At 44.6% G+C, this 60,948-nt stretch overlaps 2 protein-coding genes across 20 annotated transcripts; one reads left to right on the forward strand and one right to left on the reverse strand.

Annotated features, from left to right (window-relative positions):
* Nucleotides 1-14,088: 14,088 nt before the first annotated feature.
* On the reverse strand, nucleotides 14,089-57,171 carry SETD4 (SET domain containing 4). Of its 18 annotated transcripts, none has more exons than XM_033125931.1 (12): nucleotides 41,889-42,703; nucleotides 40,629-40,804; nucleotides 36,245-36,340; nucleotides 31,678-31,715; nucleotides 29,403-29,491; nucleotides 27,397-27,826; nucleotides 25,178-25,352; nucleotides 23,321-23,402; nucleotides 22,353-22,433; nucleotides 19,952-20,075; nucleotides 19,148-19,314; nucleotides 14,089-14,223 (listed from the first exon to the last, which is right to left on the reverse strand). In XM_033125931.1, the coding sequence occupies exons 2-11, from the start codon at nucleotides 40,705-40,707 to the stop codon at nucleotides 19,180-19,182; spliced, it is 1,329 nt and encodes a 442-aa protein (XP_032981822.1). In that variant the 5' UTR covers nucleotides 40,708-40,804; nucleotides 41,889-42,703; the 3' UTR covers nucleotides 14,089-14,223; nucleotides 19,148-19,179. The 18 variants fall into 18 exon arrangements, with proteins under 18 accessions (XP_032981822.1, XP_032981876.1, XP_032981844.1 ...); XM_033125985.1 differs by lacking the exon at nucleotides 14,089-14,223 and adding an exon at nucleotides 18,610-18,982 and having other exon boundaries at nucleotides 19,128-19,314; nucleotides 40,629-40,740; nucleotides 42,352-42,703; XM_033125953.1 differs by lacking the exon at nucleotides 14,089-14,223 and adding an exon at nucleotides 18,610-18,982 and having other exon boundaries at nucleotides 19,128-19,314; nucleotides 40,629-40,740; nucleotides 41,953-42,703.
* On the forward strand, nucleotides 47,501-60,071 carry LOC117033746 (carbonyl reductase [NADPH] 1). Of its 2 annotated transcripts, XM_033126015.1 has the most exons (4): nucleotides 47,501-47,961; nucleotides 56,019-56,126; nucleotides 58,649-58,708; nucleotides 59,598-60,071. In XM_033126015.1, the coding sequence occupies exons 1-4, from the start codon at nucleotides 47,673-47,675 to the stop codon at nucleotides 59,960-59,962; spliced, it is 822 nt and encodes a 273-aa protein (XP_032981906.1). In that variant the 5' UTR covers nucleotides 47,501-47,672; the 3' UTR covers nucleotides 59,963-60,071. The 2 variants fall into 2 exon arrangements, with proteins under 2 accessions (XP_032981906.1, XP_032981898.1); XM_033126007.1 differs by lacking the exons at nucleotides 56,019-56,126; nucleotides 58,649-58,708; nucleotides 59,598-60,071 and adding exons at nucleotides 48,510-48,617; nucleotides 53,102-53,783 and having other exon boundaries at nucleotides 47,509-47,961.
* The last annotated feature ends 877 nt before the right edge of the window (nucleotides 60,072-60,948 follow it).

The following is a 60,948-nucleotide window of genomic DNA, read 5'->3' on the forward strand; positions in this document are numbered from 1 at the left end:
AAAGCCAGATTTTACCCAATAACATGTGGGGTGGGCTCAGATCATGCATCCAAAATGAAGGCATTCCGTTTTCTCTGCAGTGTGACTGAAACTGATGGCCCTGGACGATAGCCAGCCTTGGCTGCACACAGATGCACTGTTCATCCTTACAACAGCCCTAGGACATCAGGTGCTCTGCTTGTCACCACTTACAGATGAGGAGGGAGAGGCATGGGGACAGATATAAAGGTAAACTTTCCATGGTCACAGAACAAGTGAGTGGTGTATCAGGACCCAAATCCAGGTAGGGCCCAGTCTAAAATCGATGCTTGTAATCCATGTGGCACATGGCCCCTGTTTAGAAAAGAGTTAAGCAAAAGGCCCAGGTAATCAGGATGCCCATTAAAGCAAAAGGAAGACACACTATGAAGCTTTCATATGAAAACATCAAGCAGAAGTTGCTCTACCAGCAAGCGAAGCTACGTGACTTGTGCCTGGTGACACAACCATCAGCCCTCAAAACAAAACAAAAGGACTGAACATAACAGCAGCAGCAATAATTAAAGATGAGATGAGAACAATTAAAAGAAAAGGAAAGTTAGAAGAGGTTTTCCTGTGAGAGTTGTATTTTTAGAGAAAAAAAGAAAGGAAGAAGAATTATTTTTCTTCTCATGACTCTGGATCAAACTCTGAGGTTTGATTAAAGAAATGACCTTCAACCATAGCAGAGAATAATAAAAGGCAATTTCCAGTAAGTATGCGAGCTCAAATTAATGATTTACTTTTTATTTTTAAACTGAATTCAGTAGAGATTTACATGCATTAGGTTACAGTGATTAACATTTGAAATTTGACCTTGAAATAATCTTTACATTGTAAATTCTTAATGATCAAAACATTGTGCTCAGTGATTAAAACATATTAGTAATTAATTATTAAAGGAGAATAATTGCAAATACACATTCCTAAAATCTCAAGGCTTTTAAACCATTTGTACAAATGACTGGACATTTTTTGAATTTGCAAAAACAAAATCCCTCCATCTTCTCATTTTCATCGTGAACCCAACAATTAAGGTACTTCTCTGCCTACTTCTCTGTTGTCCTGCAAGCTAGAAATGCATGCAACTACCTTGGACCCCATCAAAGCCAAAGAAAGAAAATTATTTTGTAGAAATCTGTAACATTTTAAAAAAAAAAAAAAAAACTTCAGTGAGGGTGATAAAAGGTCACAGCTTTGATCATCACTTTTCTTTAAAAAAAAATCATTTTATAAACAGTTTAATAACCTATAGTCAGGATATGATCATAGTACTACATCTAACAATTATGTTTGATGCCCAAAATAGTTATGACAAGTGGAGCTACCTGGCAAACTGGATTTTCCTGAGCAATTTTTACTGAGTAATAAGGTTTAAAGAAATAATTATATCTCATGCCATAAAGAAAAACAATTCAACCAGATATTGGTCCCATCTATTTTAAATAATCTTTCCCAGTGCCATGGCTCTCCTTAATTTGGATGCTCTCGCCTGGAGTCGATTTCCTCTGGACACAAGGAACCCCAGAACATGTACAAGTCAGGACTGACTATGGCTTCCACTGCCAAGGTTGTCCCATGGCCACGACAAGGGCTTCCAGGTGCACTGCCCTCCCGAGGGCTGACCACTCCTGCGCAACTCTCTGGAGAAAGATCCAAAAGCATTGCCTCCACTCTCCCCAGTCCAGCCCATTATCCATGGGGTCCCATCAGAAGTGACAACGTCTAAAGGATAAAAACTAAAAGGCAATTTTCTGGGACATTTGATGTATGTAATTTCCTGAACTGTCAAACATTACTTTTCACAATTTACTCCATGTTGATCATTAACATATTTTTTTCAGTATAAAGGAGTGATATTTGAAATGCTCCCTATAGTAATGTTGTATTGCTGCATAGCAAATTACCACAAACTTAGTGGCTGAAAGCCACACAAATGTATTATTTCACAATTTCTATAGAGCAGGAGTCCTGCACATTTTAACTGAGTGCTCTGCTCAGGGTTTCTGTTGTGAACTAAAATGTTTGTGTCACCCCCAAATTCACATGTTAAAGCCCTAATCATCAATGCGATGGGACATGTGGGAGGTGGGACCTTTGGAAAGTGGGACCTTTAGGAGGTAATTAGGTTTAGATGAGGTCATGAGGGTGGCGCCCCCAGGAAGGGATTAGTGCCTGCAAAGAAAAAGAAGAAACCAGGGCTTTCTCTCTCTCCCTGACCAGGTGAGGATACAGCCTGAAGGCAGCCATCTGAAAGCCAGGAGGAGTCCCAGCGCCACACACAGAATTTGCCAGCACACAGATCCTGGACTTTCAAGAGGTTGCACATTGAGAAATAAGTGTTTATTAAGCAACAAGTCTACGGTAACAAAAAAAAAAACCAGTTACAGCAGCCTGAGCTAAGACAGTCTCACAGGCTGAAATCAACTTGTTAGCCAGGTGCATCCTTATTTGTGGGTGTGTCCTTCATTTTACCCAGTTTCATGCAAGGGTCAAAAAAGGTAACCCCTTGAGGATTTTTAAATGTTCAGGAGAGCCTAAAAGGCTGTGAACTTTCACATGAAAACGCCTCTCTGCTTTGTCCTGCTCTCCGATCTCTTTCCAGAAACTGTAGCTGTGACTCCCATTTCCACTGCCACACTCTGGCTGGGGAAGCTCCTAATTGTTCAGCAAGGAAATAATCTTGCTGTGAGAATCAACCTTATTATCCCAGCCAGACATGAGATGGGCATAAATAATTTGTTATTAATAAAAATGTAACAGCTCTGATGTAAACTTTATTATTCGTACAATAACTTAGAATGGATTAAATATTATCTCTGAAATAATGCCACTTCTGATGCACTTCCTTGATTTAAAAAAAAAAAAATGGGTTAGAATGAAGGAGAGATAGTCCACCACCTGCCCTATCGCTCGCAACACAAAAGCCCTAACACCGTTAAGAATGGTGAGAACTACAAGCTGTCGTGCAGTTTGTGAGCAGTGGTTTTGCAGTTTCTTTTGTTTTCCTTTGAATTTCAATTTGGGATATATTTGCAATAAGACAGGCATCAGGAATAAGCAAAGAATGTGTGGGCAGCGCCTGCACTGCAAGTGAATGGGAATGCTATAATATCCTGCCTCATCTCTGAGCAGAGTTAAGATGCTGGAGAGATCTGCAATCAAGCTGTATTACTTCTTCGTTATTTTTTTCTGCAATATTGTTATTTCAAGTTAAGTTTCAGGCGTGTATCACAAGAAAAATCAGACAGCCTGTGTCCCATTTTGGCTGTGGAGCCACTTGCAGCACCTGTGTGAGTGAGGAGGCACCACTCCGTCTCGTCACGTTGACAACATTCAAACATCTGTGAATTCCATGTGGTGTGATTTTTTTAACAAAAGTGATGTTTATTTAAACCTATTTATTATAGTACATGCTTGCTTAATTATCTGTGGGATACAGAAGGAGAAAAGAATCGATACTCCTTTAAAAAATAATCTATTCCTTAAAATTCTAGACGTACGTTTCAGGGATCACTTCGTAAGTTATTAAATGTCTAACCACTATGCTGTATACCTGAAACTAATATAATATTGCATGTCAACTGTAATTGAAAAATTAAGAAACTAATTTTTGAGATCTTTCACAGCTGCTTTACTCAGCATGTGGGTAAATGTATTTATGAAAGTCACCAAAAACAAAAAGCACAGTGTAATTTGCCTTATTTCCCTTAGGATTTTTTATATTTTCTGAAACTCTGAATCCAATCATGGGGTGTGTCATTATATCAGATGTATATACTTCTACACAGCTTGGATGTGGATGTCATCCATCATATGTTGTAGTGGGTTGAATGGTGCTCAAAGAGATCAGAATATGCTACCCCAAAATATGCCCCTTTGACATAAGGACTCTTGAGGTAAAGGCAACTAAGAAACAGCAGATGCAGAAGGAACTCTCTGCCCTTGTCCTTTCTGCCAAAAATCAGGGCATAAATTTCCATGTGTAAACGTGCCCCCCATCCCCATAACAGGAAGAGAAGAACAATTCTTAGTCACCAGAGACTCCTATCACTGGAGATTGCCAACTTGAGTCTACATAACAAATATTTCCAAGTAGCCCTTACTTTCATTAGTTTCCCCTTTATGTTTACCTTCCCAAAATTTACCCTCCCCTAATAAGCCCTGATTTGTTTTCCTTTGTCTAGTCACTTCTATACAATTTATCACCTTTTAAAAAATCATATCTAAGCTCTTAAACCTAACTACTTTTTGGGATTTTTCGTTTTTCTGTGTAGCCCCTATGTGCATTCAAAATAAATGTTTTCTCCTGTTGGTCTGTCTTTTGTCAGTTTAATTCACAGGTCCCAGCCACTGAACCTAAGAGAGTAGAGGAAAAGTTTCTCCCCGCCCCCGCAAAAAAAGGAAATGTCAAAGTTCTATAATGTCCCCCCAAAAAAGACATGTCCAAGCCCTAAGCCCTATTTTCTGTGACCATGACCTTATGTGAAAATAGGGTTGTTACAGATGTAATTAAGTGAAAGATCTCAAGATGAGATTATCCTAGATTAACTAGGTGTACCCTAAATCAATAACAAGTCCTGATAAGAGAAAAGGAGAGACATACACAGAGAGACGCAGGGAGAAGGTGATGCGACCACAGAGGCAGAGATTGGAGTGACGTAGCTACAAGCCAAGAAACCCCAAGGACGGCTGGCAATCACCAGGAGCTAGGTCAGGGGCGTAGAACAGATTCTCCCTTTAAGCCTTCAGAAGGAACCAACTCTGCTGACAACTTGATTTCAGACTTCTAGGCTCCAGGACTATGAGAGAATAAAATTCTATTGTTATAAGCCATTAAGTTGGTGGTAATTTGTTATGACAGCCCTCGGAAACTCATATACGTATTGAGGAGGGGGGAAAAAAATGTTGCCAAAGGCCAGGTAAATAACTAGGCCTTGTTAAAAACCAGTAACTATGAGATGGAACTCACCAACAGAGCCGTCAAAGAAGTACATATTTTACTAGATCTAGAGCAGGAGTCAGCCAACTTTTTCTGTAAAGGGCCAGATAGTAAATATTTTTGGCTTTGTGAGCCATAAGAGGTCTGACAATTAAACTTGCAAACTTGTTGCAATGATGTTGCTAACCTTTTTTGATATCAGAGGAATTATTCTTTATGAATTTGTACCAACTGGACAGTTAGGCAAGTTTACCTCTTGGAAGTGCTGAAAAGGCTGCGTGAAAAAATTAGACGACCTGAACTTTTCATCAACAATTCATGGCTCTTGCATCACGACAATGCACCAGCTCCCACGGCACTGTCTGTGAGGGGGTTTTTAGCCAGTAAACAAATAATTGTATGGCAACACCTTCCCTGCTCACCTGATCTGGACCCCAATGACTTCTCTCTTTACCTGAAGATAAAGGAAATATTGAAAGGAAGACATTTTGATGACATTCAGGACATCAAGGTTTAATACGACGACTGCTCTGGTGGCCATTCCAGAGAAAGAGTTACAAAATTGCCTTGAAGGGGCCGGCCCGGTAGCTCAGGCTGTTGGAGCTCCCTGCTCCTAACTCCGAAGGCTGCCGGTTCAATTCCCACATGGGCCAGAGGGCTGTCAACCACAGGGTTGCCAGTTCGATTCCTTGACTCCCACAAGGGATGGTGGGCTGCGCCCCCTGCAACTAGAAACAGCAACTGGAGCTGAGCTGCGCCCTCCACAACTAAGATTGAAAGGACAACAACTTGACTTGGAAAAAAGGTCTGGACGTACACACTGTTCCCCAATAAAGTCCTGTTCCCCTTCCCCAATAAAATCTTTAAAAAAAAAAAATTACCTTGAAGGGTGGACTAGGCACTGGCATCAGTGCATAGCTTCCCAAGGGGAGTACTTCGAAGGTGACCGTAGTGATATTCAGCAATAAGGTAAGGAGCACTTGTTCTAGGATGAGTTCGCGAACTTAATTATCTGACCACATATGGTCTCTGTCATAACTACTCAACTCTCCTGTTGTAAGGTGAAAGCAGGCATAGACTACTGGTAAACAAACAAACATGGCTGTGTGTTACAATAAAACGTTATTTGCACACTCCTGGGTATATATGCAAAGGAAGTGAAAGCAAAGACTCAAATAGATATTTGTATATTCATGTTCACAGCAGCATTATTCACAATAGACAAGAGGTGGATACATCCCATGTACCCATCAAATGATGAACAGATACACAAAACATGGTACACACATACAATGGAATATTATTCAGTCATAAAAAAGATGGAAATCCTGTCACATGCTACAACATGGATGAACCTTAAAGACATTATGTTAAGTGAAATACGCCAGTCACTAAAGGACAACCACTACATGTTTCCACTCAGAGGAGGGACCTAAATGAGTCGAACTCTTAGAAACAAAAAGCAAGAGGGTGGTTGCCAGGGGCAGGAGGAAGAAGGAAACGGGGAGTGGTTATTCAATGGGGGTAGAGTTTCAGTTTTGCAAGATGAAAAGTCCTAGAGATTTGTTGCACGGCGCTGTGAATATAATTAACACTACTGAACTGGACATTTAAAAATGGTTAAGGTGGTAAATTTTAAGTTATGTGTTTTTACCACAAGAAAAAAATAAGCAATGACGCAAGACGAACAAGTTCTGGAGATCTAATGCTCAGTACTGGGACTACTGTTGACAATACTCTATTGGGTACTTGAAATGTGCACAGAGGGGAAATAGTAAGTGTTCTCAACACTGAAAAAAACATGGTAACTATGTGAGGTGATGGATATGGTAATCGGTCTCATTGTGGTGATTATCTCATAATGTGGGTAAACCAAGTCACCAAGTTAGACACCTTAAATATACACAATGTTTAATTGTCAATTACACCTCAATGCAGTGGGACCGGTGGGGAGCAATGAAGTGCTGCCACACGCTGCCACACGGATGAACCTCAGCAACATTCCACTACGTGAAATAAACCAGATACAAAAGGACAGATGGGATACGATTCCACTTGTATGAAATATCCAGGATAGACAAATTACAGAGACATAAAGTAGATTACAGGGTACCAGGTGCTGGAGGAAGGGGAAATGGGGAGTCACTGTGTAATGAGGACAGGATTTCTGTTTGGGGTGATGGAAAAGTTTTGGCAATAGTGGTGATGGTTACACAACACTGTACTCAATGCCACTGAATTGTACACTTAAAATGGTTAAAATGGCAAATTTTATGATACCGTGTTTCCCCGAAAATAAGACCTAGCCAGACCATCAGCTCTCATGCATCTTTTGGAGCAAAAATTAATATAAGACCTGGTATTATATTATACCCAGTATTATATTATATTATATCATATTATATTATATTATACCCAGTCTTATAGTAAAATAAGACCGGGCCTTATATTAATTTTTGCTCCAAAGACACATTAGAGCTGATGGTCCAGCTAGGTCTTATTTTCAGGGAAACACGGTATGCATCTTTTACCACAATAAAAAAAAAGTCTGCATTTAAAAAAATACTTTCAAAAGTAAGGGCTGGCTATAGTTTGCTGAACCCTGATCTCGAGTTTCCTACGACAGTGAAGTGACACTTGGTGTGTGTTCACACTCCTGAATCATCTCAGTGCAGCAGATGCAAGGTGGTGGCTACTTCCCACAAGCTCTGCGACCCTCAGTCACTGGCCTGCGCCATTTCCTCATAGGTTTACACAGATACACACGTGGGACATGGAGGAAGGTATATTTATATTGGGTTTGTGACCTTAAAATGCCTCCAAACGATGTCGTTCACATGGTGCTGTGTACCTCAGAAGAGAAAACACACACAGGTCCATCTGAGAGAGTGTGAAGACTAATGGTTTGGGAGACCCAGTCACCATTCACTGCCTCACTCCCAGGCGCGTCCTGGCCACATGGACCTCAGTCAGCTCACAGGCGTCTATTTCGCTGACTACATGATGGCCTGCATTGGGACGCATAGCGTACAAACAAGAATGGTTGCAAGGACATCATAGCATTGGTGGATGGCTGCCACCATCCTTAGGCACAGTTTCATCCAGAAGAATAAACTTCCTAGTAGAAAGAGACATGAAACGTGAAGCTTGAAGTCGTGATTCAATGTGTAACAACCTGCAAACCAGGGCAGGTTTATTAGACAGCTAATAAAAATAAATCACGGTGCTGTTTTTAAAGTGACTTCTCGTGTTGTGGTTACTTCTTGGGAGCACAATAAATTAACTGTGAAGTGCTACTTCCTGCGGGGTGTTTTTCCCCCTCAAATATAAAGGGGTTATAAGGCTAAAAAATGCGGGCATGCATCATGTCTGCAGAAATCATAAAAAAAAGATCAAATGTAATATTTTCTTTCAACATGGACAACTGCTTTGAGATTTTTCCATTCAAGCAGCCTTGAACACAGCCTCCAGCGTTTGCCAATTACTCCTGACAAATACCATTTGGGCCTGAGTGATGTTGTAAGTGAAATAAAACAGTGGGAGGAAAAAACCAGAACATGATAAAAGGCATTTTTCTTGGTCTGCTGAGAACTTACTGTAAGTTATAGATTTAGGAGGTAAGGCCTCACTTCCTGCCAAGGGCGAACCCCATGTGATCTTGACTTCTAAGGTGACTTTTGTTTGACAGGAATAGGATGGGAAGACAAAACTCAGTTTTCATGCCCCTTAAAAGGGAGTCAGCTCTTTTTTCCCCTCACAAAGAAAAAAAAGTATGTAAACAAAGGATGGGACACCCATCAGTCTGCACAAATCTGAGCTAATGGGCGAGAACAATGCCGTGAAGTCGGCCTGGCCAGAATGCCCGCGGCTGTCAGCAGCTTCGCCTGGCTCCATCCTGCAAGTTTGGAGCATGTCAGAACCCGCTGCGGGGAACCAAAGCCACAAGAAAGGAAAGGCACAGCCAGCATTCACAGTGCCCTGGCCTGGTCCCCACACCCCGCCTCCCTGAAGTTGCCTCCTCTTCTGAGTTCCAGAACCCACGGATGGCCTAAGCCAAGCAAAGAAAAGTATTTCCCCTCCGCTGCCACCTCAGGCTTTAAGACTCCGAAGAAACCCATCCCTACACTTGACCTCAGTGCTGCAGGAAATCAGAGAGTGGCCCACGGAAGTACCCAGAAAGAAGTACTCAGTTCAGATCAAACGCACACCTCAACCACAGATAGGTCAGCCCTCCTACTTGTCTGAAGAAATGGCCCCTTGCCAGCTCTCCACAAAATGCATCTCTAAGTCTAGAAACATCTGGCAGAAGAGAAGTCACAGAAGTAGCCCCCTTTTCTTTGTGTGGGTGGTTAAACTCCTTAAAAGTGACCTTCCTGTTTGCCTGGGTGTTGGGACCTGAGTCTACCTGCTATCAATGATGGTAGAAATTAAAACCTGTTACCTGGCCTGAGAAATTCTCTTCTCCTCAAAAGAAAGTGCTCGATATGCATCTATTTACGGCCTATCTGTAGGCAGAGACAGGGCATTTCCTGCGTCTCAACACCAGCCTCCTCCACTGAACCCACCACACCTGGCCAGGCCCCTTCTCAGGCACCCATCACCTTGAACTAAAGTTTATGTGCCTGTGTTTCTCACCCAAAGAGGTCCAACGGCCCACAGAATATGACTGTCTGCATTTTATCCCAGTAGCAACACTCAGAGTTGTTTTTCCCTTGTCTGGATCCTACTAACATCTGAAAAAAAAAAAAAAAAAAAAGGATACTGTTTCCTGATTTTGACAGAGCTGCAATGATGAGTCAGCATCCTCAGCTCAGTGGTCCTCTCATGCCATCTAGTGTATGAAGATGGAAGTGTCTCAAGATCATCGCAAAGTCCAACAGATTCAGACATCCACTTCGTGTCTTTCAGGCACCAACTTAAACACCTGGGACTCTTACAGGTGTGGCTTGTTTCTAAAGGAGACGCGCAAAAAGATCTGAAATGTACTGAGCACCCATTGTGGTCTCGGCACTCATCTTTAACTGTACTGGCGGAACCAAACGTTAAAACATTTGGGCTTTGGATTAATCTGTACTCAACATGGATTGGCACTATTTAAAAGATTATTTAGGCAGGATAAACTTGTGCAGTAGTACAGCAATAGGCACTCTCTATCCTGCCTCCCAAAACCAGTGTAATTGTAGTACTTGGTTAACCGAATGTTCCAGCTGGGAGAAGTTAAAGCAGCTGGTTCGTATAGCTCAGTGGCTTGTAAAGGGAGCTTGGGAGTATGTCAGAGTCACCTGGGAGCTTTAGGACTCCCAATAACTTGGCACACCCCAGAAAAATTCAATCAGACCCTCCGGAGTGGGACCCTGGCCTCCGTCATTTTTCAAGCTCTGAATGTGAAAGGGAGGAGACTCAGCAAGATGGAAAGCTGGGAGGTCCCAATGTTAATCTCCTCCACGAAAACAGTAAACAAGTCACCACAAACCAATGAAAATAGCTCAGGGAATGTTCTGGACTACAAAGAAGCAGCAGCAAAAATCCTGCACACTTCCTGATTTCAAGCTCTTTTACAAATCTATAGTAATGAAAACAGTATGGCACTGGCATAAAAACAGCCAAATACACCAGTGGAACAGAATAGAGAGCATATAATAGACATAAACCCATGCATATACGGTCACCTAATTTTTGAAAAGGGCACCAAGAACACACAATGGGGAAAGGACAGTCTCCTCAGTAAATCATGCTGGGAAAACTGATAATCCAAGTGTAAAAGAATAAAAATGGACCCCTATTTTACACCACTCACAAAAATTAATTCAAAATGAATCAAAGACTTAAATGTAAGACCTGAAACCATAAAACTAGAGAAAAACAGGGGGAAAGATCTTTGGCAATGATCTTGGCAATGATTTCTTGGATAAGTGTCACGCAAGGCGTCCGGCAGGGTCTCTGCTCCCGCTCCCCACATAAGAACGCAGGACATGGTGAGGCCAAAAAGGAACACCCACAGAGCCATAGATAGGGGAGTCATACCACTATAGTCTTTCTGGCAGCTGGGTTGGAGACACAGAAAGCAGGAGCCACACTATCTGCAACCACTTCTCTCTGCCAACCAACCTCAGTTGCTGGCTGCAATCCGCCGTGCTAACTGCAATCCGCTCTTGCTAGCTCAGCCACCATCTTCTTGCTAGCCCCCATTTTCTGCTAGCGTAGCCACAGCAGTTATATTAGTGGCCAATGGCTCACTGGTTACAGCTTACAGCCAACTAGCCACAGCTGATGGCCACCCAATCACAGTTGATGGCCATTTACTACCTGAGCCAGCACCTTTCCACATGAGGCCGAGAGCCTGGAAACTGCACTCCTGGCTCTGTCCCCACAATAAGCCATTAAAAGTACAGGCAACAAAAGCTAAAATAAACAAGTGGGACTGCATGAAACTAAAGAGCATCTTCACAGCAGTGGAAACAATCAATAAATTGAAAAAGCAACCTACAGGATAGGAAAAAATATTCACAAACATATATGTGATAAGAGGTTAATATCCAAAATATACAAAGAGCTCATACAACTCAAGAGCACAAAAGCAAATAATCCAATTTTTAAAAGGGCAAAGTACCTGTGGGGACAGAGCCAGGAGTGCAGTTTCCAGGCTCTCGGTCTCATGTGGAAAGGTGCTTGCTCAGGTAGTAAATGGCCATCAACTGTGATCAGATGGCCATCAGCTGTGGCTAGTTGGCCATCAGCTGTAACCAGTGAGCCATTGGCCACTAATATAACTGCTGTGGCTACGCTAGCAGCAAATGGGGGGCTAGCAAGAAGATGGTGGCTGAGCTAGCAAGCGTGGAGGGCAGAGTGTAGATTGCGGATTGCAGAGAGGCAGATTGCAGTTAGCAAGTGAGGTTGGTTGGCAGAGAAGCAGACGGTAGGTGTGGCTCCTGCTTCCTGTGTCTCCAACCCAGCTGCCAGCGAGACTATAGTGGTATGACTCCCCTATCTATGGCTCCGTGTGTGTTCCTTTTTGGCCTCACCATGTCCTGCATTCTTATGTGGGGAGCGGGACCAGAGACCCTGCATGACACCCCACGTAACAGTACCAGAATAAACATTTTTCCAAAGAAGATACACAAAAGGTATATGAAAAGGTGGTCAACATCACTAGTTACCAGGGAAATGCAAATCCAAACCACAATGAGAAATGAATATCACCTGACACCTGTTAGGACTGCTAATATAGAAAAAGACAAGAGATAACAAATGTTTATAAAGATAGAGAGAAAAGGGAGCCCTTATAGACTATTGGGAATATAAATTAGAACAGCCATTGTGGAAAACAGTTAAAAAATTAAAACTAGAACTACCTTATGACCCAGCAGTTCCCCTGGGATTTGAAGGAACTGAAACCAGTATCTTTAAGAGGGACCGTACATGGACTTACTTGCTGATGGACCCACTCATTCTGAGCTCTGTGCTGGGGCAGCAGCTCAAAAGGTGCCAGGGACACATGTGGAGGAACTGAATTGTTGGCTTCAGGATGAAGGCTGGGGGGGCAGCTTTCTCCCGGACGAAGGTACTGGTGGAAGCCATAGTTTGTTTGTTGAACCCTCCCCCTCCCTGTGTGTCGAGGCAGGCAGATACCATATATGAGTCTCCATCAAACTGGCTGTCACCTGTTGTTTGCCCCGCCCTAGTGATCCTCTGAGACCATGCCCCACCCAACTTCTAGGCACACCGAGGTGGCTTCCAGTGGCTTTTTCGTATAAATGGCTTGCCTTGGTTCATGCCACAGACTTTCCTAAAATCTGTCCAAGTTTCACAAAACCCAAACAAGCAGCATTTGGCTTCTGTATGTTCCATACCTCTGGCTGAGAAGCCCTAAGCCCTGCACTAGTAACAACCAGCCTTTGTTCGGGGCTTGGCCTCTCAAGACACTGTCAAGCACGGGCGGGAAGCTGCCATCTCTGGACTGCTTTGTGGCTAATGCCAGGTAGCCCTGGGCTGGGCACAGACTGCAGCTGAACTTGGCCTGCAGTAGGTCCCTTCCCAGGAGGCCCCAGGGCTGTCAGGCCCAGTGGACAGCTTCGGACAGAGCCAAATACCCTCGACCACGTTACTTCCCTTCTCCGAGCCCCTTTCCTCTTCTATAATGTGTGGCTAATAACACAATTAATAACACCCCTCTCAGGGAATGGGTTCTCATTTTTGAGGACAAGTACCCTGGGCCATGAATGAGTCTGCTCTTCGATATAAAACTAAGGAGTCTCTTCGCTTATCAAAAGTAGGCAGTGTATTGTGCCAGCAAGGAAAGTCTTAAATAGGAAGAAGTCCGCCCTCCAAATTTCTTTCCAAGGCTGACCATCCAGCTACACTCTGATTTTACACAGTCCTCGCCGGGTGAGATCAGGTGCCTGCCTAAGGCTGCACGCACCTTTCCCACAGTCCTTGGTGTATGAACATGAGAGCATGGGCTCTGCTGGTTGACAGAGCTTTGACTCCTAGCCCTGCCACTTAACAGCTGTGTGATCTCAGAAATAACTTTACCTACCTGAATTTTTGTTTCCACACTTACGAAATCAGGAACGTATTACCTCAACAAATCACTGTAAGGATTACAGGAGGTGACATGTGTAACGCATGGGGCAAAGCACCTAGCGCTGCCAGGGCTTCCCACCTATGTCAGGCTGGCAAACTCTGGACCTACCTGTGAAAAAGTGTTAGCTGCAAGTGAGAAGACGGGTATAATTCTCACCGATGAGGTACGCATCTTTCTCCTTTTTAAATAGCTTTACTGAAATACGACTCACTTGCCATACAATTCACCCATTTAAAGTGTGAATGGGCTTCACTATATTCAGAGTTGTGCAACCATCACAATTTTAGAACATTTTCATCACCCCACAAAGAAACCCCAAAATCTTTAGCTCTCACCTTCCAAACCCCCCAGCACCCCACCGCACCCCACTGCAACCACTAATCTACTTCATTTCTGTAGATTTGCCTATCTGAGCATTCCCTATACATAAAATCGTATGTGGTCTTTTGTTTCTGGATTCTTCCATTCGGCATGTCTTTAAGGTTCATCCGTGTTGTAGCACGCCCGAGTACTTCAGTCCTTCCTCTGGCAGAATAATATTCCATTTTCTGGAGAGAACACGTTTCACCCCTTCATCCCCTGATGGACATTTGGGTTGGGGGCTGTGATGAATTGTGCTGCTATGAACATCCACGCTCAAGGTTGTGGGGACGTGTTTTCACTTCTCTTGGGTATGAACCTGGGAGGGGAGGTGCTGGGTCATTTGAGGAACTGCCAGGCTGTTTTCCACAGCAGTTACCCAACGTTACTCTCCCACCAGCAGTGTATGGGGTCCCCATTTTCTCCACACCCTCAACACTTGTTAGCATCTGTCTTTTTGATGACAGCTGTCCTCGTGGGTGTGAAGCGGCAATCTTCTATTTTTGTTAAATGCTACTGTATTTTTGTGAGTAGTTCTTTAAAATTTACTCACAGCCTAATGTTAAAAATCTCATGGAATATTCAACATGAATATATCCCCCAAGGAAAGGTTACAACAGAGTGATAAAGACAGAGAAAAGCCCTCTGCAAGGTGACAGGGTGCCGAGCAGGTGGCAGTGCTGTACGTGGTGACTGACACGGCTCTGTGGTACTACACTGTCACACATGCTGCACTGACACTGCTGTGTGTCATACATTGCATTGTCGTGTGTGGTACCATGCCACTGAAGTATGTAGTATGTTGGCACTGTATGTCATGCATTGCTGTATGAGACATAACACCTGCATGTGGCACACAGGCACTGTTGCGTGTGATACAATGACACTGTTGAGTGTGATGTAACACTGGCGTGTGGCACAGTGGCACTGTTGTGTGTGGCACACGGGCTGGCTGTAGAAAAGTGCATTAGGCCTCCTAATGTTTGCGTTCCCTTTCATTCACAGGTGGCTTTGTGGATCTATAAAAGAAAGCTATTTTCCAAGTGAACCAACATGGTGACAAAGCTCTATATTCAAATGTCAGTTGACCCACCAATAAAGGCTTTGTTACAAGTTCCTCTTCAGGACAAAACTTACTGCTCAACATCGACCTTCCACACAGAAGGCAGCTGCTGTTCACCAACTGAGGAGCTGAAACATTCCCAACTTCTGCACCCCCATGGCCCCTCTGAGGGCGGGTGACCAGGTGCTTCAGGGAAAGCCCCGGTCACAGAATTACAGCTCTGATGCCCTAAAGTCCTGACCAGTCTCCACCTTCAGGCAGAAGCATTTCAAGTGCCCCTGGCTGAGGGCACCTCTTCTATTTTTAGCTCGAGACTTGTAGAATGCCTCGAATCCTACTTAGCTTCTTAGTGTCTGTCCCCTCGGGCTAATGAGCAGAAGGAGGTTTACCAGCCACTGACTCCACACCCAGATACCAACAAGGGGTAGGTGTCCTAGGCACGCCCAACGTGCAAGGAAGCAAAAGGAGGAAGAAGCAAAATGGGGATGGGAAGGGGTGGCAAGTCAGAGACCAGGAAAAACAACTGGTGTCCCTGGTAAAGGGGATGCACAGGCGCCTCCCTGGGGGTAGAGATGGGTTTGCTGGGGCTCACAGAGACGGCAGGGACAAGCCAAGCGAGGCAGCAGTGGGCCTGGAAACAGGTTTCCCCTGTTGGCAGCGGACAGCCTCTCAAGGAACTTTCTGGCAAGGAGTCTGACTGCATACACATACCGTGTTTCCCCAAACATAAGACCTAACTGGAAAATAAGCCCTAGCATGATTTTTCAGGAGGCCATCCCCTGAACATAAGGCCTAATGCGTCTTTTGGAGCAAAAATGAATATAAGACCCGGTCTTATTTTCGGGAAAACACGGTACCAAGCGTTGTCTACAAACCGAGTCTTACACTATTCTTTCAAATAAACGAAGATTTGCTGCAAATGATGAAAGATTTCTCATTTGTAAGTGTCTCTGAGCAGTTGCTTTTTGTCATTGTGTATTTTTTTCTAATCACTAGACAACTAAAGCACAATTACCACATGGGTCTGCAAAGTTGTTCATATTAAGGGCTTTATTTTCTAAATGTGTAAAGCAACTTCCAATAGGAATGAATATATTTAGGTCCAAGGCGTCCACGACTAGGGGACAGAAAAAGTAAAGTATGGTACAGCAGGGCTTGGTGAATTCCGGCCTGTGGCCTGCCTTAGTAACGAAGGTTGTACTAGAACACAGCCTTGCAGCTCGTTTGCACGCTGTCTGTGGCTGCCACTCAGTAGAGTTGGGACAAACACTGTATGGCCCAGAATGCTTAAAATATTTACTTCTGGGACCTTTATAGAAAAAGTTTGCAGACCTATGGTACAGCATATTCCACTGTAGCTATTAAAAAATAAAGTCAACACCTACTATCTATATGAACAAGAATAAATATTCAAGATATAATACTGAAAATGTTTTATTTCTAACGCTACCTGCCTTCTGAGGTCAATGGGCCCCACTCACTGGGTTTCGTTGTGCTCTGTAATGAGATGAATTCGATTTCTGGGGAAGAAGGAAAACCCAAGAGAGAAAGCAGGACTCTGCGCAATGTGTCTGACTGGGGCAGCCCCTGCATAGTCTGGGGCAGGACGAGCAGGCCCCAGCCCGCCCCAGCCTGGACAGTCCCTCCACAGCTCCAGCCCCTGCATGACATGTCCAGGGGTCCCTGGAGGCCAAAGCCCACTGAGAGTTACAGCGGAAGTGCCCCCCTCTTCCCACCCTGATTCCCAAAAGGATACAACATAAAAGAGTAAGGCTAGAGGTCAAACTATGACGGTGGCTTTAGGCCAGTTTACCTACACCGAACCCCAGAATCAAGCAGACATCCCACTGAGGCCCAGCTGTGCTGGAGGCCTAGCCGGAAAGGCTCCAGGAGTGAGGCTGAAGGGCGTGCACTGTGGCCAGTCCTTCCTCCCCAGTCAGCAGTTAGATAAGCTCTGCCTCGGGGTGTGAGAGGCCAGGAGCGCACCTTCTCCTGGAAACCCCAAAAGTGCCCCCAGGAGGCTCCTCCGACACCTACCGCAATGCCACATGGGCAAGGGACGGGGCACTGAGCAGCTGTGTCCACAGAGCAGAGCGCCAAGCCCCTCACTTCCCGACAAGACCCCTCTCTCTCCAGGGACAAGCCGGCCTGGGCCCGCACTGCGCCCACCTCCTGCCTTTCCTGCTGCAGTGAGGACCCCGTGCGGACCCGGGCCTGCTAAGAAGGCTGCTCTCAGCAGGAAGAGCAATGCCCACCCCTCTGCCGTCTCCCGGCGAGGAGGAGTGCATCTGCAATGCACACTAATGCTTGTGTAAGAGGTCAAGCAGCTCCCCTTTCTGCGCGTACCACGCCCGCTGAAAATGGAGATGAAGGCGTGGAACCATGAACTCATCCGCCTGTCAGGACAGCACGGCAAACTCTGAACACAGACACAGCAACGCTGTGGGCAGTGGTCCGAGGGCACGCTGAGTGGGCATTTCCCTCTACCGCGTACTAGGTGTGCAATCTCAGACAATCTCTTCACCCCTTTATTGTTAAAGTAGGGTAGTCGCGAGGCTTAAATAAAATACTGCACATAGATGTAAGAGGGATAGTGGATGGGGGAGGGAGGCTGACACAGCGTGAGGGATGTAAATGATACACGTCTAACTAGTACTTTGTTTTGTGCACCTAAATCTAATAAAATAAAAGAGACAGGGAAAAAAACACTGCACATAAAGGCCTTGCAGTATTACTAATATTTAATAAATGTTATGGTCTCGTGTGTCAGTGTGGTCCAGTTTTTAAAATAAGCACATATTTGCTTCTGTGACAATGACATGATACCTACTCAGACCCCCCGAATCACACACAGTTGTCCTGAATGTTAATTGACAGGCATGGAAACGCTGTGAAAAGTATAAATCCAGAGCCAAGATCTAACAAGTACTCATCAGAGCACACTTTATATAAAAACTGTACTCAGAGGGAAGTCGATAGCCTAAAATGCTTTTATAATTTAAAAAAGAAAGCATTTTTTAAATATAATTCAAAATGTCCAACGGACCACAAAAATGTTTCTCCTAATCCTCCCAATACCCCCATTAAAATGAGAGAAATACAGCAGAATAAAAGAGTTAGACACCCACCACAAAGAGCACGGTGGACGGACGGTGGTGACGAGAGATTTAAACACATTCTGGAAAACTGAAATAGAGGGAGGACTGAGGAGGCAGGCTCCAGCTTTCTCCTTTATTTAGTAACGACTAATTAACTGTCCGTTCATAAAAATCAGTCAGCACTGGATGGTCCCTCTCATCATCTAATTTCCTGGTTCTGAGAGAGCAGTGCGGCTGGGAGGAGGAGGGACAGTACCACCTGGGGCCTCTGCCTACCACAGGTGCCACAGGTGGGTAGGGTTTGGGAGAGCAATGGGCTGCAGCACAGGGAACCCCATTCCAGCCCAACAATCTCATTCTCAGACTGGAAATCAAGCATGGAAAATTCCAAGTGATCTGACCTAGCTCAGAGCAGCAGAAGCCCGGCTGGCACCCAGGATGGCAGAGCGCTGCCCCCGACTCCCCCCTCCAAAGCCACCCACCGCCAGGGCACCCCTAAACCCAGTGGGATCAGAGGAGGAGAGAAGCATAGCTTCTTGCCCTTTTCCAGCTGCTGAGTCAGATAAGAAGCAGGACACCCAGTGAAAGACCACACACGGAGGCCGGCTGACCCTGGTCCCTCACCACCTCCCTCTCCCCTCATGTTCAGTCCTTTTCTCAGACTTCTTCCTTCAGGACGGCTGTTTATTTTGAGATACGAGAAGTGCCATTAGCACAGCAAATCCATCCTCACTTACAGCTCGGGGTCCCCAGCATCTGCTCTGTCCCCTGCAGATACCCTTCAAGGTCTTAGGGGCCACCACTCCATCCCACGGACCGGAAAAAGTTAAAGGAACAGGATTAAGTATGTAATTGTTTAATAGAAACCATCCATTGACTATACATGATTCTACATAAAGTAAACCTAGTTTTAAAATGTTTAAGTCAGCTGACTCTGGGTGGTGAACACACAGTGTGATTTATGGATGATGTGATTCAGAATTGCACAACTGAAATCTATGTAATTCTACTAACAATTGTCACCCCAATAAATTAAAAAAAAAAAAAAAAAAAAAAAAAAATGTTTAAGTCATCACACCCACCATAGGAGGTGATCAAAAGCACTTCAGTGAAGTTACATAAAAGCTGTTTGCAAATTATGTAGGAGCTCAGCAGATGTCTGGAGAATCTTTAGCTCTTCTATCCACAGTGTTTCCACCAAAGTTAGTTGGTTTACCAAAGCCACGTCTTCGTCTTTCATATGAGAAACCTGGAAGTTATTTTGAAACAAATGTTTATTGTAATGAAATATACATAAATTAAAATTTACCATTTTGACCACTTTTAAATGTACAATTCAGGGGTATTAAGTACACGTTATGTAACCATAATCACTGTCCAACTCCAGAACTGTTCTGTTATTCCAAACAGAAACTCTGTGCCCACTAGACAATCACTCCCACTTCGCCCTCCCCCCAGCTCCTGGTAACCTTCACTTTCTGTCTCCATGAGTTTGCGTCATCTAGACATCTCACGTAAGTGGAATCCTGGAGTATTTGTCTTCTTGTATTCCGGCTTATTTCACTTAGCACAATGTCATCAAGGTTCATTACATTTTGTAATCCCAGTAATGTTTTCATTCAAATGAGCTGATTTCTCATTTAATTAAAACATTTACTAAATAAAACTAAAAGGGAAAGAGTACTTAAATATCTATTACCAAGAATTCATGCAACAATTTTACCTGTTAAAAGATGCAGACACAAGGCTAACAGTCAGCAAAATAGATTGCATCCGTGTTCATTTAAGCCGTTAAACAACGCCCTAAGGAGGGGTAGCAGCCCCACCCAACATGTATAGGACAAACAACTCCTGTAAGAAAAAGATGCAAAATTCTAGAAACATACCTTTTGAAGCACAGCATTAGTCTCCTCTATGAAATAATGGCATATTTTCTGGGCTATGTCCAAACTTGTCTTCTCATTTGTATCTGAAATTATTTCCCCAAGAAGTACTTTTTTCCAGCATGTACTAGAACCAAAATGTTCAGTGAGGTCATTTCAGCAGGCTCACAAAAAGCAGAGAAGGCTTCTACACCCAACACCACACACACATTCCTCTCCTACCTTTCCAGAAGCGTAATAAAACTCGTTCATACGCAGCTTCCCTAACTCCCACCACATATATGCAGTGGCTGAGAGTAAGAAGAGAGGGGACTGACACTCTTTTATTATCACGCAATCCTGTGTCACGCACATAGTAGGTGGTCAGTCACCTCCACCAGCCACGGGAATACAGAAGGAGGCAGAACAGGATGGTGAGTCCACAGCCAAAAGGCCTAAGGAGCAAAAGGCGGCAGAGTGTCCTCTCTGAGTGACAGTCTTTCATAAAACATGGCAAACTGAATGGAACATATTTCACAAAGGAAGATGCTCTGAGGATCGAAGGAGGACTCTAAGTGAAGCCCTTCTCTGCACGCAGCTCATTCCTGTTTTGAACTACGGGGGCTCAGAGGCCATGCGGTTCGGAGGGCAGGTGGGGCCAGATCTGCAGGCAGAGTGCAGGGTTTCAGGGTAGGCGAGAGGGAGGGAGCCACAGCAGGATGCCGACCCGGAAGGTGGCAGAGCAGCTCTATGCCAAGAAGGGGGTGGAAGAACAGATTCCGGACATGGAGAATCTGAAGTGGAAGCAGCTCAGAAGGGGCAAGACTTGCAGTATCCGAGTGGAAGTATACAGAAGGTGCTTAGAAACTCAGTAGAAACTCAGAACAGCTGAGCAGCCACAAAGGCAATAAAGTCTCAGATGTCTTTAGCTTTATGGAGAACAGATGAAACCTCAGGAATAGATGAGTTCTCAGGAAAGAATGGAAGGAAACTACTATGCGCCAGGCACCGTGTTTCATACATAATCGTATCTAATTTAATCTTCACAATCATCTAGCAAAGGCAACATTATTATCCCCACATTAGACACAAAGAAACTGAGAATCGGGACCGGTAAAGAACTCACCCTAAGTGGCAAAGCTAATGAGAGGCAAAAATCTCACACACACACACACACACACACACACACACACCCATCCCCCACCACCCCCCATGAGAGGCAGAAATCTCTCTCTCTCTTTCTCTCTCTCTCTGCCACACCCCTCCAAACAGTTCGAAATAACTCAAAGGGAAAAAGAGAAGCCTCAGGATGACCTCAGGAAAACATCCTGTTGTATTTCATTTGAGGTTGACGTGCCTGAAAAGAACTCATAACTTTTTCCAAGAGGATATTAAGAAATTTACATGGGTACACACGAGATAAAATAAATGCAAGATGAGTAGACAGGGAAACAAGACAAAAGAGAGAGGAGGGAAGGTAAGACACAGCAGCCAGGATACATGGCTGCCTTAAAATCCTGCACATTCAGTGGACCGCAAATCTGCCTCTGGGTTTCCCAGTGAGCAATAAGGAGGGAAACACACCAGATACAAAGTCACGGTGTCTGTAAGACAAATACACCATCTGCTGAGAATAAACAGCAGTTTCTGGTGTTGAGACCAGGGAGTAATTTTCTCCAAGTTCCTACAGAAGAACAAGGAAGCAGTATCATAACAACGTAACAGGCTTCATTAAATGAGCAACAGCTACTTCTGGGCTCCATGCTCAGAGTGATTTCCAGGCATCTTCTCACTGAGTCCTCCTAGCTGCTCTAGGATGGGGCCCACCACCTCCAGGAAGTCCTCCCCACATACGGTTTCCTCACCTGAGCTTCTGCTCCATAGTGGGCATTACTCCCCGGCCCCCTGACAAGCCCAGGCTGAAGGAGCTGTGGGCTGGGCACACACAGCTGTATGAGCTGAGGACCCAAAGGCTCAGGAAACATTAGGATCTCCGCAGGCTGCGGTGTCCATCAGGGGCCCCTCCACCTGACCCCCCAGAGAAACACCCAGGCCTCCCCAGGGCCAGAGGTCTGAGCTGCCCCTGGGGCAGAACCAGGGGGGCCCTTCATCGGGAGCTCTGTTTGCTCCTGGGAAAAAACTACCTACTCAGAGCGCTTCCTCTGAACAGGGCCCATACACACCCTTTGGACGTGTTTCCCCTGAACACCACAACGGGAGGCATGTCACCAGGGGTCTTGGGACAAAGTTCCCAGGACCATGCACTCTGATTATGATGCTAAAACCAGAATTCCAGAAGTGGTGAAAACTTAGAACTGAAACACTCACCACATGGGCAAGTTACCTAAAGAATAAGCAACCCCAATATGCACAATTGCATTCCAGATTATAACTACAGTTCGTGACCAACACACGTGAAACTTACAATTCTGAAGCTTCCAGGCATAACAACTTAAGAGCTGTGAGCAGCCTCCAAGATGGTCCATCCCATCCAAATGTCAAGTTTCTAAAGTAAAAAAGCAAGGACAAATCTGTCATTTCAGTACTTCACGACACCATGGCAAATGGCTAAGGAGGCCAACCTTTTTTTAAAGGGGTACTAAACATTACATAACCTCTGATCTTGGTCACAAAGACAAAAAAAAAAAAATAAGTCTGCAAACACTTAAGAATAGAGCCTGAAAATTCTGAAAATTTATAGAAAATTCTTTTAAAAATAAAATAAAAAAAGAAGAAAGAAAAAAAAAAGAGGATTTTCCAATTTATTTTGGCTAAGAAGCTGAACTTGGATAAGGAGGCCACAGCTGGAAGGCACGTGCCACAGGGCCACAGGTCAAGTGAGATAAATGATGAAGAATCTACGTTATCCTTGGGATCAAATGGCAACCACTACAGCTAGACTGCCCTCATACTGAGGCTGGATGAAAGCTTAGTTTTATCGACAGAAGAATATTTGAAAGGGAGAGCCTTGAACCTTGTTTATCCCATTCAGCTGGGATCACCTGGCTGCCCCACAGGTGGGTGACTGAGGCCACCCTGGCCCCAGGAGGAGCCTAGTGCTGTCCCACCCCACCCCAGGTCAGAGACAAACAGCTGGGCCACCAATCAATCCATTCAGGGCTCTTTTCCGGTACAGTAATTTAATATTTCAAGTGGGTACCTTATGTTTCCAACATGTACAGGGCAAAGAAACAAAGTTTCTTGAAAAGTATCTTCCACTCGTTGTGTGCCCCACAACATCAAACACAATTTACTGCACATAGTAAGTGCTCAATAAATACCTACCTGTCAAGTGGTACAGTCAGGAGGTATGTCACACCTCTAGAAACCCTAACCCTCAATTTTTTATCAAAATTTTCTGAAGGAATAATTTTGAGAGAAAGAAACACTTACTCTATAAAGCCATGATCCTTTAAAATGGAAATCTTTTTGTTCATCTGTTTATCTGTTGATGGAAGATACTTAACAAGTATATCTACATAAAAAAAAAAAATCAGACTGAGATTTAGGGTGTAATTCAGACAAAAGTATAGACCTTTCCTTCTCAGCTTAGCAAACAAGACATAAGTAAACAGTTTGCCTAATTCATACCAAAAAAAAAAAAAAATACTCAGGTCCAACTCAGTGAGATCATAATTAGCCCTTGAAAAGCTACAAGAATTCCAGGGCAGGGAACCAAACACCCACAATCCCAGCTCATGCGGACACTAAGCAAACCGACCAACAAAAGCAGGTCACTAAGCCATCAGCAGGACTGCTGGGAAGTTACATCACCAAGAGTGTAGGCTCTGTACAAACACGAGGAAATGTTTCCAGTATTAAGTTTTTAAAAAGCCAGAATTCAAAACTGTCTGGACATTAGTGATTGCAATCATAAACAACTGAAAGTGAATATAAAAATTAACAGTTACTTGGAGCCATAAAGTAATGAGGGATTTTTCTATTTTTAAATTTTCTTTTTATATTTGTTTTTCTTTTCCAAATGTAAAAATAACTGACACATAAATTTTGTTCACAAATCAGTATTTCATGGTCACCAATATTAAAGTTATTCTGATTATATGAGGCTAATCTCAAAGCTAGTTTTCTAAAAGAACCAGCCAGGTCGTTTTTGCTTCCTATTTTATTTTGATAAATAACATTATTCAACCTAAAGGATGGTGTAGTACCACCTCGATCGAGTTTCTATTTCCATCAGAACTTATATTAAAACTACCTCAAGTTATACTCTCAGTAAATCTCTGGCCAGGTCTTCATAACCTAGAAAACTGTCTCTGCTGCTTCAGGAGAAGGAGGGTTAAAATCAGCCTGCGATGCACTGTTTTTCATACTATATTTGGAATTTTCATAGCATAAATTGAAGAGCTCAATTATTATTTTAAAAATAGCAATACCCATCTGACACACTACAAAACAGGGTATCAGATGGGCACTGCACTTATTAGAGAGACCATTTCATGGATGGTGTAGATGCCTGACCACTGCACTGTCAAGCTGAATAATACTGAATGTCAACTATAATTTTATATATAGTCACAGGATGTGGAGCACAGCATAGGGAATAGAGTCGATGGTATTGTAACAGCTATATACGATGTCAGAGAGGTGGTAGAATGGGGGAAAGGGCTATCACTTTGTGAGGGGTGTAAACGTCTAAGTATTACATTGTTTTGTACACCTGAAACTAACAATAATAAAAAAAAATAGCAATACCAATGATAATGGCTACCTAGACGATAAAGGAACATAAGTGAAATCAATAGTCCATCATGGCATTAAACCCCCAAACAAGGCATGTGTGATCCATCTATCCCTGTGATTAGCACAGTACCTTCCACACACTAGGTGCTTAACATTTTCTATTGGCTGCTCTCTAATCCTAGTCAGGGACAGTGACAATGTCTCTGTCACTAAAATGTTGTGTCTGTCACAAAAAATTTCCTTTTCTTTCCATCTATTAAAACTGTATTTATGTCCTTAGCAGTCTTCCTTGCCTTCCATTCTATTGTCTCACCTAATGCAATAAAGCCATTCTCAGTTCTTATCCTCAATATCGATCAAAGCTTTATTGTTTTTACTTCAATACTGAAAGCGTGTGGTCAGTAAGAGTAAGGCTAGCCCTACCTCGGGGAAAATAAATGACATGCATTTTAAGATTTGCCATTTTTATTAAAACTTAAAATAACCACATCTGCAATGGAGAAAAAAAATTTGTGTCACTTTGTGATAAGAACCAAAGTTAATTCTAACCTTTGGAGACATAAACACAAGCATGAGGATTACGCGTGGAAACGAATCCATACTCCAGGAGCAGCCGCTGGTTATCGTGAGGGCCGTAGCAGATGAACACCTCCTCGTGCGGTCTACAACTGGAAGCTGTTCTGATTTCATAACAGCGAGTTTCCTCATTAAAAGCTGCTTTTACCTTGAAAGGAAAACCGTTAAAAGATTTTTTTTAAACGCAAAGAGTAAAACTAAAAAGATGAAGTTACTGTTCCGATTGAAGCCAGATGTAGCTTTCAAACACCCATCACTGAATTTAACCACATGTGGACCAAATGCCATGTCTGTGCCTTTGTTCACCTCGACTTCACCGCACTGGTGAGGGAGGGAGTCCTGTCCAGGGTTCTGAGGACGGCCGAACACACACCACCTGACAAGGGACAGATGCAACTGACAGCAGTTTATCCGGCACATGTACAGCCTGGCGGGGCGAAGCTGCAGTGTGCCATGGAGGACGACACAGGGCTGCACTCAGGAGCAGAGTGGCCAGCAGGGGCCATGAGGAGCGGGCTTTGTAGTACAAGAGGTTACTAGTTCTCCTGGTTCCCGGGGAAGATGTGATTAGCTTGTTTGAATAATTTCGAGGGCTGGCAGGTGAAACCTGTTAGGCTGAGGACCAGGTGGGGTGTAGCTAGTCTGGCTGACGGAGCAACAAGCCAGGTGGGAAGCCTTTCCTGCCAGGTGGGGGAGTATCCGGTCAGGCTCTGGGCCCTGTGAGGCCCAAAGATGTCAAGGCAGCACCTAAAATTTCAGGTCTTACAATACCCAGCCTTCGAGCAGCATGACGTTGGCTGACACTGTCATATGAATTTTTGTGACAATTTTGTTAGATGATAGGTATACAGGAAAGACCAAGAAGACGGAACTGCTCCCCACAGTAGGGAGTGGGTGCAAGCACTGAGGCCTCCTTACTTAGCAGCAGGTCCCAGTGCGGTGAGGATGAGTACCAGGCTGAATGAAATCCCTCCCAGGTGCCATCACAACAGATCAGGGCCATGGGTTGGAGTTTCACGCCAAAAGCCAGCGGCCATGCACTCTGGACCGTGGGCCGGTAAGCTTTTGCCGTAAGGGCCAGAAAGGAAATATCTGAGGCCTTTCCAGGGCCCTCAGCCACATGCCCACAGCTGCAGTATGCAGTGCCCCTACACTCCTAAATGACTAACAGCCCCGTAAAACTAAAGTCACACCAGCGGGGCCTGGCTGAGCCCCTCTATACAAGACCCTATTGTACTACACGCCCCAGACATTATTTCATTGACAACCACAGAAAGACCCTTCTAATCTTGGCCTCCTTTGCGTAATGTTGTTAGAAACGCATGTTCTTGTAGAAGTAACAGCAGACAAGTCAGGAGAGCGTCCTGGCGTCAGAAAACACAGTGAGAGCAGGACCTCCCCACGTGCTCCTCTCACTGGCAGCGGACTACCCAGGCATCATCCATCTTCTCAGGGGAACGTGGGGTGCGAAGAGGACAGCATGAGCCTGGGTCCCGGCCAGGTGCCCCCGAGGATACCGGCATGGCTTACAGGTGAGCGGACCGCGGACATCCTTCGCCCTCAAGGCCAGGCCTTCCCCCAGCATATAATCACCTCCTTTATGTGCCGGAGAGGGCCTAGGGAACACGACATCTGTGACCGTCCCCCAAAGCGGGATTCATCAAGTACTTCCCAGACTCCTTTTCCCTACAAATTCCATAAAGGCTTACTGAAAGCCTACTATGTGCAAGGCCCTGCGCTGAGCACTGGGATTACAAAGAAGAACAAGGCAAAGTCCCTGTCCTCTAAGACTGCAGAGCTCAGAGCGTGCAGGAGCAGGTCAATCAGCGATGACTGCCAAGATGACAGCTGACAGCAAGGCCACCAAGTTTAAAAGGGCGCAGGACAGTTCTAGAAGGAGGAAGGAAGACTGCACCAAGGTGAGGGAGGGAGGGGCCGGCAGCTGGTTAAGCCCACCCAGCGGATATAGCACCAGGATCTGTGGGCCTTCAGAGCCCTGAGGGAAACCTGGGCAAAGGAAAAGGATACCAGGAAGGAAAATGGGGTCCGGAGGGGACAGGCGCATACCTGACGGCAGGTAGGGTTACCTAAAGCCAGCTACACCGTTCCTGGTGGTTTCACTCACTATTCAAAGTCATAGGTTCTACATATCGCAGTCCTTCCTATCGAAACGGAACATGTCAACTTCTCACCTGGACATCTGGGCTGTGATTCAGCAGATCCAGGTATGGGGCGAGTGCACAGATGTCTGGCTCTGCAGAAAAGCACTGCCTCCGCCCGAGCTTCATGTACACAGCTCTGGTGTTGACGGTGCACCACGCCCACAGGAGGGCGCTGTAGCTAAAGATGTTCTCAACAGCCTCAGAAAACAGAGGCTGCAGGGAGGAGAAAAAGTCTCTGGAGGAAGTAAAGAACTCCTGCACACGGATTCTCTGCTCTCTGGCCTTTGCCTTCAAAGGTTTGGGAAGAAGATTCACCACTTCCGGCTCCAAACAAACAGGGCAGGTGTAGGCCTTCGGTAAAATCTCCAGGTAAGGCTTCCAGGGAGAACGAGTCCCAGCATGCTTTTCTGCAACTAAAAAGGTGCACAGAGCCAGCAGTGGAGACGGAGGAGGCTGCCACCTTTTACAATGAAAAGCCAGATTAAAGGAATTACTTTTATTCAAAATATGGGGTAAGCAAAAGATGCAGACATCCTAGAGGTTTGCTCTGCTCCCAGAGGGACTGTGCCACAGCGTCAGGACACCCAGTTTCTATAATGCACTGAGGGGGATCTTCCTCCCCCGAGGTTCTCCTCTCCCTAGCTTCCCCCAAATACAAGTGCTCTGAGCAAGTCACACCGATAAAGGAGCTGACTCACTAACCCAGCTTTGTTTGCAAGAGATTCCTTTTCTTTGCAAACGCCTCTTTGCTCCGAACTTGGTTCTCCAGTTATAAAGCTTTTGGAAGTCCACTTGTTTCATTTGGGTAATGACATAAAACTTGGGGGGAAAAATTGGTGGAAAGAACCTAGACTTGCCCCATCCACTGGGTATGAGTAGTTACGTATTTCAATTTTAGTTATTTAAAATTAAATGTTGAAAATTCAATTCCTCAGTCACACAAGCCACATTTCAAATGCTCAACGGCTATACGTGGCTACTAGCTGCCACACTGGACAACACAGAGTGCAGCATTTCTATCACTGCATACGTTCTACTGTATGGTACTAACCTAGACGGAAAAGTATACATGGCATTAGGTTGGTGCAAAAGTCATTGTGGTTTAAAAGGTTAAAAATAAATGCAAAAACCGCAATTACTTTTGCACCAACCTAACAATAAAAGCTCATTATATATTATTACAGTTCTAAAGCTTTTGTTCCTAAACTTACCCACTCTATTGCAAATTATACATCGCGGCATTTTTATTTGTGACCAATAAAGATCTCAGGTTGCATGAATGTATTTAGAAAAACTTTACATTAATTCTTCAAAGTTTCAGATTCTTGTATTACCATACATTCAACTCAAAATTTCAGAATGATACAGAAAACATTAATACTAAGAGCATCCGTGCTTCTCCTCAGGCCAATAAATATACGTCAGCCAGAGGGGAAAGCCCAGAACTTACCCTGGGTTAAGAAGCGATACAATCTTTCAAGCCTCAAGATTTACAAACGCCTCCTGCTGAGGCTTTCACCCACGCTGTCCTCAGAAAGCCCCCAAACAGAGGCCGCTGTAAGATGAGCCAGACAGTCCCCACTCCCAGGCCGACCTCCCCTCTTCTACGCTAAGGAACACTGACACTTTCATAACGTCAACAGCACTTCATAGTTGAAAGAGAATTCAAGTGAGTACAGTAAGAGTAAAAATAAAAGACAGTACTTATTGTCAAGCTCTACTATGAGGAAGGAGAACAGGCTACTATGAGTTAAGACACCCCGCCATGATGTACCTCTATTATCCCATTTAGTCTTCATTTTCTAGTAAGCGATAGAGCAGGATTCAAACCCACATCCCAGGCAGCCGATTAAAGACCTTTAAAATGCAGTTTACAATGAATTAAGCATCAACTTCATAGACATCATTTCCGATGTCTGCTGCCTATGCAAAGGGGCTGCTCCTACTGAACCCTGCCTTAGGTGACACACTGGCCAAGGACCCAGACGTCAAAGGAGAAGCTCCTGCACCAGATGAGCCTGTGAGTGGTCACTTACTTAGCAACGTACACCCCTAAGTAGCTCCTCATCACTGTGTCCGTAGTGAGCAGGCAACTCTCGGGCAACGAAATAATCACCTGTCCCTCCTTATCAAAAGAGAAAGGAAAGTTTAGAACGCCCGTGCTTTGGGAAGGACACGTGAGTATGTGTCTTTTCAAGTCCTTAATTCCACCATCACCTATTAAGAACCCAGGACAACCCACCCACAGACCACCAAGGAGCGGAGTCAGCAGATGCAGGCCAGGCTGCTCCAACGCAGGGAGCCATAGGTAGGGGGAGTCATATACCACTATAGTCTCTCTGAAGGCTGGATCCACACGACCTGCAACCTGCCGTCCGCTTCTCTGCCTACCTACCAACCGACCGACTAACCAACACAGCCGCGGCAGTTCTATCAGTGGCTAATGGCTAACTGGTTACAGCTGACAGCAAACTAGCCACAGCTGACGGCCATCTACTACCCGAGCCAGCACCTTTCCACGTGAGGCCGAGAACCTGGAAACTGCTCTCTGAGACTCTGTCCCCAAACTGGCATCTAAGCTGGTGAAAAATCTCACACAAAAATCGTCTGGGTGCAATTTCTGGTTTCTTCATCTGTCATTTGAGATTAAGCTGAATGATCACTACCATCCCTTCCTGTTCTGACACCCATAACTTTCTGATTTAAAAAAAAAAGCCACACAATAAAATGTTCTTTATCTTGACTGGGGTAAATCTCTCGGTGGCCAGTTAGCTCAGTGGGTTAGAGCGTGGTGCTAATAACACCAAGGTTGTCGGTTTGATCCCTGCACGGGCCACTGTGAGCTGTGCCCTCCTTAAAAAAAAAAAAAAAAAAAAAAAGTTGTATAAGAAGAAGAAAAAAGACTCAACAAACTAGGCACTTAAAATCTACGCATTTCATTATGTGTAAAGTTTAACAAAAAGGCCACTTTTAAAAGTACACATAAAAAAAATATATAGAAAAAAGAACTATCATACCTTTGAAACTTTTTTAAAGTACATGTAAAGCAACTGCCAATTATCATTTCATGATCTAAACAAACAAAACCTATAGTTACTGCTGTATATATAAGAGCTTTATTTCTCCTCCACAAATTCTGCTACAGAATGAAGTCAATTACACCTCAGTTCAAAAAATAAAAATATTGCAAAACAATGTGAATTACTTCATACTATTGAGCTGTATACCTCAAAATGGTTAAGGCGGTAAATTTTATGTTATGTACATTTTACCACAATTAAAAATTTTTAAACAATAAAAAATAAAAATAGCATAATAGAATTACAACATTAAAAGCTACCATTCTTTAGGCTAAATATATGTACATAGCTGGGTTTTATATAAGTTAAGAAATTAAAAATAAAAAATTTTTAAATAAGTTAAGGAATGAATTTGTAGCCTTGCAGAAAACTGTAGCTTTACAGAAAACAGCACAGGGAGAAGGAAAATAGACCTTGGAGATCATCCGTCATTCACCTCCCCGTTTTCCAGGTGAGGAAACAGAAGCCCAAAGGGTTGGGGCCATGCTCCCTCCGGAGCCACAGCTGGCTGAAGGCGCCAGGACGGGCTCCGAGGCCTCCTCCCTCTGCTGGCTCAGCTTCTACTTACTTGACTCAGCACAGCCTCTCAGAGGAGGGCAGCTCCCTCCCTGGCACGTTTAAACTATGATCTGATTTCTGTACTTTGTTGACGGAGCCTGCTCGCTGCCTGCCCCAACATGCCTTCTCTCCTTCTCCTCTCCACTGCAATCCCATTGGAACAGCACAGTGCCAGGGAAAGGACCCCGCGTCTCACTTCCCTCACAGCTAGCTGGGCCATGTCCCTGGTCACTGGCGGATGAGACGGGGCTAGAATTTCCTCGACAGGAGAAAGTCTGCCCTTTCTCACCCCCTTGCTCGGAACCGCTGCTCAAGGTCCAGGATCTATACCCGGGACCTGAGGGTGTGGGGGTCCCTCCAAGGACATAGGTACAGAGCTAGAAGGAATCAGGGCCTCTGACAGCCATGGGACCATGCCAGCCCAGGTCTGCCTATCCAGGCTCATTTACATGATGGCAAAATAAACTCCTGCTCAGTTCAAGCATTGTTACTTTGGGTTTGTCTCTTATATGCAGCAAACTTAATTCCAACAGACGGAATTGAACTCAAACATATCCATTAGATAGAAAAAATGCCTCTATGTCTGAAATATTTTTAATTCACGTGATTTAAATCACCAAAACAAAGCAGCAACATCTACATTGGGTTTCAAGGATATGAGAGAAATTCTCACCCGCAGGGATGTTTTGCTCATCAGCCCTCTTCCTGTACCTAGGAACACAAAGACAGAAAAGGAGTAAATCCTACTGTATCCTCAAGGTCTCAGAGATACCATTTTGAACAAAAGAGGTGAACGAACTTCAAAATTATACAAAGCTGAAGTCTCGCCTCCTTGGATTCCCAGAGGATCAAGAAGCTATTCTGGAAAATGTCCCGACTTCCTTTGGGGTTTGTTTTGTAATCATTGAAGGGCAAAGTAAGCTTCAGAGTCACGATCTAAAGATCACGGGCTTTATACAGATCTGCTGCTGGGTCTCTTACAGGAGCCTGTAAGCTGGACTCTCTCCCCTGGGGCCTACCAGCTGGTACGGGCAGCCTACCCCTAATGCCCACCCAACCGCAGAGACCTCAGACCATACTTACCCACTACCACAACACAGCTTTCCCCAGCAATGAGACTGAGACCTCTCCGACTGACCAGTAACATCCAGTCAGGTCCCACAAAGCCTGTGGACTACCCCCTCCCCTCCCCGACGAGGCAACCCATTGGACGTGCTCTCCTTCCCTGAGCGAGCTGGGTGGAACAGATCCAGGACCAGGTGCTGCCCACGAGCCACGGCCTTGGCCAGAGCACAGACACAATAGCAAGTTCACCAGCTCCACTGTCACCAGCACCGACACCCAGCAGGTTACCCCTCTGTGCCCGATGCTGCCCTCTTATAGCAGTTAGATGATGGCGTTTCAGGCAGGCACAGGTCTAGTATGACCCACAAGTATTAAAGAGGGTCGAGAGTATTCATCTCTTCAAATTCAGACTTCTTGACCTTGTTTCTCTCGGCTAAGGGGGGAATATAATTCAGCAGAGGTCAGTGTCTGTGGGACCACTGGGAGCTCCCGGCGGGTGGGGGAATTCGTGCCTCACGTCCTGCATCCGGTGTCTGGCAAGTTTGCTTTCATGAGTCTAACATCCCCCACCAAGAAGCATACTGTTATCAGACACACGCTTTTGGTTTAAGACCTTACTGAGTTTTTTCTGTGTGTCCCATGGTAGAGTCAAGCATCCCAGTGGGCCAGAACCCTCCCAGGAATCAATTACTAATGAAAGGATTTTGTTTCTATGGTGCCATCCTTGAAGAGACTCGTGCTAATTTAAGTGGAAATGTCTCTCCAAACATATATATGGGCATAAGCTGGCATATGGCATGAATCTGGAAGATACCTGTATTTCTGCAATATAGTGTTCAAATGTCAGAAAACAGAGCACAGTAACCCGCACTTCCTAAGGCAAGGTAGGAAGTGACCCTTAGGATCTTACAAGAGTCAAGCTTCTCACAGACCTCTCCCTGCCTTCCAATTTCTGCTTCACGAACCCCCGTGGGACGCTCAGATAAGGCCAGCGCTTTGGTGGTAAAAGGAAATGGTCGACTCCCAAAGCATGAAGCAGGTGAGAGGATGAAGACTGACTCCTGCTACGTAGCACCTTGGGAGCCTTGCCTCGCCCCTCCACAAACAGATTCATTCCCCAGAATTTTATACATTTTGACAGACTCCCATAAATGTGGGAGTCCTATCATACATGTGGAATCTAAAGAACAAAATAAATGAACAAATAAAACATGAACAGACTCATAGATACAGAGAACAAACTGATGGTTGCCAGAAGAGGGGGTGAGAAGCTGGGTGAAAAGGTGAAGGGATTAAAAAACACAAATTGGTAGTTACAAAACAGTCATGGGGACGTTAAGTAGAACATAGAGAATATAGTCAATGATGTTGCAACAACTATGTATAGTGCCAGGGGGGTACTGGACTAATGGGCGGGAATCACTGCATAAATTATATAAAAATCTAACCACTATGCTTTACATCTGAAACTAATATAAAATACTATTGAATGTCAACTATAACTGAAAAAAGTAAATAATTTAAAAAAAAAAAAGAGCTAAAGATATATAAAGAACTTAGGGAAGGTGTTATGGACTGAATATCTGTGTCTCCCTAAGTTCATATGTTGAAATCCTAACCAAAAATGCGACGACATTAGGAGGTGGGGCTTTGGGAGGTGATTAGGTCACAAGGGTGGAGCCCTCGCGAAAGGGATTAGTGCCCTCATAAGAAGAGACGGGGAGCTTGCGCCCGCTCCCTGCGCTCTACCATGTGAGGACACGAGAAGATGGCAACTGGCAAACCAGAAATCGGTCCTCACTAGACACTGAATCTGTCTGCACCATGATCTTGGACTTCCCAGCCTCCAGACCTGTGAGAAACAAACTGTTCAGCTACCAGTCTTGCTCATTTGTTTCGGCAGCCCAAGCTAAGACAGAAGGTTCCTCGCCCCAAGAACTCTATGTAGTGGGCTCTGATCACTGCCACACCATTCTGCTTTAGCTCCTCTGTGACCCGGAGTGTGGGGGTGGGCCCAGAGAGAGCTGTTCCCCCTTTTTAAAAAGGCAGTAACTCTTTACTGCTCCAAATCATAGACAGGTTACTTATTTTCTGACATTCCATTTAAACCATATGCCAATTCCTGCTAGATTTTAAACTTGTTCTTCTTAAGGCAAAGTGACACCCAAGGAGAAGAAGGCCTTAGGCACAATGAATCCACTCCTCATACTACTTTCTCTTCATCGTCTCATGAAGAACTATCCAGTAAAATCAGCTTTTGCTGATCATTCCTTGACACTCAAAAACAGGAAGTTAAACATTCTGTTAGCGGCAAATACGGTTCACCATCATTAAGCAGGAGTGGCCCTACTAGAAAATGGCTCAGATGAAGTATTTTAGCCCAAAGTCATCATGTGTAACTGACACACAGGGAACAACTTCACACACTTCACCTCACTGGACCAGGGATGTGGGGACAGAGCCAGGAGTGCAGTTCCAGGCTCTCGGCCTCACGTGGAAAGGTGCTCACTCGGGTAGTAAATGGCCATCAACTGTGACTGGATGGCCATCAGCTGTGGCTAGTTGGCCATCAGCTGTAACCAGTAAGCCATTGGCCACTGATATAACTGCTGTGGCTACGCTAGCAGAAAATGGGGGCTAGCAAGAAGATGGTGGCTGAGCCTGCAAGTGGCGGAGTGTGGACTGCGGATTGCAGTTAGTACGGCAGATTGCAGTTAGCAAGTGAGGTTGGTTGGCAAAGAAGTGGACGGCAGGCTGTGGATAGTGTGGCCCCTGCTTCCTGTGTCTCCAACCCAGCTGCCAGCGAGAGTATCACTATATTCTCATACATATATATCACTATATGACTCCCCTATCCATGGCTCCGTGGGTGTTCCGTTTGGGCCACATCATGTCCTGAGTTCTTATGTGGGGAGCAAGAGCAGAGACCCCGCACGACACCCTGTATGACAGGGACACACTTGGTAAATCACTTATCTTGCATGATGTATAAGGAAGTTAATTTGCTCAAAGTTCAATTCCCTAACAAGTACTTGAATAATACTTTTAACGGCTGACAGCAGCATTCAGAGGCTGCTGTTTAAACATGGTTTAAATTTTCTCTCAGGTGAAGTGCCTGCACCTGATGCAGCACTCCATGGCCCTAACTGCACAGCTGTCTCTGTGCCACAGCAAACCCCAAATCCTTTTGAAGAGCACCTCCCAGGGTTACCTCAAACCCACTTATGGACAGAGCTGGGTGGCCCTGCATGCAGGCCCATAGCCACAGCAAGCTGCCCAACTTCTGTAAGGAATGTTCCAGAAGAGAATGCTGATCCAAACTCCATAACAATCTCAACTTCCAGAAAAGAACATTTATCCACTCTGCTCAGGGGGCTGTCACAGCTATGACCACACACAGGGCTCCTCCCCCAGCACTTGGGAGCAGAGCCACAAAGCAGCTGAGGAGCAGAATTAGCTGAGGCCTCGCCAGGACTCCTCTCCTCGAGCCACACAGAGAACAAGCACGTCCACGGGCTGGTGGGAACCTCCCACCTAAACTCACCTGAGCCATACAATCATCCCCTCACCCTGCATGACTTGAAAAGTCTCAGGAAACCACCGTAAGTGTATTGATGAGGACACAGGTCCTCATGAGGTCACATGACACAAGTGTCTTCCCTTTGAGGACCCAGTGAAGACATTTCCCTCAGGTCTAAGTTCGAAGAATACTTGCACTTTGGCTGAATAAACAATTTAGTTTTGTTTACAGAACACTAAGACTCAGTTCACTGATCATATAAATTGTCTGGGCTGCTAGAAAGATGTGACTAATTTGCGGCCCACCTCTGAGAGATGTACAAAATGTTATAATTGTGGCTTTTATGTATTATCCTTATCCCTGCTTTGGCCGTATTTTTCTATTCTCATTTCCTTTTTTTAACCTTTAGTTTTATTTCACCATTTTGGAATTTCTCCTTACAAGCCCATTTAAATTATTTTTACAACAAGGTAAAGTATGTTAATCCACCTTGACAAATATTATAATAACAAGGCAGGAAGCATGATACACACACAATACAAGATGTGCTCCCAGAGAGAATACAGCCCACCTGCAAAAGTCACCTCTGCTTTCCTGTCACCTGTGCCCACATCGCATGTGAGAAAGGTCATGAGAGTTGAATGCCAGACCTTACCTGGAAATCTAGCAGGTATTAAGTTTGGATCTTCAAACTTCCTATTTTTCAGCCACCTCTTAAGCTCTATAAATTCAGGCTTGTAGCTCTCATTCACTAATCAACAGAAAGAAAAAATTATTAAAATCACTATATAATCAGATCATTTAAAAAGAAAATCTCTGATGAACTGTCTAAGTCAGTGTTATCATAAAAGGGAATAAACTTTTAAACACACAAACAATGAAAACAAAACAACCGTATGATCATCTCAAAGAGGCAGGAAAAGCAACAGATAAAATCTAACATTCATTCCAGATAAATACTCTCAGCAGTGAACTCCCTCAACCTGACAAAGAATATATAACAAAAACTCTACAGCTGACAAAATTAATGATGAAAAACTGAGTGCTTTCCCCGTAAGATCAAAAACAAGGACGCCTGTTCTGCCCACTTCTATTCAACACTGTACTACTGGTGGTTCTAGCCAGAGCAACAGGGAAGAGAGATGAATAAATGGATCTATTATGCGTTGAACTGTGTCCCCCAAAATTCCTATGCTGAAGTCCTAACCCCCAGGACCTCAGAATATGACCTTATTTAGAGACAGGGTCTTGTGATGAGAAAACAGCTACTCGGAATTACTGCCCAGGCATCTGACAGTGTGACACCCCGTTCACACCCACAGTCTGGACAGTTAGATAAAGACACAGCTTAGAATTCCTGCCACAAGTTCCCACTTTGCTTTTCCCGGGGCACCTTTTGAAATAACCACTTAAACAGAGCTGAGCCTGTAAAAAGTTAGTGACCTGGGCCCCAACCACTTTATAAATAACAGGTGTTTGCTGCCCTGATCTCCTCTCTCTGGACCTGGGACGGAGGACTGCCCTTCCCCCCATCACTGTGCCCGTTTCTGGGCCCGTAAGTAACAAACCTTGTGACTTGACTTCCTTTGTGTGAATGTACTGACACTGTGCCTTCACTCAAAACGGCCCTGGGGCTTTCACTTCCCCAAAGTGACAGCTTGGATGCTAAGGAGCCCCCTGCCGACCCCGTGTGGGTGGCTGTGTCTCCTCCTGCAGCAGGTCACAGTCTGCATGCTGTTAATTTAATACAGTAGCTATGGGTCCTCCAACACATGTCTTTACAGAGATAAAATGAGGTCATTAGGGTGGGTCCTAACACAATGTGACTGGTATCCTTATAAAAAAGGACAATTTGGACACAGACATGCACAGAGGGAAGATGACTAAAGAGACAGAGAGAAGACAGCCCTATACAAGCCAAGGAGAGAGGCCTGGAACACATCCTTCCATCACAGACTTCAGAAGGAACGATCCCTGCTGACATTTTGATTTTGTACTTCTGGCTTCCAGAACTGTGAGACCCCGAAATTTACAGGTGTAAATGCCAAATGAAAAATGAAGACCCAATTAAAAAACAGGCAACGGACTTGAACAGATATTTCCCCAAAGATGACAGACAGTGTATGAGCATATAAAAAAAAGTTCAACATCACTAATCGTTACGGAAACAAATCAAAACCACAATGGGTATCGCCTCATACCCATTAGGAAGGCTACTATCAAAAAAGCAGAAAATAAAAAATGTTGGCGATGATGTGGAAAAATTGAAACTCTTATGCACTGTTGGGGGAAATGTAAAAGGGTGCAGCTGCTGTGGAAAACAGTATGTTGGTTCCTCGAAAAATTAAAAATAGAATTATCACATGATCCAGCAATTCCAATTCTGGATATATATCCAGAATAGAAAGCAGGGACTCGAAGAGATATGTTCATAGCAGCATTATTCACAATAGCCAAGAGGTAGAAGTAACTTTAATATCTTAAATAACTTATAGATATAGATATAGACAATGGAGTATTATTCAGCCTTAAAAAGAAAGGAAATTCTGGCACATGCTACATGAATCAATCTTGAGGTCATTATGCTAAGTGAAATAAGCCAATCAAAAAAGACAAACACTATATGATTCCACTTATATGAAATATCTAGAACAGTCAAGTCATGAAATCAGAAAGTAGAATGGTGGTTACTAGGGAGTGGGGGGAGAGAGAAATGAGGAGTTATTATTTAATGAGTACAGAGTTCCAATTTTACAAGATGAAAAGAGTCCTGAAGATTGGTTGTACAATAAGGTGAATGTACTTAACACTATTGAATTCTACTTAAATGTGGTTAAAATGGTGAATTTGATGTTACATATATTTTACGACCGTTAAAAATAAAAAAATTTTTAAGAGATCTCAAATCAATAACCTAAACAGAAATACGAGATGTGATCAAATAATATGGTGAATGTTTAAATTTTTTTAAAAAAATTTATTACAGCAAGACACTTTGCCATTAATCTCCCTCAAAATACTCCCCCTCGCTTCGAACACACTTATCCCATCATTCTTGCCACTTTCTGAAGCAGTTCTGGAAGTCCTCTTTCATGAGTGTCTTTAGATGCACTGTCGTGGCTGCCTAGATGTCATGAATCATTTTGACTTTGGGGAAGAGCCAGAAGTCGCACGGTGCCAGATCTGGTGAATAAAGTGGATGAGGACACACCATAAGGTTTCTATTTGACAGAAATTGCCGTACCAGAAGCTATGTGTGACACGGAGCATTGTCAGAGGATGATTTAGGGCACACTTTAAAACACACCTTCTCTCAACCGTAGCTCACAGCTGACTGACTGTACCAAACAAGTTGAAACTTGTCACACACTGTTACTAAGGTTCATTGTGCCGCTTCCTGTATTGAAGATCCCTGCCTTTCCGTTGGATGGCACGCGGCAGCAGCATTCACCGTATTTTGTGATCAGAACAAAAAGGTTCCGTGTCACACATCACTTTTGGTATGGCAATTTCTGTCAAAAAACATTACGGTGTGTCCTCATCCACCTTATTCTCCAGATCTGGCACCGTACGACTTCTGGCTCTTCCCCAAAGTCAAAATGACCATGAAAGGTAAACGTTTTGAATCAATTCAGAATATTGATGCAGCCACAACAGCACAACTAAAGACACTCATGAAAGAGGACTTCCAGAACTGCTTCAGAAAGTGGCAAGAACAACAGGATTAAGTGTGTTCAAAGCAAGGAGGGGTATTTTGTGGGAGATTAATGGTAATGTATCTTTTACTGTAATAAATTTTTTTAATGTAAACATTCACTGTATTTTTTTTATCACACCTCGTATATGATCCAAGAAATAAGGCTCGCAAAATATGTTACCAAACCTTGAGAACAGATTTTACAGGAAGAGCATCTAATAAGTGAGCATTTAATGAGCAAACACAACACACCCAGCATGATGCTACCCACTGTGGGGATTGCTCACTGTGTTCTTCACCCTCAACAAGTTAACATTTTTAGTTGGGAAACAAGACTTCCATGAAAAACAACTGGAAAACCAGTAGCATGGTAACAAAGGGTGACATTAGTGAAAACTGGAAATGGCATTACGAAAAATAAGATCTCAGCTCAGCCTTGAAGGTGAGAGAGAAAATGAACATGCAGGGAGAAGGAAAACAGATGTTCTAGGCTGAAGAAGTATTCTGAAGAATGGCTGAGGTGGAAATGTATGCGGTGTGCTCAGGGACAGTGAGCAGAGAACATACTTCCAACACATGGAGTGGCAGGTTGGAGCCACTTATACAGGGAGTTAACGTCAGGAGTTTGGATAGCATGAAAAAAGGAATGAGCATCCCTGAAGTCTCCTAAACAAAAAAGGTGACATGGAACCAGTGCCTTAGGAAAGTCAGACTGACTGCAACGAATGCAACAACCATCTGGAAAGAAAAACACAGTTGCAGGTAAACCAGCAAAGAGCCAGTTGAAATCATCTATGGGTACAATGAAAAGGGAAAAGTTAAGCTAAGAAAGACCTGGCAAGATTTAGGAGGACACTGGCTACAGAGGGCACAGAAGGGAAAATAGTAAAAGATAACCTCAGATAGTGCTGGCGTGGAGTCAACTAGGAGAAGTGTTATTAATTTTTATCAAAAATAACAATTGCATTAATGTAGTACTTTCCAGTTGGCCACTTTCACATATAGTATATTATTCAAACTGGGTGACATTGAACTTGAAATGATGAATTTATATCCAAACATTGGTATCTTATGGGTAATTAGAGGTCAGGAGGGAGGTCAGGATCACAAACAGAAACCTGGGAGTCATCCCCAGAGATGACATAGTCAACGTTATGAGAAATATATTTGTATTCACACAACGATTATAAAGAATAGAGTGGCACTGTTAAAAAGAGTATACTTCAAGAAATATTCCCTATGAACATTGCCCATGTGCAGTTGAGAAAAGCTATGTGCATCTGTTAATACCAATCAACAAAAGACTCCTTTTTCCATCACTGGCACCAAAAAAAAATCAAACCTGTACCTCCTCTTGATTCAGAACTTCTGAAGAGTTTTCGTCTTCTGATCCGGCTTGTTCTTCCTCTTCCCTTCTTCATACTAAAGGTGCAGTTTCTGTTTAGGGGCCCAATCTACAACGAAAAGCATTTCCTTTGCCTTTCTCCCCATTTATGTGATAATCACTGTTCTTTGCACCTGTAAGGATTTAAATATACAAACATGTATTATTTGGTAAACTATTTCTCTAAAGTGTTTTCTGTATACAAACGTTTATACTGTGAGCTAAATCTTGATCCTTTGTGCAGTACTGGAATGCCCGTTTTATTGGTCCCTCTGAAATAGTTTTATCTTGAGGTCCTACTAAATGCTGACTAACCGTGGCAATCTTCATAATTGATTTGATAAGCATGTGCTTTGGTGACTTTTTCTAATCAACATTTACTAAGCACCAATCTAACAATACTTTTCGATGAAGAGTAGCCTTCAGCCTCCCCGTCAGCTAGGAATTCTTAGAAAAAAAAATCCTCTTTCAGTTTGAAGTTAAAATAGTTCTTAGAACCAGGAGCCTGAAATAAGTATCCTTAAATGGGGGTTTGCAACAGATCAGACAGAAAATGAGCCAAGCAGACAAAACAAAGAAATGATCATAAACTCTAAAATAACTACTGGAGTTTCTATGTCACTTCCTTGGAAGCCTAAAAATGAAACCCATTGAAAACAACGGCAAATACAGGTAAAGGAGCGGAATATTATGCGGCCATTAATAGGAAGAAAACGTGTGCTAATATGTAAAAATATGTAAATATTTCACAAGATACATTAAGTGAAAAAATAAAGTTACAGAACATTACAAACTCAATGATGCCTTTCAGGTTTGTTTTTGAGCACATTACGTATGTTTATAAAACAAGAGAATTTAAGGAAGAATATTAAAAATGTGCAAGGGGAGGGGTCGTTTACTATTACTTTGGTGTCCTCTTATTCTGTGACTTATATGCAGAAGTACATAAGTGACATACTGAATATTACTCGTTTATATATGGGCATTTTAACCATACAGCTGTTTTTAAACTCTACTACTAGAAAATACCGGACAAAAACCTGTGACAAGAGATCCAGGCACTATTAACATCCACTTCGGCCATGGAAGGGTCATTGTTTGATCTACCAAAAGTTGGCGGGTCGGGTCCCAGGGTCCACCGCGCCTCGTCCGCCCCGGTGCCCAGCGCTCCGCCCACACACGCCACGCCGCGAGCGCGGTCCCACGAGCCAGCTTTACCGTGCAGCCAGGCTAACAGCACTGCAAACGGCACCCTTCTCCCTCCCACAGTCCTCGGACCTACAGGAGTCAGCCTACGGCTCCGAAACACACCGCAGCCCCTGCCCCCGAAGTGTTCCGGCCGGGTGGGCCTCAGACGCCCGCTGGATGCAAACTCCCGGCCTTCGGCTCCTCAGCCTGCCCCCGAGAGCCTCACAGCGGCTTCTCGGGTCAGCCTTCGCTAAATGAACGACTTCCAGCTAATGGGGCCTTCCCGTATGGGCAGTGCAATGCCAAGCCTGCGATCCGAACTCGGGTCTCCTTGGCACCAAAAAATTAAAATACATAAGGAAAGCTTCAGAGCGAGCCTACTCCCGTTACCCGGGCAACCGGAAGTCCCGCCGCCTCCCCTCCGCGCCCGGCACAGCCTCCAAGATGGCGCTGGCGGGGCGGGCCCACGGCAAGTGGAGACCGGAAACAGTACCGCAGATAACCACGAGGTAAAGCGGGCCGCAGCAGCAGCACCAGAGGGCCAGGCTGAGCGCCGGTAGGCCGGCCTCGAGTCCTCCCTAACCCAAGCCAAGCCCTCCGTCGCCAGGCTCAGCCTTCTCCCTGCAGCGGGCAAACGCCTCGCGCGCGGGCAGTGTGTCCCGGCTGCGCCAAGGTCCGACTCGGGGGTAAGAACACCCAGTGGCCCGCGGGCTGGGAACCCCCGCTCCAAAGAGCCGGCCTGCGGGGTGTTTCCTTCCGCAGTGCGGGGAGGTACCTCCTACAGCACGCATCCAGGCCCGGCCCCTTGGCCGCGGCCCTCATCCTCGCCCCTCCGCAACCAGCGAGCGCTGGTCGCCAGTCTCTACCCGCCCAACCCCTTCCTCCGCCCCTGTGCTCGAGTAGCCCCGCCCCATTTCGCCCTCTCCGGCCTAATTGTCCCCTGTTCAGCCTTGCAGGAAAATTCCAAATCTTTTAGGTAAATCCTCCTCTCTGCGAGAGATGGAGCTCAATTTCTGCCCCTCCCACCCCCACCTTGATTATGTGCTATGCTTAGTGACTTGCTTCCTAAAGTGCGGAGAAGAACTTCACAGTGGAGAAATGTGGCAAGCACTGCCTTGGCCAGGTGGTGACGAATTATGTTGAGAGCATGCCTGGGATATAGGAGTGGTACCTCACCTCTGTGGTATTCTTTCCCCAAATCTCATAACCCCAGTTCTTCCTTGACAGAAGCATCAGAAACACCTGATCAGTGTGTTTACCTAAAAGGTAGTAAAGGTCATGAAAAACAAAGTAAACTCGGAGAATCTGTCATAAACCAGAGAAAACTAAGGAGAAGTGACACATATAATGTGATAGTCTGAAGGGAATTCTGGAATAGGAAAAGGATATTAGGGGGGAAAGCAGTAAAACCCAAATAAAGTGTGGCGCTTAGTTAATACTGTTGTTCCAGTGTTAGTTTCTTAGTTGTGACAAACGTACCACCGTAGTAAGATGTTAATAATAAGAGAAATAGGTATACTAGAAATACATTTGCAACTATTCTAAAATGGAATCTATTCTAAAGTTAAGTTTATTGAAAAGAAAAGGGGGCTGGAACTAGACGGTTCCAGATTTGGACCTATGCTTCAGTGATGTCGTCAAAGACCAAAGCTCTTTCTGATTTTCCACAATACCATCATTAAGGAGTTGGCTAGTCACCTTTTAGTTTGTTTCTTCGCGGTCTCAAGACAGTTGCTACAGCTCCAGTCATCACATTCTCACACATACCGTGTTTCCCTGAAAATAACATCTAACCGGACAATCAGCTCTAATGCATCTTTTGGAGCCAACATTAATATAAGACCCAGTCTTATTTTACTATAATATAAGACTGGGTCTTAGATGATATAAGACTGGATCTTATATTAATGTTGGCTCCAAAAAAACGCATTATACCTGATTGTGCGGCTAGGTCTTATTTTCGGGGAAACACGGTATATATTCAAGACAGGAAGAAAAGGGACAGATGAAACGGGTATTTTACTTTTATGAGGAAGGAAGGAAGGTGATATATACTCCCATTTTCTAGATAGGAGTTGACAAAGATGCTCTCCTTGACCAAACGTAAGCCAGGCTCTTCCAAGCCTTCGTCTCAAAGAAGCCTCAGCCTCGGTCTATACAGTCTATAGACTCAGCACAAATGATTTCATCCACAACACTTCCCCTCATTGAAAGACTTACATAAACACTAACATAGTTTCTAACAGCTCAAGGCCACATCCCTAGGATGACTCTAGCCCCCCTTAAGGAGCTCAAGGCTGCCCAAAAAATTTACTATTTGTTCTAGCCAACAACACTTGATGACAGCCCTTTTACCACCCTTTCTTAGAGCATTTACTAAAAAGGCTTAAAATGTGAGAATCTTTCCTGCGTGCATTTGAGATGTGTATGAATCTCCTACAACTCTGGAGTGTCTTTCTCAAGGACCTGAAAGCCATTCCTTTGAAATGGAATCCCCAGGAAGGATAGGGCCTCTGTGGCTTAGTCTCCAGTAGCCCACAACTACCCAATCAGCATTTACACTGACTAACCCTTTGGAATTTTTCACTTCCCGGACTACTAAAGCCCCTCCATTCCCCCTCCCTCATTCTCCCTTTAAAATACCCAATCACCTCTGTGCAAATCCAAGCTGAGTTCAGGTCATCCTGGGCCCTCTTCCCAATTACAGTAGTATATTACTGATTAAAATCTGTCCTTACCACTTTAAGGACTACCTGGCTTTATCTTTGACAGAATTAAGTAAATTGCTGGGAGTTACCTCTCAACTAAACAGCTCAGCTACAGTTTGATTCCCAAAAGCAAAAGTCCATGCTCTGTCTACTCCTGTAGGAAGGCTTATTGAACACACTAAACAAGCATAAAGTGTAAGAAGAAAAGCCAGTGTCAAGAAGATTTCTGTGAGCGTAAATAGTCATGGGCAAGGAAAGACTCTGAGAGCTTAATAACTTAGGACTTAACAATACTGTTCTTCAGCACCTTTTATTTTGAAGATACCACGGAACTATACTTTAGGACAAATAATATAACTGCTTTGAACCAGTGGGTAGTAAAGATGTGAGTTTATTCCACAAGTTAATAGATGTGATGTGATAAAATTCTTTCTCCATATAGCAGCCAGGATGATCTCAAACTTGACTCTCACACCTTAAGGAGTACCTGCCAAGTTAGCTATTAGCAGTAATCACAGATCTGGGCCTTCCACCTTTACTCTTTGGTTTTATTTCACAAATTGTTCACAACCCAGAGGAGTGCTATGTACAGGGAGGGGTGAGGGGTTCAAACACACCACCAGGATCAACACCCAAATTTGATAGGGGAAAAATACAGAAAATCACCCAAGTAGATCTTAATTCACTGGCTTTAAATTAGCATGCTTTTCAGAACAAATTTTCAAAAAGTTTCCCATAATCAAATCTGTCAGTCCTTCCCTTGTGATTCTTTCCCCATTTCAAGGCTTACAAAGTCCTTTTCCCTTACTGAAAAATATAAATTTTACTTATATTTTCTTATACTGGTTTTATGGTTTTATTTATAAAACCACAAATTTAAAAAGTGAGAAAACATGTTTTTCTGTCTCTTTAGAAATTAATTGGTGTACGTTGTAAGGTATCTCTCTTTATTTTTTTCTTTCCAATCATGACTCCCTTTCCCCAGCACCATTTTTGGAATAATTCTTTCTTTCCCCCATTCATTGTTAATGCCACTTATATGCTAAATTCTTATTACTACATGATATTTTATGTATTATATTTTCTGGAGCATCCTACCCCATTGAAATGCCAATTCTTGTGTTTGCACTAGCACTGAAATGATAAACAAATGGTACTAGCACTTGGTACTAGCACTGAAATGATAAACAAATCAGGCTGAAAAATCATGATTCATGCCTCTCTTAGAATTTGCATTTTATAGCAGGCACCTCACCATGCCCAAAGTTCCCTGCACACCATGTGGCCCTCTTAGTGAATTTAATCCATTCTCCTTCTTTCTAACACTGGCTCACCCCAGTTATAGAAGAAAGTAACTAGTGGTGTGGAGAGAGGCCAGCAAGTGACAGACCAAGCATATACTTGGATAAGGGAGAAAAATTCAAAACAAAGCTCTTAAACTACCCTGTGGGAAAAACAAAATCTTAAAGGTTACATACTGTAAGACTCTATTTATGTAACATTTTGAAACAGTAAAATTGTAGAAATGGAGAACAGATTAGTGGTTGCCAGGAGATAGAGTTGGTGGGGGGGGGGGGCAAGAAAGACTTATGTTTGGTTATAAAAGAGCAACAGGAGAGATGCTTGTGCTGATGAAAATGTTTTACGTCTTGACTATAGTGGTGGATATACAAACCTCCACATGGTAAAATTGTCTAGATCTAAATACATACAAATACACACACACATACACACACGTACAAATGAAACTGAGGAAATCCGAATATGATTGGTGGATTGTTTGGATGTCAGTATCCTGACTGATATTGTACCATAATTTTGCAAAACTGTTACCATTTAGGAAAACTGGGTGAAATGTACGAATCTCTGTATTATTTCTTACTACCTGAATGGAATCTACAATTATCTCAATAAAAGCCTTAGTCAAAAAAAGCAAAGGTCTTTCCCTGATTATTAGTTTTGGTTTTTTGCAGCTGATTGGAAACTTACCTTCCAATTGCAGCATAATTGGACGCTACTTTAAAAATCGTTTTCAACAGAGCTTTCTACTGTGATGTGAATACCGTATATCTGCACTGTCCAATACAGCAGCCACTAACATACGTGACGGTTGGGCACTGGAAAGGTGGCCAGTGCAACTAAAAAACTGAATTTTAAATTGTATTGTTTTGATTAAATTGACAGTTAAGTGGCTAGCGTCTACCATAAGGGACAGCACAGAAATGAAATGACTATAGTTCCCTCTTCTCTGCTGTAAGCTCTAAATAGTAAGGAAGAAAATTCCTTTCCCATCACTGAACAAATTGATGAACTTTCTGAGGATCCATTTCCTCACTTTAAAATGGATGCATCCTGACAAGTTATTTTGAGTGTGAGAAAGGGCTGCCAAGCCCCCTTGCACCTGTACGCTGGAAGACCTGGACATAAGTAACTTCGTAACCTTACAAGTGTCTAGAGATGGTTTACTAAATATTACCCACTGTTATGTGAAAACCTGCCAAGGATAAGTCAGTACTTTTTCCTTCACATACTTAGGGGAAGAATCCACACACATTTCATCTCTTGCCCTGTTCTCCCCAGCTGATTCCTCAACCCGTTCCGAAGACTTCAATTCCAGCGATATTGTTTTAAACACCAGGGGGGAAAATGTCTGTACAAATGCCCCATTTCTTCAAGCGCAACTGTGAATGTTTGGTTAGGGGAATACGAGGAAAAACCCTGGGAGAACCTAGGATAAGGGTTCAGTTTAAACGTAGTCAAGTCGCACGACCGATCAAATGATTCTCTGCTGACAAGCGGGCAGTGGCCAGCAGCCAACAGCCTTAGTCTCTAGCCGATCCGTTTTGCGTACCACCCACCGCCTTTCCCCGCACGCTCAGCGGCGGGGGGCGTTCACCGGGAAGCCACGCCCCGAGTGGTGGGTGGGACCTGCGCTTGCGCGCTCCCCAGTACCGCCCCGCGAGTGCGCCATACTTTTGCACACCTTGCGCCCGCTGCAGGCGCGCGCGCCCCCGAACCTCGGACAAGCGCCTCTGTGCCCGCGTCATTCGGTATCCACAACGGGTCTGCTGTCAGTGCGCGGGCCGGCTGCGTTCCCCACCCGGCCATGTCGTCCTGCAGCCGCGTGGCGCTGGTAACTGGGGCCAACAAGGGCATCGGCTTCGCCATCGCACGGGAACTGTGCCGGCAGTTCTCCGGGGACGTGGTGCTCACGGCGCGGGACGCGGCGCGGGGCCAGGCGGCCGTGCAGCAGCTGCAGGCCGAGGGCCTGAGCCCGCGCTTCCACCAGCTGGACATCAACGACCTGCAGAGCATCCGCGCCCTGCGCGACTTCCTGCTCAAGGAGTACGGGGGCCTGGACGTGCTGGTCAACAACGCGGGCATCGCCTTCAAGAGTAAGGGGCTGGTCTCGGGAGCAGCAGCCCCGAGCACCTCCAGCCAGGGTGGGCTGGATCTGTCGGGGAATCACTGCGATGGGGCTTCTCGCGCCTATGGAGTGCAGAATGCCTCCCTAGGGAAGTAGAGATAGGGGACGGAGTGCCGCTAGATCAGACTTTCAAGGTAACGGTGAGTGTTTCCTAGCCAAATGACCTTCGTTTCCTTGGCTCGGACTCCTTGGTATCTTTTCCAGGTTGTCACAGTTTTTGGTTTGGACTTCAGGGCACTTGGGTGAATTTTGAATGGATTATTAAATAAAAACATTGCACAGACTGTTTCACAGAGATCCCATTGTTCACCCTTCACCCAGCCTTTCCAAATGGTACCATCTTACAACACTATAGAACATCATCAAAAGAGGAATTGTCATTGGCACAATACTATTAACTAGACGCCAATTTTATACAAAATTCACCAGATTTCACGTGCACTATTTTCTTATATCATATGGAATTTTACCACATGGCTACTATTTATTAACTCTATTCTCCTTCTCCCCTGAAAGATAATGATCCCACACCGTTTCATATTCAAGCAGAAGTGACGATGAAAACAAACTTTTTTGGTACTCGAGATGTCTGCACGGAGCTACTGCCTCTCATGAAACCCCAAGGTGAGTGACAAGGGGCCCGGCTGTGGTGTTTCTGGCCTGATCTGGCCCTGCCTTCTCTGGTCTCATCTACAGGCCCTGCCACCTCTCCCTGCTCAGCTGCACTGGCCTCCTGGATGTGTCTCCACGGGGCCAGCTGCCCTTCGCCCTCAGGACTCTTGACGCACTTGTCCAGCGGTCATCTGTGCCCTCTGTCCCGCTGGTCTTTGCACAAGCGGCCCTTTCTTCTCCTTCAGGTCTTTGTTCAGGAGGCTCCTCAGAGACCAGTAACTGCTCGTGCCCCTCACGTTGGAGTTCCCTGAGGATCCCATGCGGGGCCCTCCCCCTCCCTCTCCCTGTTGCTGAGTGATCTGACTCAGGCTTGTGGAGCCTCCACTACCACCAGTTCATCAGACCCCCTAAAATCTTTTTCTGCGTCTGATCATGTGGATCTTTTTTTTTAGTCTACTGATATAGTGTAGCTTCTAGATGCTAAACCAACCATACATCTGGGATAAATATTACTTGGTCTTTATAAGTTCAATAGGTCCCCAAGACCACCCACAAGTGCCATAATCACTAAGGACTCAGAACTCAGCAAATCTGTCATATTCAAAATTACAGTATATTATAGGAAATATAGACTGATTCAAATCAGTGGGAAAAGTCTCATAGGACAGGGTCCAGGAAAACCAGGCGTGTAGCCTCCAGTCATCCTCTCCCAGTGGACTCCTCCAGACAGCATGCATTTCTCCCGGCGACCATGTGTGTGCTGCCAGCCAGGAAAGCTCACCCAAGCCATGTCTGGTGTTTTTGTTGGGGGTTGTTCTCATAGATGTGGCCCACTGACTTCTTGGCTAACCTTACTCTCCAGCCCCTGCAGAGCTCCAGCTGACACCACGTAGCCTCACCGTTAGTCACATTGTTAACACAGATTATGGAGCCTGAACCGAGACCCCAAATAGAGGGTAGTATTACCAGACAGGATATTCAAGACTTTAAAGCAGACCTGGGCCAAGGGCCAAACCAGTCTTTGGCCAAACAGAATCCTTTACTTTCACAGGCCACACCCTGGACCTCCGCCAAGGCTTTCTTCCAGCAAAAGGACGGTTGAGCACGTTTTAGTACAGAATTTATACAATACATACAGCAGTAGGACCCGAAATACGCCTAACACTTGGAGGAGCCAGTGTAGGGTAAGGAGAGATTTAAAGGAACAAATAACCCATCCTATAAAGCCACTACATACTTTTGTATGTTTTGGTGCTCATTTGATTTTCCCCTTAATCAACTGCTACTTATTCTTTAGTTAGCATAGAACTATTTGTGCAGAACTATTTAGTATTCTTAAGAAATTAACTAAGAAATGCCAAAATTTAAGAGTTTATTTAAGGAAAAAAATCTCTTTGAATTGGGAAGCACCAAAGCGAGAGTGGTTAGGAACGCTCCCCTGGCAGGTGTTTGGGAAGAGACTATTACAGAGAAAAGGCGGAAGCAAAGTAAGGAAATTATTGGTTGGCTTATACCTAAGGCGATTGATTCAGTCCCTGTTAGTAAAACAATGGGTATCTTGAGAAGTGGACAATTTTTTGCATGGCTGATACATATTAGAGTGGCATATTGGTCGTTTTTTCCTACTCCTGTTTTAATATTTCCTTGAACAAAACTTTTCCTTATCACTTAGAATACTTATTATATACTCATGGACAGAGTACTTTTGACTTACATAGATTATCATCACATCACTCTTGTGCATACATATGGAGGGAAAAGCAAATTTTTATTCCTAAAACTTTGCCACATTCAGAGTCTGACTCTTATGAATACCATTTTTAACCTAGTTGTCAAGTTCGTGTACTTTGGTGAAATTTAACGGTGAATTACTAGAAAAAGGACCATGCTCTTGAATGGTCCAGCCATGCCAGTTGCTATTAAATTTTCTAACTGCTTACTCTCAGTGGCTGTCCTTAGCTTGTCTCACAACAGAAATGTTTCACAGACTGGTGACTGGCCCGCTTGGAGTGGCTGGGTAAGGGAAGTGGAAAGGTCGTGTGGTGTGAGTGGAGCGGAGTGAGAGGAAGGAATGGTGAGGGTAGGGGGGATTGTGCAGGCCTTTTTAAGGACTTGCTTATACTCTGAAATGGAGAACTAATAGATGATTTTTTAATTGAGTTATTTACATACAATAAAATTCACCCATTTCAGTGTTCAAATTGGTGAGCTTTGGCCATTTTGTACAGTCATGTAATAACCACAACTAAGATGAGAACATTCCATCACCCCGCAAAGCTCCCTTTGTGCTCCTCTGTACTCTCTTTTCCTCCCATCACTAACTTTGCAACCACTGACTGGCCTGCTGTCACTATAGTTGTGCCCTGTCTAGAATGCTTTTGACATCCATCTCTATTGTGTACCAGCAGTTTGCTCTGTAAGTAGATAGGCATTTCGGTTCTTTCCAATTTGGGGCTGTTATGAATAAAGAGGCTATGAACGTTCCAGTTGTTTCAGTTCATAACCATTTCATATGACTGTATCTCCCAGAGCCATGCCACTCAGGTTCTTAGGCTCCCATTCAACCTTGTCAGGTCCCAGATACAGGAGTGTTCTGGGCAGCACATGGCTTCACCCTTTCGGGCATCCAGTAGCATTGAGCTAAGAGACAATATCATCTCTTACTCTGAGCCTCTGGAGACACCACCATAATATTGGATCCCTTTTGTTGCATAACTCATTTATTCATTCCTTTACCCTCAGCTACCATTCTGACTTCTCCCCATTGATACTGATTTTTACCCAAACCTTTTCACCTTTCAAAGGGACGTGAAGTTCAGCCACTGTTCTAATCCTGACTGTCCGCAAGGATACCCGTCTAACCAGTGCCTTCCCTTTGGTCCACTCCCATTCATACAGGATGAGCTGCAGCACAGGTCCAGACCTTGTGGGCTACATCAACCGCTAGTCAGTGCAGCTGTATTTGCTGCCACTCCAATTTGGGGTAAAGGTACAGTTCACTCTATAGGCGCTTAGGAATTCTGACCTAACGGTTTAAAACTGTAATTACAGTTTCTTGCTTAGGAAGTATCCCTGCTTCCTGTATACACAGTTGCAGCCCTGGTCCTGGGGCCACTGTATCAGGTCAGATAGGAAAAAAAAGTTGAGGCGATATGGGGAAGAATTGTGACGTCACCCCAGCATCCTCCCTAGCCCCTCTTCTCCTGGCTCCCCAAGAAGCAGAAGCATCTATCCAGTAGGGAATCTCCTTGGCCCCCCTCATGTTGAGTGTGAGTACATGCTCGTGCATCTGTGCAAGCCAGCCCTTCACGCCTTTATATCGTCATGCTTGAGACAGCCAGTGTTTCCACTGCCTGTTCCAGTTCCCTACAAAACCGCTGCTCTGAGGATGAGGTAAAGCTTTGGTGCCGTGTCTTCTGAACCAGTCTTGCTGTACCGCTGGAACACGTGCACTGACTTCCAGGTGTGCATTGCCTGGTCCAAGCATCGTGTCTCGTCTTTTCTCATCCTAAAACCTTCAACCTGACTTGCCAGCTTTGCAGGGCTTGCCTCTCAGGAAATCTCCCCCATAACCATCTGTAGTCTTTGTCTCTCTTGCTGGTAGACAGAATGGCCTTTGGCATTTTGTGTCTCAGAGGGTACAAGAATCCTATGTCCACAATTATCCCACCTCTGCATCACTGCAGCTCCCGTGCACTTAGGGACCCAGATGGTCACTTCAGACAAACATACCAACATATCCACTTGCTGGTTACCAACCCCTTCAAGTCCTGGAAGTGGCCCTTCTGATGGGCATAAACATGTCCTGCATTAACTTCCTCCCTAAATTCCCATATGACTTGCATTGGGCCGCAGCTCGTGTAGGCATCCATTTAATAGTCCATTTTCCACTGCCCCACTCGTTGATTATATTATCATGCCATTAGTTAGTGCTCCCAAGTTGATAAAACCCAAATATAGAGAAAATAGCTATAATTCATCCCACTGAACTGATTGGTTTTTACGTTCCTCGATCCGGGCAGCCTTCCAAACCAAACACTCTCCGTTCACCGTGGAACTGCCATCCACAAACCAATGAGCTCTTTATTGGTCAGTAGACACCTGTTGATAGAGCACTGTACAAGCGACTGTAAGGGCCTCAGGTGGTCCCCAAAATGGCCTTAGGGGAAAAGAGGCTCTCTACTCCTGAGTGCAATGAGTCTCGCCTTACATTCCCTTTACCGTGCTCCCATATAAACCATTTTCATTTTCTCATGGAACTTCTGGGCACTGCCCTCCCCATTAGAACATTCCTCTGACATCATCTGAGACATTATGGGCATGACAGCTTTCAAGCCTGTTTCATGTCCTTCACTCAGAGGCCTTCTTCATTAATGCTCATAGCGAACTGGTATTTGTTACTCAAAGGGAAATTTCCTGGTCCAAAATCCCAGCAAATTGGACACTCATTATTCTTGCGTGCGCCTTCCTACATAACGATTTCTGTTGCATTTTAGGCAGAGTGGTGAATGTGTCTAGCAGCGTGAGTCTCAGAGCTCTTAAAAGCTGCAGCCCAGAACTACAGCAGAAGTTTAGAAATGAAGCCATCAGCGAGGAGGAGCTGGTGGGGCTCATGAACAAGTTCGTGGAAGACACGAGGAATGGAATACACCAGAAGGAGGGCTGGCCTAATACCGCATATGGCGTGACCAAGATTGGCGTCACGGTCCTGTCCAGAATCCATGCCAGGAACCTGAGAGAGCAGAGGAGAGGGGACAAGATCCTCCTGAATGCCTGCTGTCCAGGCTGGGTGAGAACCGACATGGCGGGGCCCAAAGCCACCAAGAGCCCAGAAGAAGGAGCAGAGACCCCTGTGTACTTGGCCCTTTTGTCCTCAGATGCTGAGGGGCCTCACGGTCAGTTCGTTATGGAGAAAAAAGTTGAGCAGTGGTGAGCTCCACTTGGCTCCATTCATGGGTCCCACAATGTTATCTGTCCTGAATTGACCAAGAACACTTACCCTGTTAAAAATATCCCTATCCCAAAAGTATATATATATATATTTCTATCACTGACTCACTTTGACTTGGCTACTAATTCTGAGAGTCTTGTGAATTCTTTTGTGACGTAGGGGGAGACAAAGGGGCAGGGATGACAGTAACTACGGAAAATCAGTAGATGAATAAATGGTTCCTGCTACCGGTTCATCGTGTAGATTATTTACATGCTGAACCTGCTCAGAAACCTAATAGACCTAAAAGTTAGGTCAAGAGAAGGGACAGTATAACCCAAGGGTGCGCAAACATAGAAAGAGCCAGACAGTAAATATTTTCAGCTCTGCAGGCTACACAGTCTGTTGGAATTACTCAGGTCTGCTGTTGGAGCATGAAAGTAGCCACACACAATAACCAATGAGCGGGGCAGGGTTTGGCCTGTCAGCTTCAGTTTACCAGCTTTACTTTAACAACAACACTGGGACAGAAAGACATCTGGTCTGTTCTCCTTAAATGCCACACACGGGTAGGGAAAAATTGCCAAGTGTGAAATGTGAGTAGGCACTTGTATGAAAGACGTCCGTCAGATAATCTGAGACCTTGGGGCAAACGGATTATGGATTGGGTATCAGTGGACACGAGAATTATTGTCTAGTCTCGTTCATGTGAATGTGTTATTTATGTAGGAATGAAGTGTCATGAGGTCTGCAGCGTTAACAGTCAGCAAAGTATATACGGAAGATGAACACATAACTACAGTAAAACAGTCTTAACATTGGACCTAGTTCGATGGGTATATGGGTATTCACTGTACTATTCTTTCAGCTTTCGTGTTTGAAAGCATTCAAGACAAACATCTCGAAACAAAAATCCTGGCTCTGCTACCTTATTGCATAACCTTGAGCGAAATGCTACATCATACTGTACCAGTTTCCTCCACTGTACAAGGGCTGCTGTGAAGATTAAATGTACTGATACACACGTACACAAACATGTTGAAATCACATTGGGAGTTCTGAGTGTGCTCTGGTGAGTCCCTGAGAGGCCAGCACCACCCACTGCAGAGACGAGAAGCTTCTTAGAGCTGCACAGCACCACGCCTGGCTCCCAGTGTGCCTCGGGGACAGTCTTCCGCGTCCCTTCCCAGAAGCGCTCCATGTTGTAAAGGTGCCACTGCTGCCGTGATTATTTTCACTCTTCAGTGATTTAGAGGCTGACAATGAAAAATGATAGCCCCTGAAAGCAAAGGCAGGGCCCTTATTTTAAAAGTATGTGTCCTTTACAAGTTCCGCCCTTCGCCCTTCAACAAGGCTCTCAATTTCCTTCCTGTTAGAATTTGTTTTTTAAACTCTCACCAGAGGAATATCAATGTCTTGAGACAATAGCATCTCAGCCGCTGGTTTGAAAATGTATGCTGGGATCACAAAGCTCTTTTGTCCCTTAATACCTTAAAAATGACACCTAATTATATACTCGTATGTCACCTATTAACTGCAACCTAGGACAAAACCAAAATGTAGGCCCTTAGCAAACAGATTATATAAAGGTTAAATAAATGCCTACGCAGTCAATTTATTGTGTGTCAATTTATTGACACACAGTAAGAGCTTCATAAACTTTCCCTCCACTTGGGGGCGCACTGGGAATGACAGGGAGGAACCTAAGTAATCACAGGACTTATTTTTCTTAATCACAGGACCTATTTGTCTTAATTTCTCTTAAGAAATCAAGGGAACCTATGTCCTCAGAAGCAGTTACCCTGTCTAAATATTACACTGCATTTTAGGACAAAGCAACCATCCTCATCTGCAGTGGGTGGTGGGCCCAAGGCCAGGATAACCACTCCGCACAACTCTTTCACCTTTTGGGGTTCTCCCAAAACAGTTTCTTCAGTTCAACTGTCATCAATCTCAAACTCCCAATTGATCACCATCAGCCAGTGTTGCTTTGGCGGAAGCACACTTCATCCCTCTCCATTGCTTGGCTCAGAGGTGGGATCAAAAGAGGGGTGTGTTCTGTTTTGGCCCAAAGTACATCACGGAAGGGGCAGACTGGGAATGAGGGCATTAGGAAACTTTCTGGAACATTCATCCCCTCCTTGGAGGGGATGGAAGGGAGGAAGGGAGGCAGGCTGTTTCGTCTAGAAGTCACAGCCCTGGAGCCCAGAACTCCATTTCGTGTGGTTTCTCTGATTGTCCTGATCACCACAGCGCACGATACCCCCACCCTCCCCCCCACTATGCATGCTTCCCCCAGCCTCCCCGAATGGTACCATCTTACAACACCCTACAGCATGAACAAGCCATGACTTTGACGTTGGCACAATACTGTTAACTAAACCCAGACATTACTTTCAATTCACCAGATCTCACCACAGGCACCATTTTTTTATATCATCATATGGAATTTTACTACATAGCTACTCCTTCTCCCCTGAAAGATAATGATCCCACACCGTTTCATATTCAAGCAGAAGTGACGATGAAAACAAACTTTTTTGGTACCCGAGATGTCTGCACGGAGCTACTGCCTCTCATGAAACCCCAAGGTGAGTGACAAGGGGCCCGGCTGTGGTGTTTCTGGCCTGATCTGGCCCTGCCTCCTCTGGTCTCATCTACAGGCCCTGCCACCTCTCCCTGCTCAGCTGCACTGGCCTCCTGGATGTGTCTCCACGGGGCCAGCTGCCCTTCGCCCTCAGGACTCTTTACGCACTTGTCCAGCGGTCATCTGTGCCCTCTGTCCCGCTGGTCTTTGCACAAGCGGCCCTTTCTTCTCCTTCAGGTCTTTGTTCAGGAGGCTCCTCAGAGACCAGAAACTGCTCGTGCCCCTCACGTTGGAGTTCCCTGAGGATCCCATGAGGGGCCCTCCCCCTCCCTCTCCCTGTGGCTGAGTGATCTGACTCAGGCTTGTGGAGCCTCCACTACCACCAGTTCATCAGGCCCCATAAAATCTGTCACCCACCTAGAACATTCCCGGAGCTCCAGATACACATTTTGTCCTCCTGCCTCTCCCCCTCCTGATGTCCTCCCTTCCCTCAAATTTCTTCTTCTAAAGCAAACATTTCCAGAGGACGCTTGTCAAATCACCTTGGTCACTGACCCCACCATCCACCCACCCACTCACCAGGTCGCCATGCTTTGCCCCTATATTATCACTTACCAGATCCTAAGGGTTTTTCTACTGCATTTTTCCAAAGCCTTTTCCTACATCCCAGCTCTCCAATAGGCCGTCAGCTGTCTCTGGAGAACCGCAAACCCTCCCGAAGGACCTGCCTTCTTAAGTGTCTTCGTTTCTGGCCATTTTCTGTACTCTTTGCATGCTCATTGCCCTCGTGAAAGTCCTGCAGGAGAAAAGCCTAGCCATTGGCAAAGCTTGTAGAAATTTCTGTACTCTGTACTGTTTCACTGCAGGCCCATGTTAACCACCCTTCAACGTGCTCAGTGTTCTGATGAAACAAACTATTATTTCTTCGGTTTAAACCGTTGTAATAATTAACTGTTAACCTAAAAATAAAAGGCCAAAGTGATAGGCAACACTCATTTTCTTGAGTTCCAAAGGAATAGCTAGTCAGGAGGCACTGCATCAGGCGGAAACCCAACTAGTGTTCTGATGAGGAGGCAATACAAAGGGTGTTAATGGAAAAGGAAAGGGGAACAATTACACCAATAGAAGGAAGGCATTTCTATTGGTGCAGACAAGCTAACCTAGTGACGCCAATTCTAAACAATGCTTTTAGTTTTCAATCCAGTAGTCATCATAACTGCTTTCTTGTTACATTTGCAAACAGTTCTTTGGGACACAGTGTTGCCTTGGGCCCAGTCCAAAGGTTATTGTGCATTGTTCTCACATTCCAAAGGTTTGAGGAGTAAGACATGCAAGGCAGTTCCTCTAGGATCGCAGATCCAGCTCCATTTTTGAAGTGATTCCATTTATGCTATTTTTCTTACAAGAAAACCTCTAGCTTTCTCTGGCAAACTTGCTGACTTATATGATTTAGTTTTTGTCTCTAATGAAGCTATCAATCTCCTGCTAATTACTTTTTACCACAACTTCCACTGTTTGCCAGAATGCCCTTAGTGTTGAACTTTCCTACTCTGTCAAATAAAACCACAACCTTTTGGAAGAGCTCAGACCTCTGTGTTCTTCTGTCCCTCCTCTTTCCCCTGAGCAGAATCTCTGAGCCACAGCTCTGAAGGTAGGGGTGGGAATAGTGGCATACTTCTCTTTGAGTGACACTTCTGCTTTAAGAGTTGGGGGCAGGGGCAGTCATCTCTGGTTTTATCAGCTTGCCTCTCTTTGTGTGATACTTGTGCCTTACAAACAAGCTGAGGCAAGGGAAAACTAGAACCCAGTATTCTCAGCCTGCCCAGACCAAGGCAGAGCCTTTGTCCCACAAGCGAGGGCTGAGTGGAAGAAGGAAGAAGGAAGCCCTCACCTGTTGGATACCCTTTCCAGGAACTGAACCTCTCTGCAACAGGTAGCTTGAGCAGGATGAGAAATGCTGGTGTCCTATCCATCTTGGGAAGATACCACAACCCTTGGGGGAGAGGGAGGCCTGTGTTCTCTGATGCACCCTCCTAGAGTGGAGTTTCCATTGCACTGGGACAGGAAGGGGGGAGTGAGCGACCTGGTCGTGGTTTAAATACCACAGACTCTTTGTTCTTTCTGAGATATACTAGATTTTCCAGAATAAATGTTTCTTCATTTATTGTATATGCCTTCAGGACCATTTCCATACATTTTAAATAGTTGGTGTTTTTTAATAATATTCACTAGTTGCTCTGGGTAGTAGGCTCACAGAACTTTTCTCACTGTCTTTCCTTGTTTATTAATTTTAAGGGAAATGTTTCATTCCTGTAATTTTAAAGAATGACAAAACAAACCTCCAGATCCTTTCAATCCAACATTAGAAATAAAAGAGTATTACTTATAATATTAAAACAGGTAAAGCCCAATATATACCAAAAATACATTCTGTTCCTTCCCTCGTGGCCTCTTACAAGGTAAATGTCCCAAATATCACCATTCTTGTGTGCGCCTTCCTACGTAACGATTTCTGTTGCAATTTAGGCAGAGTGGTGAATGTGTCTAGCAACGTGAGTCTCAGAGCTCTTAAAAGCTGCAGCCCAGGGGTCGGCCTGGTGGCTCAGGCGGTTAGAGCTCCACGCTCCTAACTCTGAAGGCTGCCGGTTCAATTCCCACATGGCAGCAGTGGGCTCTCAACCACAAGGTTGCCAGTTCAATTCCTCGAGTCCCGCAAGGGATGGTGGGCTGTGCCCCCTGTGTGGGGAGCCATGATTTCTTGTGATTCTGAAGCCTTGCAGACTGGCTCAGTTGTTTCAGCTCCTAAGGCATTGTCTCTGCCTGCACCGGGAGGGTGCTTACAAGCTGCTGAGGAATGAGGTGGGAACGCCAGTTTCCGGACACAGATCACTGATGATTATCAGGGTAATTGGTGGGCTTTGTCATGAGATAATGACTTTGGGGAAGTTTCAGTGATTCTGTAGTTTATATGTAAAAGTTGCCAGTATCCGGACACAGATCACTGATGATTATCAGGGTAATTGGTGGGCTTTGTCATGAGATAATGACTTTGGGGAAGTTTCAGTGATTCTGTAGTTTATATGTAAAAGTTGAAAATTTTACTCTCAATGAGGTAATGCACACTCGTGATTGTTAAGCAGCACGTACACAGATGGTATAAATTGGTAAAGGAAAGTAAACTCGGTGCTTCAGGATCACTGAAGACCGGCTGCATCATCATTTGTGTGAGTGTCTTTTTTCATTCCCACTCCCCCATTCAAGTACTGTTCGATTTGTGGCGGCTGGCACGCCACACCCCTGCAATTAACAACGACACCTGGACCTGGAGCTGAGCTGCGCCCTCCACAACTAAGACTGAAAGGACAACAACTTGACTTGGAAAAAAAGGCCTGGAAGTACACACTGTTCCCCAATACAGTCCTGTTCCCCTTCCCCAATAAAATCTTTAAAAAAAAAAAAAAAAGCTGCAGCCCAGAACTACAGCAGAAGTTTAGAAATGAAGCCATCAGCGAGGAGGAGCTGGTGGGGTTCATGGAAGACACAAGGAATGGAATACACCAGAAGGAGGGCTGGCCTAATTCCGCATATGGGATGAGAAAGATTGGCATCACGGTCCTGTCCAGAATCCATGCCAGGAACCTGAGAGAGCAGAGGAGGGGGGACAAGATCCTCCTGAATGCCTGCTATCCAGGCTGGGTGAGAACCGACATGGCGAGGCCCAAAGCCACCAAGAGCCCAGAAGAAGGAGCAGAGACCCCTGTGTACTTGGCCCTTTTGTCCTCAGATGCTGAGGGGCCTCACGGTCAGTTCGTTATGGAGAAAAAAGTTGAGCAGTGGTGAGCTCCACTCGGCTCCATTCATGGTCCCATTTTGTACCTGCCCTGATTTGATCAAAATTATATTTAACATGGTCAAAATTATCCCTACCACGTATTCGCTTTGAGTTGGCTTCCAATTCTATGAAGTCTTTTGTAATTTGTTATTTTTGTGTAGTCCTCTGTGAAATTCTACTGGGGAACAAATGTGTAAGTGATAACAATGAATAAAAATCAATAGATGAATAAACAGTCCTTTGATTTTCTGTAGTTAGAAAATATGTGTTGGTATAATTTTTGGCATTTATCCTGCTTGGTGTTCTCTAGCTTCCTGGATCTGTTCTACGGTGTTTGACATTTTGGGAAAATTGTTTCAAATATTTTTTCTGTTTCTTTCTCTCTTTCTTTTCCTTCTGGTATTCCCATTATGTGCATTTTACATGTTTAATGTTGTTTTACCATTCTTGGATATTCTGTTCTGGGTTTTGTGGGGGTTTATTTTTCAGCCTTTTTTTTTCCTTTGCTTTTCAGTTTTTTAGGTTTCTATTGAGACATCTTCAAGGTCAGAGATTCTTTCCTCAGCCGTGTCTAGTCTACTAAGAAGCCCATCAAGACACTCTTCATTCCTGATGCAGCATTTCTTTTTGGTTTAGTCTGAGAGATTTCATCTCTCCACTTACATTGCCCATCTGTTCTTGCATGCTCTCTACATTGTCTATTAAAGCCCTTAGCATATTAATCATAGTTGTTTTAAATTCCTGGTCTGATAATTCTAACATCCCTGCCATATCTGCGCCTAGTTCTGATGCTTGCTCAGTCTCTTCAAATTTTTCTTTTAGTGTGTCTTTTAATTTTTTTTTTTTTGATAGCCAGATGTGATGTACTGGGTAAAACAATGATTATAAATAATCTTTCAGTAATGTGGTGGTAAGGTGTGGGAGATGGGGTCTGTTCTGTAGTCCTAGGTTAGGTCTCAGTCTTTATGAGCCTCTTTCTCTGGACTGTGAGTTT

Source organism: Rhinolophus ferrumequinum, chromosome 2 (assembly GCF_004115265.2).
Source record: "Rhinolophus ferrumequinum isolate MPI-CBG mRhiFer1 chromosome 2, mRhiFer1_v1.p, whole genome shotgun sequence".
In the NCBI taxonomy this organism is placed as follows: Eukaryota; Metazoa; Chordata; class Mammalia; order Chiroptera; family Rhinolophidae; genus Rhinolophus; species Rhinolophus ferrumequinum.

Bases quoted from the DNA above. Each gene is read 5' to 3' on its own strand.
- SETD4 (XM_033125931.1), bottom strand. From the start codon at position 40,707: ATGAAGAAGGGAAGAGGAAGAACAAGCCGGATCAGAAGACGAAAACTC. The intron at 31,716-36,244 runs GTAAGGTCTGGC...TTGTGTTCCTAG, and splicing joins AATACCTGCTAGATTTCCAG to GTACAGGAAGAGGGCTGATG. The intron at 20,076-22,352 runs GTAAGTTTCACG...TTTTGGTTCTAG, and splicing joins TGCCTGGAAGCTTCAGAATT to TACATGCTGGAAAAAAGTAC.
- LOC117033746 (XM_033126007.1), top strand. From the start codon at position 47,673: ATGTCGTCCTGCAGCCGCGTGGCGCTGGTAACTGGGGCCAACAAGGGC. The intron at 47,962-48,509 runs GTAAGGGGCTGG...CTCCCCTGAAAG, and splicing joins CGCGGGCATCGCCTTCAAGA to ATAATGATCCCACACCGTTT. The intron at 48,618-53,101 runs GTGAGTGACAAG...GTTGCATTTTAG, and splicing joins GCCTCTCATGAAACCCCAAG to GCAGAGTGGTGAATGTGTCT.